This window comes from Rousettus aegyptiacus, unplaced genomic scaffold (assembly GCF_014176215.1).
Source record: "Rousettus aegyptiacus isolate mRouAeg1 unplaced genomic scaffold, mRouAeg1.p scaffold_m13_p_5, whole genome shotgun sequence".
Classification (NCBI taxonomy): Eukaryota; Metazoa; Chordata; class Mammalia; order Chiroptera; family Pteropodidae; genus Rousettus; species Rousettus aegyptiacus.
The window spans coordinates 60,812,172-60,884,260 of NW_023416308.1; the positions used below are offsets into that span (position 1 = coordinate 60,812,172).

The 72,089-nt window shown below is 38.2% G+C and overlaps 1 protein-coding gene and 2 pseudogenes across 3 annotated transcripts; 1 reads left to right on the forward strand and 2 right to left on the reverse strand.

The window, feature by feature from the left end:
• Positions 1-10,122: 10,122 nt before the first annotated feature.
• PIWIL4 (piwi like RNA-mediated gene silencing 4) lies at positions 10,123-55,751 on the reverse strand. 3 transcript variants are annotated; one of them, XM_036221430.1, is made up of 20 exons: positions 55,723-55,751; positions 48,948-49,026; positions 46,416-46,544; positions 44,308-44,522; positions 39,921-40,042; positions 38,209-38,289; positions 36,472-36,669; positions 35,455-35,566; positions 31,162-31,285; positions 29,975-30,092; positions 27,541-27,652; positions 24,895-25,079; positions 22,775-22,847; positions 18,839-19,039; positions 17,745-17,848; positions 16,196-16,266; positions 14,686-14,839; positions 12,948-13,073; positions 12,680-12,827; positions 10,123-11,987 (listed from the first exon to the last, which is right to left on the reverse strand). In XM_036221430.1, the coding sequence occupies exons 3-20, from the start codon at positions 46,504-46,506 to the stop codon at positions 11,871-11,873; spliced, it is 2,352 nt and encodes a 783-aa protein (XP_036077323.1). In that variant the 5' UTR covers positions 46,507-46,544; positions 48,948-49,026; positions 55,723-55,751; the 3' UTR covers positions 10,123-11,870. The 3 variants fall into 3 exon arrangements, with proteins under 3 accessions (XP_036077323.1, XP_016014211.2, XP_036077322.1); XM_016158725.2 differs by lacking the exon at positions 55,723-55,751 and adding an exon at positions 50,233-50,561; XM_036221429.1 differs by lacking the exons at positions 12,948-13,073; positions 55,723-55,751 and adding an exon at positions 50,233-50,564.
• Positions 51,533-52,583, reverse strand: LOC107517667 (annotated as a pseudogene).
• Positions 55,752-59,222: 3,471 nt separating the features above from the next.
• On the forward strand, positions 59,223-59,342 carry LOC118603621 (annotated as a pseudogene).
• Positions 59,343-72,089: the final 12,747 nt, after the last annotated feature.

A 72,089-nucleotide genomic window follows, 5' to 3' on the forward strand; every position in this document is an offset into this window, starting at 1 on the left:
TACGTTAAGTTGACAACAGGGTAGGAGTGAATGTTCCAGGCTGTGTCTCTAATAGTGGGCAGGACTCCTGTGTGGCACGTCTCAGGGGAGGGTGAGTGACACAATTCACATAAAACACAAACATGATGCTCCATATTTTTACCTAATGTCTAGTTCCTCAAGGCATCCCAACTTCTTGGGAAGTTTTTCATACTTTTTGGCTTTTTCCATCTCAATTTCTTACATCTCTAGTACTTGTTTCCTTTTCTTTTTTATTTTGGTATGGTTTTTTGTTTTGTTTCTTTCTCTACCTTTTATTGCATAATTTTTTATATAGCATAGCTTTAAAAATACACATATTGCAGAGAAATTGCAAACACCTTAAATCCTTGTCTTAAGAAGGGTCGTTTCCCAGAAGTAAACCCATATTTATATGGGCAAATAATTATCAACAAAAAAGCCAAGAACACAGTGGAGAAAGGAAAGCCTCTTCAATAAATGGTGCTGGGAAAACTAGAAAGCCATCTGCAAAAGAATGAAACTAGACTATTGTCTATCACCACACACCAAAATTAACTCAAAATGGATTAAGGACCTGAATATAAGACCTGAAACAATAAAATGTATAGAAGAAAACATAGGAGTGAAACTTGAGGACCTTGGACTTAAAGAGGGTTTTATAAATTTGATCTCAAAGGCAAGGGAAGTAAAAACTAAAATAAATGAATGGGACTACATCAAACTAAAAAGAAACCATCAACAAGGTAAAAAGACAACCATTCAAATGGGAAAATATATTTGCAAGCAATACCTCCGATAAGGGCCTACTATTCAAAATATATAAAGAACTCATGCAACTCAATAACAACAAAAAAATCCCAAACGATCCAATCAAAAAAATGGGCAGAGGACCTGAACAGCCACTTCTCCCTAGAGGACATACAAATGGCCAGCAAATATATGAAAAGATGTTTGATATTGCTAGCTATTAGGAAAATGCAAATCAAAACCACAATGAGATACCATCTCACACCTGTTAGAATAGGTATAATCAACAGGACAAGTAACAAATGTTGAAGAGGATGCAGAGAAAAAAGAATCCTCATACACTGCTGGTGGTACTGCAAATTGGTCTACCATATGATCCAGCAATCCCTCTACTGGGTATTTACCACAAAGACTTTAAAACTCATATCCGAAAAGATATTTGCATACCAATGTTCATAGCAACACTATTCACAGTGGCCAGGACATGGAAGCAACGGAAGTGACCTACAGTAGTCGACTGGCTGAAGAAGATGTGGTACATATACACAACGAATATTAGTCAGCCATAAGAGATGAAATACTGCCATTTGTGACAACATAGATGGACCTCGAGATAATCATGCTAAGCGAAATAAGCCAGACAGAAAGAGTTGAAAATCATATGGTATCACTTATATGTGGGATATAAATCTAAAAGCAACCAATGAACAGGACAAACAGAGACTCATGAACATGCACAATAGACTAGTGGTTACCAGAAGGTAGGAGGCAGAGGGAGGGAGGAGGTAGACGGGGTTAAGGGGTCAAATATGTGGTGACAGCAGGAAATCTAACTATGGGAGGTGAATACACAGTGTAAATATACATATGCCTTACTGTTAAAGTGTACAGCTGAAACTTATTGGATTTTGTTAACTAATGTCACCATAAAAATTAATTAATTAGTTAATTAATTAATATTTTTTAAAAATGAAGAGTCTTTACAGGAAATATATGGCAAAGGAATGAGCAAGGTGCGGGGGATAGTGCTGTATTCCAACAGTTCAGGGAACCTTAAAGCATCTTAAAGGGGAAAGGTCAGGAGCCATTACCAGAACCTAATGAGATAGGGCTTCCTGAACAGAGCCTGCATTTCCGCAGTGCTGGGGGTAAGTGGGGGAATAAATGCCCAGAGTCCCTCTCTCCCCTCCCTCCCATCTCTGCCCTGTCTCCAGCTGAATGAACCCAGCAGGAGCCAAGGGGCTGGGCCACTGAGCAGAGAGGCCAGTCTCCTGGGGCATAGCAGGGTGGAGAAGGGTGAAGAGTGGATCTGGAGGGCGACAAAAAGTAACCAGCATGACCCGCATGACTGTCCATCTGGAATTAACAAATAGTAACATCTTGATATTTTTGCTTCTCATTTAAAAATAAATAAAATTTTAGGGATAGAATTAGAAGTCTCTTTTGTTCATTTCATCATTCCAACCCCCTCCCTCATCAGAGATAACCAATTTCATGAACTTCATGTATGCCCTTTATGTTGTGCTTTGTTTTTGGTTTTGTTTTGTGTGTGTGTGTGTGTGTGTGTGTGTGTGTGTGTGTGTAGATACACACACACTAGATAGCATTATTTTGGCTTTTTAAGATTTTTATATAAATATTTTTTCATGCTTTATCTATAACTCTGGGACTTGTTTTTTTATTCAATGATGTGTTTTGGAGATATTTGCATGTTAGTATGTACCAGTGCATTTTTGTTCATCTTAACTGCTTAATTGGTATTCCCCTCCATTTATCTGTTCTCCTGCTGATAGATAGTTATGCTGTTTCCAACATTCGCTACTCAAACTGCTGCAATGAGCTACCTTGCACCCTGGCTCATAGGGTCTGAATATCATCAACTTTACTAGAAATGTCCAAATTACTCTCCAGAATGGATGTACTGATTGATATTCTTACCAGCAACGTACGAGAATTCCTGTCTCCCACATCTTTACTTACTCTCAGTGTTTCAGGTTTTAATTTTTGCCAGCACGATAGGTGTGAAATGGCATCCTGTTGTTGGCATTTTTCTGATCACTAGCGAAGGTGAGCATCATTTTCAGATATTTATTGGCCATTTGGGTTTCTCCTTCTGTCAGTTGCCTGTCTGTATCTTTTGCTTATATTTATTGAATTATTTCTGTTTTCCTTTATGATTTGTAAGCCTTTATGTATATTCTAGATTGTAATTTTTGCATAAATGTGACTTGCAGACTAAGACTCTTCTAACTAGCTCAGGATGAGGTTTTATAAATATCTGAATCAAGACCCTAACATGTACAATCACCTTCAAAGAAAAGAAAAAAGCCAAGCAAAGTTAGTATTTGCTCACTCAATGAATTTTTTCCCAAAGTACTGGAAAGTAACAGGTAAATCTATAAAATTCTAAGGGAACCGCTGCATTAAACTAGGGCTTGACTGTTCTCCACGAGTTGCTGTCCCCTTATTCCCTGCTCCAGATGCATTGCATCATGAGATGAGATTGTTGCTGTGTTTTCAGGAAGGGTTTTTATCATGCAGATTGTCTCTTCTTTCTCTGCGGGATGGAGAGGGCCCAAGGGACCGACGGATGAACTTACTGATGCTTGTCTGGAAAATTCCCGACTGGTTGATTATGTTTATGAGAAAGGTCGGAACTGGAATTAGATCAGGTGTTACATCTAGATTTGGTATCATGACTTTTAGTATGAGTGGTGCCATTTTGAGCCTTTTTTAATTTTTTTAATCAAGGGTAGCAACCACATTTTCTTCATCTCTGAATCCAGGTGCCTAGGACATACCTGGCACTGCGAACCAAATACAACTTTTCTTGGAGGGATGAGGAAAAGCTTTGTATTAGGGAAAGATTCTGATGTGTATTTTAAATGATAAAGAGAAATAATCTATGTAGGGCTTGCTTATAGAACTTTCTGTGACAATGGGAAATGTTGCATGCTTGCACTCTCCAATACAGAGTCATTATCACATGTGGTCTTCGAGCATTTGAAAATGTGTGACCAAGGAACTGAAGTTTTTATTTCATTTAGCTTTAATTAACTTTAATTTGAATTTCAAAGGCCACCTGTAGCTAGGAGCTGTCTTACAGTTAGCACAGCTCCAAGCAATTAATAGCCTGCTCTACGGTAAGCTCTACTCACCAAGTGTGAGCTCGGCTTTGAATCATTTCTGAGATATTTGGAAACATATTTACACTTCCAGTTTCTCTGGCCATTATCCAAGCCTAAAGCAATATTGTATGGAATAAAATGAGTATTACAAGGCTTCTCTCTGTATGTGTTATTGAGTCGGCTCCAAATCCTTGTGACACCATGAATGAGTGATGCCCTGTCCTTAACAACCTGCTCAATCCCCTTAGACTCATGCCTGTGGCTACTTTTACACTTCACTCTATAGAGGTGGCAAAGAGTCTGATCCCACCCCTTGTAAAGCAATCAAGGATACCAGGGCTTAAAGATAGGCACTAGTAGAATTCTCAGAATCATCCAATTTCTTTAAAAGCAGCGCATCCATATACCTATCCTTCCATGTGTTTATCCGAATAACACATATTGAGCACCTACCATATACTCTCACTGAGATCACAAAAAATACGCAAAACAGCCAGAGAAATAAATGTGTAAATAACTAACTACAACACGTTGCAAGGAGAGTGATGATGAAGTTGTGCATGTGGAATAGTGAGGCAGACGGGGGAGATCCTAAGTGTCTGAAATGAGTGGAGAAAGCTTGACAGCAAAACTCATGCTGAGCCGAGTTTTAAAATTTAAGAGAGAATTAGCTGAGTCTGTTTCCTAAACCTCTCTGACCAACCACACACACACACACTCCAGAACTGGAGGCTTGTTAAAAAATAAATTCTCAGGCTTCTTCCCCGCAAATTCCTAGTGTAGAGCTTAGAGTTTTGCACTTTTATTTAGCAAACACCCCAGGCAATAGGTGTTATGAGAATGAAAACAATAATTCCCAATGTCAGGTCTTGATGATGGTCCTAATATCTGACATGTATCTATAGATCATGCCGGCCATATAATAGATGGCAGGAGTTTGAAAAATATACACCTTTCCTGATATCAAACTTAACTAGAAAAGTGGGAAAATAGAGGAACGTAAAAGAATGAAAATAAAAAAAAAGAAAACCACCGATAATACTATCATCCATTCTTATTGTCTGATATTTTTGATATTTTGCTGTCTTTTTCTTTTTATACATACACACACAAATTTGGAATAATACTGTACCTATTCTAGCTTTTATATACATTTTTTGATTTTAGGATAATTATAGATTTAAAGGCAAGTGGAAAAAATGGTACAAAGAGTTCTCATATACCCCACACCCAGTTTCATCTTATTATTATCTTACATTAATACAGTGCATTTGTCAAAATTAATGTATCAATACTGATACCTTATTGTTAACAAAAACCATACTTTATTCAGATTTCCTTATTTTCTAAATAACTAAGGATCTGATCCAGTTTACCACATTGTGTTGGCTCCTCTTGGTTGAGATAATTTCCCAGACTTTTCTTGTTTTAGATTACTTTGACAGTAAGGTACTAGGCAGACATTTTGTAGAATGTCCATCAATTGGGATTTATCTGACATTTTCTCATTAGTCTGGAGTTTTAACATGCATATATTCTCAACCCAGAATTGAAAATTGTTATGACTTTTTGTGGTATTTAATCATTTTTAAAAATAAATAAAATTGAAATTAGATTCCCCTTTCCAGCATCCTTACCTACAGTTTTACGAACTTCCTTGCCTCATACATGCAACCCTCTTAAATCAGTGTGAAATCGTCCATCTTCACTGTTTTCTTTTATATGTGTATACATGTCAGGAAATTATATCGTATTTTATGTGTATTTTAAAATTTTTCCATAAATGCATCATACATATATCATTCTGTAACTTGATTTTTTTCATTCAACATTGTTTTTGAGAACCATTTGCATAAACCTACATACACCTAGCCTGCTCATTTCTTTTAACTGCTACTTAGTATTCTATAATATAACTATAGTGTATTTTACCAATTCCTTTCTCGTACATTTGTACAAGAAATTCTAATGTGTACACTTCAGGGTAGGATTGCTGGTTTGTAGGATATGGGTCTTCTAATGTGATTATAACAGTTTACACTGCTGCAGCAATATTTGCTTCTCCACAATCTCAGCATCCACTAGCATTGGAGGCTTAAATTTTTTCCTAACTTATGAAAGTAAAATTAAATCTCATTGGTATTTTATTTTGAATTTCTCTGATTACAAGGTGAACTTGAACATCAGCTCCTGTATCCATTAGTCATTCGGTTCCTTTTACTGTGAATTGATGGTTCATTTTTTGGCCCACTTTTCTACTAGATGTTTCTGCCTTTTTCTTTTATTAACCTGAGAGCATTTTAAAAACATATTCTTGGTAATAATCCTTTTCCTATTGTGTATGTTATAAATATAAATATAAACAAATATAAATATAAATATAGATATTGCTCTAATCTGCTGTTTGCTATTTAGAATTACTATTATCTCATTCATCATTCAGAAACTTACATTTTGACATAGTTAAAGTTATCAGTCTTTCCCGGTATAATTTATGCTTTCTTGTAGAGAACTTAAGAAGGTTTTCCCCACCTAAATATCATGAAAATAATCCCTATATATTCTTATGGTTGTTATAAATTTTTTTAATACTAGATCTTTAATCTACATGAATTAATTTTGTTTTTCATGTGAGATGGATTTGTTAATATTAACTTGGATTTTTTACATCTATGTTTATAATGAAGATAGCATATAGTTATCTTTTTTATACTGTCTTTGGTTTAGGAATCAAATTATATGGTCTCATAAAATAAATCAAATGGCTTTGTCTGTCTACTCTCTGAAACAGTTTATATAAAATAGGATTGATCTGTTCCTTGACTATAGTAAAACCCAGCTGTAAATCTTTCTAGCTCTGTTTCCATATTAGACTACTGATGCAATCCCTTATTTGTTATTACCATATTAGCAGCAGGTAACACACGGTGCCTGGCTTCTGTTCTAATCTAAGCACTTCAACAACTAATATCCACTTAATCAACACGACAGTCTTATAACCTAGATGCGATTATCATCTCCAGCTCACATGGGAAGAAACTGAGGCAAAGAGGGGCTAGATAGCTTGCTGAAGCTCACACAGTACTGGCAGAGCCAAAATCAAACCTAGGCCATCTGGCTATGGAATCTGTGCTCTTAGCCACGAGTGAAAATTTTCTATTTTGGGGGGGCAAATTAGTTAATTTACGTATTCCTAGAAAATTATATCTTTCAAATTTTCAAAATTCTTGGCATAGGGTGTTATAATATTCACATACTTTGAAACCACTATTGTATGTTTTTATCCCTAATACAGATCGTTTTATTTCTTTTTTTCTTCATGAGTCTTACTAAAACTTTCTTCTACTAGGTTTTCCCTGCAAAGAGCCAGATTTTAATTAAAACATCTAGATTTGCTTTAGAATAATACAGTAAGGAATATAAAAGTGAGTGGTAGTATATATGAAACAAGATTGCCCATAGCACAGGAATTGGTGAAGCTTAGTAAAGAAGGGTTTTTATCATTCTCTACTTTTATCCACATTTGGAAATTTCCATAATAAAAAAAATAAGATCTTATGAAAAATTCATGTTATTTTTTATTAATATGTACTTCCTTTATTTTCTAATCTTTTTTTTCTTGGTTCTTTAGTTTGTTTCAGTTAAATGCTTGCTTAAATAATTTGTCTTATTTTCTAGCATGCATTTCTAAGCTGTAAATTTCCCTATAAATGTCAATTTAACTTTATTCTACAAGTATTTTATTATGTAGTACTCTTTTCTAATTAAAAAAATGTGATTTTCTGTAAGCCATGAACTTTTTAGAATTGTGTCCATAAATGTATCTTTATCATATCAATTATTTCAAATTTGTACAGACTTGCTTTGTACTTATTATTAAATTATATTTGCAGCAAATATAATTTAATAGGTACAAAGCAAGTCTGTACAAATTAGATTTTTAAAAAATTCTAATTTCTAATGATTTCATCTTTCTGATCAGTTTTTGAAACACGTTAATGTCTCATTTAGTTGTGAACTAAAGAAATTCGTAAATTTCTCTGTAAGTCTTTCAGTTTTATCTCTGTATTTCAAAGTTACACTAACCCATGCCTATTCATTCATAATCATTATATCTTCTTGGATTTTTTATTTTGCTTTTATAAATATGTAATATCCCTACTTTTAGCCTTAAATTCTGTTTTTTATATGAATACTGCTATTCTAGGTTTATTTTGACTATTAATTCAAAGTGTACATTTTCCTATTTTTTTTACTTTCAAACATTCTATGTTGTTTCACTTTAAATGTGTCTCTTTTATACAATATATAATTCGATTTTTTAGGTCTTAGTCTTCAGTAATAAATTATATGTAATTAAGACCAATTATATTTTTGAGTGCATATGTACCATCTTATTTAGTGTTTCCAATTACCATGTTCTTTTTCCTTTAGTCTTCCTCTTCTCTTGTCCTCTGTTGATTTAGTAGTATTGTTTATCCTCTTCTCTTCCCTTTCATTAATTCAGAGTAATGGATGCTATTTTCATTTAAGAAGATATTCAGATGAATTTTAACTTTACCTTCTAGTGGAATGTAAAGTTAATACCTCTAAACTCCTCCCTAACGAGATAAGGGCTTGAGCACACTTCAGCTTTCTTCTAAATGCTCTCATCTTGCTGCGTCACTGTTGCCCATCTAGAGGCTGTCAGCCAGCTCAGGGAAATCTGCTGGGCGCCTCTCATGGCTGCCACGGAAACGTATGTAAAGTATATTTTCTTCAAGAGTCTCCATCCTAGCGCCCAAATGAAAACAAAACCAAAATTCTTTGCATAAAACAGCAAGTAGTAGACTACTCACATCTAGAGAAAGTATTAAGCTTTCCCTTAAGCAGTACTGTAGCATTCGGAACCTAGCACAGCTCTTATTATATGCACCCATGAGTATTTGTTGACTAAATTACTTTTTTTTGGCTTAGCCAGTGGGAGGTCCTCCAGGCAAGGGCAGCCTTTTTCATTTTTAAGCACTAGGTAGATTGAGGCTTACGAATTGGGCCTGGGGAACCAGGCCTGTGCTGTCCAGGGGCTTCGGGTCCAGCGACTGCATCGAATCTCCTAGACGTTCAGTGAAAGGATACAACCTGAGTGCTGTGCTTCACTCACTTCTGGTCTCTTGAGTGAGTGTATGTGATGGTGAAAGCTGACAAAACCATTTTCTAGTATCACGTCATTTGATCCTTTTCCTCTCGTGAGGTGTTATGTGTCACTCTTTATTAAAGCCAAATACTTTAGATTTGATATTTCTAATCCTACAATAACACTACAATGTGGACATGGTTAGGTATCTTTACAGTAAATGGGCTCAAAGAAGTTAAGTAACTTGCCCAATGTTACATAGCTAGTAAGTGGTGGTTCTGGGATCCAGACCCAGTGCTGTCTTAGACTAGTAGTCCTCAGACCTGGCTAACCATCAGAATCACCTGGATAACTTTTAAAATATTCAAATGATCAGGCCAATTAAATCACTGCTCCTGGAGATGAACCCAGGTGTCGGTATATTTTTTAAAGCTTTTAAATGTCCACTCCAATCCTTTCTCATATTACAGGTTGGGTAACTGAGTCTCACAGACGGAAGGTTATTGCAACCCACAGCTAACAGCATTAGAACCAGAGCTCAAGAGTTTCCTAACCCCATATTGCGCCCCCCCCCCCCAGGTTGCATCCCCCAACCCCCCACCCCACCACGCTCCCCGGGCAGACCTTACTTCAAGTCGACTTCTTAAACTACGGGCTGCACCACACCAGCAAAGGGAAACGCTCTGTTGATACGACAGTCCTTGTGCGTCCCCTGGTGGGCCAAAACAGTAAGGAGCCATTACCTTGGGCAATACTTAATAGTTAAAAGATTATGGAGCTTTAGAGACCTCTGTATCGATTAATTCAAATGCTGAGTACAGATTTATTTAAGCCAGCTGTTGTACAGTAGCACTTGACAGAACCCTTGTACTTTGAAGGAAGAAAACATAAACACAAAAACACACCCACTCTGGATTGGTAAAGTGCCTTGCCTCTCTCTACCTGATGTACAATTCCAACTTTAAATCATAATAGGCAATCTCTCATCTAAAGACTCAGGGAGAACATTTAAAATTCTTATTATAACTTTTATTAAGGCAGTACAGTCTTGTCGTTCATCTCACAGGTTTTGGAGTCAAACGCACCCAAGGACAAATTCCACAATTTATTAATCTTATCAATTTTGGTGAGCCACATGGCATCTTTAATCCTCAGTTTTCTCATCTGTAAAATGGTTATTATAGTGCCTAATTCATACAGTTCTTGTGAAGATTAAACGTGAATGTAAAGTGTTTGGAACTGCACCTGGAATGTAATGACCCCTCTCCACCCTCACACCCCACAAATGGTTCCCGTTATTATTACTGAAATGGATCATGTTGCCAGGACTGAAAAAAACTCTCAAATAGGAAAAGGATGTTTTCAGTTCCATCTCCTATGATCTCTGCTTCTCCATACTCCCCGGAGGGCGCCTTCAGCCCTCTTTGCACTCCCTCCCATTGCAGCCTTCCGCACAGTCTTTCCCCTGTGAAAAGGACCTAGAAGTCTGATCTTTCCTTCCTCAAAATAGTTTTTGCACGTAGCCGTGTTCTCATTCCTGGGGCATCTCATGTGGAAAGGATGAGAAGATGAGGAGAAACAAGCGAGAGACTGGAAACGAGAGAGTGACGCAGTAGGAGAGAAAGCAGGTGGCTGTGTTTCCTCAGTGGCCACGTAGACTGCCTTAAGATGGAAGAAATGATCAATTGGGTCAAATGCTGTAACAGGCTAGGTAAGATGAGAACACAGAATGGACAGATTTAGCAAAGCAGAAGTCATCGGTGACCTTGACAAACACAATTTTGACACGGCGGTTGTGAAATTCGGATTGGAGTAAGGAATTTGACACATCAAGCATAGACTATTCTTTTGGCAAGTTTTTCTGAAAACGGAGCAAAGAAATGGGGTGGTGGCTGGAGAGGGAAATAGTTTATTAAGATGAGAGAAATAATAGCAATATGTATCGCGCCAATGGGAATGATCCAGTGTGAGGAGGAAATTGATGATGCAGAAAGGAGAAGGGAGAAGTGCTTCAGCAAAACCCTTCACAGATCAGGAGGAATGGGATTTAGTACACAGGCGGAGAGCCTTCCACAGAGCACAGACATGATTTATTTATGACAATGAGGTAAGGGGCAGGGTTTGTGCCATTAAATCGGTAGGTGGAATGGGAGCCTGTGCAAGTTCTCTCATGATGGAGCGCTCTCCCAGTGCAGTAGGAAGCAAAGTCATCAATGAGAGTAGTTGCTATAAAGTGAAATAAAGTACTATCAAGAAAGCAAATGATGTGTTCAGTTTTAGAAATATAACTCAAAGTGATTGTGATGTGGCCTAGTAGGTAAGAATCTTTGCTAAAAACACTTTAATAATGAGGTGCACATGTAACTTCAACTAGAATTCAAATAATAATAATAAACACAATATGCAATGCTCTAAAGTTTCTTTATTTTCTAATAACCATTTAAACTACTCTACAAGATGCTCTACTACAATATTTAAGAAAACTACAGAATTTAAGGTAATAATTAGACCCTGTTTACCTACCATCAAAACATCACACAGTTGCTTCTTGGCCTTTTGGCTAAGATTAAGCATAAAACATCATGCGAATACTTATTTTCTTAGAGGATATTTAGCTTTGTGGAATTACTTACAGGTGATGGTACATTTTAATTCCATGTACCACAATGAGAATTTACCCAATTTAACTCTCTAAAATAACACAACATACATTTCTTTTGAACCATGTTAAGTTTTGTTTTTTGTTTTGTTTTCCAGAAGTTAAAACTAAGCTCTATTTCCTTTCCCCAGTCACAGCTTCGATCATGCTCACAGCAGATATGTACAAAGTATACTGACAACTCCTCAGATTCCTCATGTAGTGATGCCAGCGGTTCATGCCATTACAGGTAGTAGAGAGAATTGGCTAATTCCAAACTTGGTTCTTTATGAATGCTTTGCGCCACCAGGAAGGTCAGCTTGTGGGCATACTGACACGGCGCTGGGATACTGATTAAGCCCTGAGGAAGAAAAAGTATTAATGGTAATTAAGAGGATAATTTGTTCTTCAAAGTGATTTTTTGTTTCCACTGAGATTTTTCATCTACTAGTTACATACACAACAGAAAGTGTTAGTGAGTAAAACAATAACTAGACTCAACCAATGAAGGGCATCTTTGCTCACTGGAAACAAGTTCACTGAGCAGAATGGGGAGGGTGGACAGTGTGCCTTCACAGAGCTAGGAGCCATCACACTTAGGGCTAATCTATGTTCCTATGACTAATATTACGAGGGGCTCAGAGCAAACCTCAGCCTTGGACTTTGAGAACTTGGCCTCAAGCACGTGAACACAGAACATAGCCGCGCCTGATACTTCCCCATCAGCTTCAACTTACTTAGCATAATGTGGGAACGACAGTTCCCTGGATTCCTCCCAGGCTCCCACAGGATAAAGTATATAACAAAGCCCTCTGGAAATGGTAAATCCCAATGTATTATAACAGTTATTGCTATTTTGTTTCTATGACAGACTAGGTTTCTCCCACTGTGGACTCAAAAAGTCATTCTTTCATTTGTTTGTTCATTCATTCCTCCTTTGTGAAAAGTTAGGTATTGTGCTAGGGGTTGGTGTACAAAGGTGAACTGAGTGACAGTTCTGGAGTTGGGAACCCTGAGTATCAGTACTCACATAAGTCAGCAGCTGTCACTTACCGGCCAGTTGTAGTACAGGTGGCACAGTTTGAATGTAAGTCTCTGCATGTGGTCGGGCTTCAAGCCGTTGTCATCATAGATGACATTATAGTAGGTGGGACTGACAGTTCCCCGACAGGCGGCCTGGCTGACCAAGTAAAAGTCATACCTGAGGGAGAAAGAGGGAGAAAATGAAATAACGTGTGGAAGGCGGCACACAGAGCAGGGCCGAACCCAAACAACGCACAGTGAATGTTTTGTTAAACATCGTTTTTCTGGTAGCACTTGCCATTCAGGACGAGTCGCTTCCGAATCCACCACGGTGCCAAGTGGCGGGTTCTGTATGGTGTGGTTCACTTCTGTAAAGAATCGTGACATGCACTTCTTCCTGACCACAATCACTGACAGTTTGGAGCTTGGAACCAGAAAGACAAAGAGAGAGAGAGAGAGAGAGAGAGAGAGAGAGAGAGAGAGAGAGAGAAGGAGAGAGAGAGAGAACTAAAATCAAGCCACATAATTTTCTTTTTCTCTTTCTTGGTAATTTTTTGATAGGATAAATAAATTAATTCATTAGAGAAAGACTGCAAAAACAAAGAAAATAAAAACCACCCTCAGTCTCTCCTCCCCCAGAGATACATATAGTTTTTAAAGTTAGGGATTATTCTCATTTATTTCAAAAGTGTGGTACATCCACTCACTTGACTAGTTTATATCATTTAGAGGAGATGCGGAGGGATGGTTGATAAGGCAATGAACTTCGATTAAACACTTCTAAAGAAAGATTTTCCGGAATTATCCATGGAGACAAGATTTTTTTTTTTTTTCCATTAGCAATAGTCCTCTATTTTCACTCTTCCCCTCAATTTCTAAATAGCAAAGGGAGAACCACAAGTCCCTCTTAGTCTTCAAATCAAATACACATTTGAGTCAAATGCTGAATGACCAAGTTTTAAAGTCAGCCTTTAGTAAAGCCAAGGCCAAGGCCAAACATTGGCCATCACAGAAGAACCCCTGAGATGCAAGAGTCACCATGAAATTTAATTATTTAAAAATATATATTAATGTTTTCAGTATTGAGAGTTTTAAAAGTGATGTCATAGTGCGAGAAAACTAACTCCTTAGCACTGTCGGCTCTCCCTAAATTGCATACTGAACACATTCACCGAAGGTCAGTAGGAAATGAGATATCCTGACTCTGACAGTTTGGATGGAACTGAAGGTGATACTGTCCCCAAGCTACTATGCTCTCCCTCCTCTCTACCAGTCACTAATGAGGTCACGACTCAGCTCCCTTGTAGCTCCTGGCTGCAATGCTGGGCTGATCGTGGTGAATCCTACAGAGAGAGCACTGTGCACTGCTTGGAAGATGCTTTCTGAATATTTTAAGAAGCCAGCTTAAGATGATCATCCTCCCCGATTTTCCAGCTCTAATATTTTTCTTGCACTTGCCACTCGACATCATCAGAGGAAAATGTGCTGAAACACTGAATCTAGAAATGTGACATGAAGCAAGATGCCTGGTGTTCAACACAAACTGATTCCCACATGCAGCCAGCGTCCACAGCACTCACTTGCTCCTTCGGCTCCTCATGTAGCCCCCGGCTGCACATCAGTGCCTGTGCTTCAGAGGCTCCAGCCCTGTGTGTGGATTTGGACCTTGAATTTGAAACCATAGCTTGTTTTTTTTTTGCCCATGGCATGTTAATATGTATGAATGTCTTCACCTGCCAGCAGCACCAAGGGCTTCCTCCTGAATCTCAGTGTCACCTGCTCTGGAGGATGCCACCTGCCTTCCTCCAGGTGTTCCCATCCCGGCCCCTAAACCTCACATCACCCAGGCTATTTACATGAGACCATCCTGACCACATTGTAATCTAGGGCAAATCAGTTCATCTAGCTATACTTGAATGACGCAGAAACAGAGTAAAACTTAACTGCATGAAAAAGAAAATGCTGGCATATAATAATTTCAATAGTTACAATGAATGTGCTATAATTGGGAGTGTGGAGAAAGAACAGTTTAATACCTGGTGTTTGAACTTGCTTCTGCCACACTGCTCAGCAGCTGTGGAACTTCGTACTCAATAAGTGTTTTCAGTTGACCGTCCCCTACGCCGTCACGATATACAATGATCCGCGCTGGCAAACCATGATTGTGCTTGTACCATTTGTTGAGTGCTCCTGCAGAATTTGGTGTTAGTAAGAAAAGAATGACTTGTCTGATGCCAACAAAGAATAAAATTCCAATACATTTCAATGCTTAAGTTTACTATTTCCTGCGAAATAGGATAATACCTAACTAGGATGTATGTGCAATAAGATAAACATGGATAACTTTAGAGGACATTCCTGCACCTCTATTATTTGAGGAATCATAATGGTTTCCATGGCATAATATATTCTTACACTCAGCATACCTCTTTAGAAAAATTTTAATATTTGTGGAATAAATTAAAATTTAATTCATGCCATAGATATACAAATTCCCCAAATCAAATCAATATTAATTTAGTTTCTTCAAGTCTTTAAATTCTCTTAATAAATATAGAGTAGATAATTTTATATCACTTTCTTCTCTAATGAGAATAAATATAAAAACCTAAGGAAAAGAACTGGCTGCTCCTCTCAATGCATCTCTTTACATGAACTCAAACAATTAGATTCCCAGTCTCACAGATAATACGAACTGAGAACACTCCCATACACTCTAACTAGAAATTGCCTAAGAGAAACTTCTCATAACTACTAAAAAACAAAACAAAACAGGTTTTGAAGTGAGGGGAAAGTAATGATACAATAATTCTTTTCATGTATATTTTGTATTATTGTTCTAGAAGAGTTTATTGTACAGGGAAATCAATTTAGTTCAATGGAAGATGATCACATATGTAAGCCCATTATCAACACGTATCATCATCAAATTCTTTTTAGAAAAAAAAATATTTACAACACTCCCCCCCCAACACCCCCGAAGTTTACAGATAGGGAAATGCAGGTTAGGGAAGCGAGTGAGATGCACAAGCACACCACAAAGGGGTGGCGAAGCCAGATCTGCCAGGGGTGGTGAGGGAGTGGGAACACCAGACCCCTTTCTACCACATCTGGCTATGAAGAGGACACCCCTCCTCCTCGCCTGCCATCGTCCCCATCCTCCTGCTATTCCACACTTCATCTGCCAGCACGTCCTGTCCCAAAGGTTTCTCTCCTATTTCTAGACCTAACACTGCTATGTCATAATACTAGTTCCTCTAGGGTAGGTTTCTTTTGGCCTTCAAACCACTTGCCAGAGCCACCCGCAACTATGAAAAACTCTCCCTCCTCCTGGCTTTCTATTTATCACAAACAGAGGACAATGTAAATTCTATAGTCTGACTGCTAGGCTGAGTCAGGACACAGCTTTAGGGTCTCTAACTCACTCCCAATTGACTCAGGCAGGCTTGGGGAGTTTGCTTTCTCATGTGTGGTCTGCTATAGGCGTGTGGACTTTGGGTCTGAAGAAACAGTCCTTGGAGCCCACTCCCACTACGGTTTTCATACCGATCATGAAAACTTTTAAGCAGTCCGCAACATCTGTTGTTGTCCTCTGAAGGATACAGCGGGAAAACCACCTAAAGTAAGCAAAGAAGAAAAGTAGAGTTCAACTTTAAACCTCTACTACAAACATGCATTAGGATTAAATTAAGAGACATTATGAATAAAATTAATGTTCATAATTTTGTATATGCTAGATCATCACAATTGTATTAAAAAGCTCCCTCCTACACCCAGAATGAAATTTATTATAAAGAGAAACTCGAGCATTGTGCTGGCACGAGACACATCTGGGTTCAGATCCTGGCTGGTATACTCATCAGCTCTGTGACTTTGGTGTGTGAAGTTAATCTTCAGTTTCTTCACCTATGCCAAGGAAATTTACAAAATGGTACTGTAGTCACTACTTCATAAAGTTGTTATAAAAATTAAATTAGATAATATATATAAAGTCCTTAGCACAGTACTCGGTACATAATAAGCACTAACAAAAGAACTATGTTATTATTATAAAGGAATTTACTAGTCTAGCAATAGATCTTCCACTTTCAATATATTCAAAGATTTCTCAAGCATAAACTCCCACTTCAAGAGGGGAGCCTTTTAGGTTTAAAATCTTAACATGATTAACGAACTCAGATTTCAGAAGCAAGTTCTCTTGCTAAAGTCGTTAATTAAAAGCACTTAGAAAATGAAAGTTACGACTTAGTGGTAAGTATGTGTCAACATTATTATAGTTATCTAAATATATGCAACAATAATGACGCAATCAGGAATACTGCTGACCAGCTGGAAGTCCTTTGTCTGCTTAAGGAAGTGACACACATAACAAGGCTCTCATACAGCCTGGAATGAAATCAGAGGCCTGCTGCTACGTTTCCTGTTTCCTTCAATTCCAAATACATACCTGACCACAAATGTAACAGAGCAAATCAAACGGCTTCAGTCTAGGAGGAAACATTTTTGCAAATAGCTCCTACAGCCTCAAAACATTGTTTAGATACAAATATTGAAACAATTCCAAGAACTACAATTTAACAAGCACTACCACCTCTGTTTGTACCCATGTTTAATGTGTCATCCCTAATTCTGCCTGTGGTTTTAATAGCTGTGTGGACAATCCCACATCAAGTGTCCGTGAGAGTTAAAAATAATAAAACAATAATGAGCACGTATCGAGTATTTATACAGAATAAGTAAATGGTAGACAGGATAATCTGATTCTCAACTGCTGTCATCATGTATGTAAGGTTCCTAGTACAGTGCCTAAAACAGTGCAGATGTTCAGAAAATAAATTTCAACTCGGCCATCATTTTAGAAATATAACTGGCACATGAGCAATAGCCTGTCCTAATGAATGTATAAAAATAGCCTTTTAATGAGATTACATATTACCCTAATATTTTCAATCACATTTATATATGTGAGTATTATGACCATAAGCATTCATATTTTAAAAACGAGTGAAGAATACAAATTATTCCTTGCTATGTAGTTAACCCACAATTAATAGTCAAATAATGGAAGAATATGTTAGTGTGATTTTAAAAGTACCTGGTGATTCTGGGGTTGATACTGGCCACAAATCCAACCACCAACATTCTCTTGTCGAATGCATCCTTACAGACATCAATACCAACTACCATCAGGGACTTTAACTGTGAAATCAAATTTTTCATGATTTAATGGAATGAGGTGTTATTTCCCCAAATAATGACTTACTATGAAGTTTTTTTTAAAAAAAAAAAAAAAACTGCCCTTAGTTATTTAATTATTCAAGTTAAGCTATGCGCCAGGATATATGTCTAGTGAGACAAATTATTAAACTAGAAACAGAAGAGACTTAAAGATAGAGGGAAGAATGTGGTCCACACTTTGCTTAGGAGACTCACTAAAGTCCAAATAGCCACCATCCTTTGCAGAGGTGGCCAAGGGCCATCAGTAGCTCAAGAGATTCTGGGAAAGTGGCCAGTCCATTTATCCCTTGCCTCTGGGCTGAAGAAATCTGAAGAGGAATTCCATTCCCCTTTTTCCAGGTGTCTAAGAAATCCTCACTTGGCTATGTGCCTCCAGGAGGGGGTAACGTCATACGCTGGGTTACAGAAACATAAGGAAATAAGCGATATTCCCTCATGTCTCATCCCTTCACTTCCTCCCAGAGTGGCCATAGTTCAGGAAAGAGAAGAGGATTTTCTCAGTTCCCAACACATTTGGAGGTTTAGATCATAGGCTTTGCCAGCTCCCCAAGGTCTGGGGAAGCCCCAAGTGGGGAGAAAGGCTACTCTGAGAGTTAGCACCTTCTGAAAGCAGGTAAAGGCAAAGGCCATGGAACATAGATTTTAAATGGTGGTCGGATGGCTCCAAATCAAGTTCCTCCAAGTCTATGCCAAACTAGACTCTCTTTCACAAAATATTCTGTTACCGGCTTAATTGAAGCTCCTTGAGAATAGGGGCCCATCTCGCCTTCTGCAAACCCTCATGGTGGGCTTGTATAATGTCAGCACCCACAGCAGACAAGCAGTGAACAAACCCAACAAACAAACAAATCAAATACTTCTGCGATTATGTAAAAATAGCTCCTACTTTGACTTAATGTTTTAAAATTACTTGATTGATTATTGAAAGGAAAAAAGAAACAAATTCCTCACAGGGATCTCCACAGCCCACAGCTCGCCTCCGAGTTTACAGGTCATTTGCATGGCAATCTTGGTGGCCAGAGTCATCATCATTCCCTGTTTATTCAAGGTCCGAACAAGTACACACTGGCTCGGGACTGGAAAGTCGGAACTCAAATATTTTTTAATGGAACCATAATAGTTTTGCTGATTAGAAGGCAGAATACACATTACCTAAGAGAAAAAAAAAGATAATTTACTTATGCTTAGCTTTTAAAAAATACATGACTACATGGATTCTCCAAACATCTTTTGCCCTTGAGTTTCTGAGCAGCAAACATGAACATGCCTACATCCCTTTGAACTTTCAAATGGCCTTTAAATCACTGACAATTAATCATAGGCCATTTGAAATGCCTTCTCACCAGCTATTGACTCAGCCCAGCCTCAGTCTAATCCTATCCATCTCCCTTGGCTTTCCCTTCCTCCTCACTTCTCTATTGATGTCATTCTGTTAGTGTCCCCAAGTTCCTCTCTAGCTTAGCTCTTTCTCCAGCTACCTCTTCCTTCTTTGCCGTGACCTTTTCCTGTGGCTCTCTAGCTCCTGTCCCCAACTCGCCTAAAGATAAGCAAAGTGAAGAGTTAGCTTGCACAGTGAGCTTTTTCCCAATAGGCACTAGACAACCAAAATAATTTTTTTTTTTTGTTTACCAGGACTTGAGAGTTGGGATATGAGAGGAGGGAAAAATAAGGAGAAAGAAGCTTCAGGTCCCCTAGTATTTTAATTCCACCCATTTCTGTCACTGACCCTACTTCTTTTCAGGTATTTTGCTCACAGAAAGACCTCCTGGCCTAGTTCCTATCTTTTATTGTCTACCTTCAAAATCCCCCAAATTATAGAAAAGATAGGCATTATCGTGATTAGCAAAAAGAAAAAAAGAGTGAGTTTTTAACCAATAGAACTGGCAAAATAATGTCAAAATTATTTATACTTAATTATATAAAGTAGAGGGAAATACTTTAAAACTGTCAGTAAAATTTTCTTAGGAGCCTTCCTTCCTTTCCTCATACAAGTTTGGGACCAAGCTAGGGAGGAACAAGGCAGTGGCCCCATGAGGCCAGGGTCAAAAGAAGGTGAGAGCCAGTGATACACTGGTTGCACATCAGGGATGGAGAAGTAAGCACATACGTGGAGAATAATAGCAGCAATGTTTCTCACTATCAGAGAAGGGGGAAAAATATGGATGCTTTCCTGTGGTGTTGGATTGGAGCTAGAGGTGTGAACACATGTTTTTAATTTAGATAGATAGATACATCTAATAATAAAATAGATGTAATTGTGCATTACATATATAGGAGTATGTATACGTAGACACATACATACTTATATTTCCTAGCTTTTGCACATTGAGAAAACCTGGGAGTTGTGACACCCAGTAGCCAATAAGCACATCCAATGCCCAGATCTTAATTTCTAAATGCTTTTGTCTACTCCAAAGAATCAGGGCTCATTGGAGAAATATCTGAATCTGGGGCAAGGTAACAAAACTTCAGGGTTAACCTGGAAAATCTTATTGTGCTAGACAATAAGGAAGTGGTCCAAATAAGATGGAAACATGTCAAAAAGACACAGAGGTCAAGCTTGAATGCGGCTCCCACTGGTGAAGTCAGGGACGATTTTGGGCAGCAAAATAAATAACAGTAGTAATGGACTACAAATTAGTAAATAAAATAGGCATCCATGAATCCATACTGATATAAATAAATGAATAAAGAAATGGGGAGAAGAAAAAGCTCTTCCTTATAATATGCCATCTAATAAATGTAGAGGGAAGTACAGAATTAGAAAGTCACCATTTGGTAACCATCAAAGTGTGGTGAGAATAAGATATTTACAATGTCTCAAAGTATCTCCCTACCAAAAAATAAAAACTAATTAATTACAAAGAGAAAAAGAGCAACTTTACAGTGAAAAAACTTGACAGATATCATCTTAATCCCTTATTAAGATGCAGTAAGAACACAGCATCATTGCTGTGGTGATTCTGCCAAAAGTGCATAACCTAAATCCTAAGAAAATATCAGACAAACATAAATTAAGGGACATTATATAAAACAGCTGGTCTACAGGTGGCTTCATAAGTAAATTTTACCATTCAAAAAAGAATGATCACCTATTCTTCTCAAACTATTCCAAAAAATTCAAGAAGAGGGAAGGTTCCCTAACTCCTTTTATGAGGCCGCCATTACCTTGATTCCGAAACCAGGCAAAGACATTACAAAAAAAGAAAACTATAGGCTGATATCTCTTATGAACATGGATGCAAAAATCCTCAACAAAATATTAGCAAACTGAATTCAGCAATACGTTAAAAATATCACACACCATGGTCAAGTTGGATTTACTCCTGGGAAGCAAGGTTGGTTCAATATCTACAAATCAATTAATATGATATACCACATTAACAAATCAAAAGATAAAAACCATATGATCTTATCAAGAAATGCAGAAAAAGCATTTGACAAAATCTGGCATCCATTTATGATAAAAGCTCTCAGCAAAGTGGGAACAGAGGGAACATATCTCAACATAATAAAGGCCATATATGACAAACCTACAGCTAACATCATGCTCAGTGTGGAAAGACTAAAAACATTATCCTTAAGATCAGAAACATGACAAGGATGCCCACTTTCACCACTCCTCTTCAACATTGTATTGAAAGTCTTAGCCACAGTAGTAAGACAAGAAAGAGAAATAAAAGGCATCTGAATTGAAAAGGAAGAAGTAAAACTCTCATTATTTGCCGATGACATAATACTATATATAGAGAACCCTGAAGATTCCACCAAAAAACTGTTGAAATTGATCAATGAATTCAGTAAGGTAGCAGGTTACAAAATAAATATTCAGAAGTCAGTGGCATTTTTATACACCAATGATGAACTTTCAGAAAGAGGAATTAAGAAAACAATCCCATTTACAATTGCGTCAAAAACTATAAAATACCTGGGAATCAAATTAACCAAGAAGGTAGAAGACCCGTTTTCAGAAAATTATAAGTTATTGAAAAAAGAAATTGAAGAGGATACAAATAAATGAAAGTAAATACCCTGTTCATGGGTAGGAAGAATCAATATTGTTAAAATGGCCATACTACACAAAGCAATCTATAGATTCAATGCAATCCCTATCAAAATACCAAAGGAATTTTTCCATCAACAAAACAACAAGACAACCGACTGGGAGAAGATGCCAATGATACATCCGATAAGGGGTTAATATCTAAAATTTATAAAGAACTTATACAATGCAACAACAAAAAAACAAACAGTCCAGTTAAAAAATGGGCAGAAGACCTGAACAGATACTTCTCCAAAGAAGAAATACAGATGGCTAACAGACATATGAAAAGATGCTCAAGGTCTCTAATCATCAGAGAAATGCAAATTTAAACAACGAGATATCACCTCACACCTGTCAGAATGGCTATCATCAATAAATCAAAAACCAGCAAGTACTGGTGAGGATGTGAGGAAAAGAGAACCTTCATACATTGTTGGTGGGATTGCAAATTGGTACAGCTGCTATGGAAAACAGTATGGAGGTTTCTCAAAAAATTAAAAATGGATATACCTTTGGACCCAGCAATTGCACTTCTGGGTATTTATCCAAAGAAAACCAAAACAATAATTCATAAATATCTATGCACCCCAATATTCGTGGCAGCACAATTTACAATAGGTTGATATAGAGGCAACAGCAAGTATTTTAAAATATTAGAAATACGACAGAGAAATAAATTATTGATTAAAATACTAAGATTAGTATTTTCTTGGGTGCTTGGAGAAATGCACAACAATTTGCAAACATATCATGGGAGAATATGTTCAGATTCTTTCTTTCAAGATATAACAAAAACTAAATAAAAATTATACAGAACAATCCCAACATTATCATTTACTTACCAACTGAACATCGGGATCAGCATGTTTCTGTATAGTGCTAAGAAATGCAGCTGGATTTTCTTGTACTTTTATGCTATATAAAAAGATTTAATTTTGAAGATATATAACTTCCTTCGTAGTCACACATAATCATATGGAGTAAAAAATAATACAAATGGATTTTTATACCACACTAACAATTGCGGGGTGGGGGGAGGGGTCGTTAGAAAAAAGTGACAACCCTTTGAGCCTAAAATTGTTTCTCCCGCTACAAGACATGCCAGAAATGTTTAATAATCATTTTTATTAACTTAATAATAGTTCGATAGAAAATAAAATTTTCTCAATTGTATAGAATCTCTACAATTAATAATTATTGTTGAAAATGGTGTTGAACATTTGAAATCACAGATCTCAATAATCAAGTGTCTGAAACTTGGTTCAAGTTAGACTGGGATTAAGATTCTCTAATACTGAATGTCCATAGAACTTTAAAATAAATGTTTCAAAAGTCATCAGAGTAATGACACCAAGATATTCAGCTAATCTGGATGATTCAGACTAAAATATTTTTTTCCCCAAGTAGCAGCTTGTTTGGAGCCTGGAATATTAGCTTTAATCAGTAAGTCGGCAAGTACTCATCAATGATCTGTTCTGTGCTTACGTTATTTTAGGAGCCAGAGACTACAGAAATAATTCCCACACACAAGAATTTATAAATCCACTTCTTTATGAAGAATCAGCCTCTCCTATGTGTACATGATTGCACTATCTCAATGCCCAGTGGCCTTTTAAAACTTGCCCAGCAGGGGGCAGGACCACTGTCTCATGCTTGCTGATTCCAACTAAGATGTAGCAATGGCTTACAGCTCTGTTAAAACAACTAAATGCTTCTGATTTTTACAATTCAATCTCTTGCACACAGACTCAACTGCTATTTTCTGTTCACTTCTTCTAAACTCATCTGACGAATGTTTCAGATGGGAGAAACTATGCATATAAATCTAGCAGGTAAATGGATACACAAGAAAAAAAAAGGCTGGAATAAAATATGAGCTTTTAAATAAAATGGGCCAGAAACAGAACATGGACACGAGCTTGTTCATGAAATGGGTGTGAGAAAGATGCCAGCCAGGATCTGCTGACTGTGGCTTCTTTTGTTAATCTTTTCCTGCTTGATTAGCTCAAGAGTTAAGAGAAATTAGAGCAGGTGAAACTCAAACCAGGCAATTTGTTAACACATTTGGTAAGAGGAGAATTCTAAACTACAGTGTAAAATGAGACTTTGGGAATATCAGTGGTTTTCTACAATGCTTGCACTGCTGATATAATTAATTACTAACCATGTTTTTTAAGAATAACTTCCTACCCTGCCAATGAGGACATTTGTACCTCCACAAAAACAAAGAAAAAGAAGTATCTATTGCTCTTTACTAAGCATATCAAGCTCAATAAAAAGAGGCATGATCAACTTCATGGCTTTTCTAAAGTGAAACAGTATTCAGTTTTGAGTGTGACTGTGTATGTATGGCTCTCCTACTAAACTGCAAGCGACTTATCTTTCTCATCCCCAGTAACTGGCACAGTTTCTAGCATATCGCAGGTACTCAGTAAACGTTTGAAAATGAAATGAATGACCTTGGTTTTATCAGAAAACTATCTTGATGACTAATCTTATGCTATAGTAACAGAATCAGAAATGTTTTTTCAAATCTGTTTTTACATTAAATTTTAAAACATCAAATTTATCAAGTAAGTCAGGAAATGCAACTTTTATTTTTTAATATCCTTTTTGATGTTGCTTTATAACTGATATAAAAAAATTTTAAGTTAAGGAAGCAACATATGGATTAATTAAGGATTTATACCTTAACTAGTACTATAAAGACTCTGTGGTAATGAGACTCTTGCCTAAAGAACTGTGAAAACGAAGTTTTACAAAAAACAACATAAAATGTATTTTAACTATATGAAATGATTACAAATCTATCTACTTATAAGTATTTTCTTGGCACTTTATATTGTGAAAATTTACTGAGAGAAAGACTTTTGTAGCTACATCAGCCCTTATTTCCTATTTTCTAACCAAACCAAAGAAATACATATTTAAAAAGTTGGGATGATTTTCAGTATATCCTCACATTTTGGGGTAGTCCACATTAAATCCCATGGAACTTCCAACTCTTCTCAAGCAGCTCAGAAAGTTCTCAGTCACATTTTCAGCTCTGTTACTACATATAATCAACCATTTACTCAGAGATGGTGCACTTAAAATCTTGCAAGTTCGCATATCCTTGGACCAATCAGCAGCAGACACTGGTTGACACTGAGAAGATATGATGATCATGAAAACATTTATTCAAAAAGCAATTAAATAAAGACAGTGTGAAGATGGTCCACATTAGTCATGAGAACTATTTAGTACAGTTTGCTATTCACAGACTCAAAACACTAATATAAGCATTGACCATCTGAACAAAACACATGTGCTTCCTGGGAGTGCAGGCATCTGAGCATCAATCCATGTTGGCCACTCCCTGGCTACAGATCCTTGGACAAGTCCCTTTACTTCATGGGCCCCTACTGTGTGCAAAGAAAGGTACCTGGTTCAAAGGTCTCTAGTTTCCCTTCTAGTTCTAAGAATCTCTTACCTTTTTTATCAATGGCATAGGCAAGTGGGCTATCCAATTTGGTCTCTTAGGTCTAGACATCTAGATATCTCAAATAAGAAATGTTGATTACTGATATTCCAGGTCATCGTACTAAAACTAACAAACCCCACAGGGCAGTTAAGAATATACATTATGCTATGTCTTGGAGAGGTAGGATGAGGCTAAGATACAAGCTCCTTTCTTATTCCTAGAAGATTCCCCAGGTGACCAGGAAAAACAAGTTCCCTGCACTGAAGAAGGCAGACTTTAGACTGGACACTAGGCTTCTGCTTATATCCATGGGCTGGAATTGAATGGAAACACCCTTGGTGTGGTGAGCTGGGAAGAGTCACTGTTACCACACTATAATTTAATCCTTTGCTACTCAAACTGTTGTCTTATAGCAGCATAACTATCTCCTAAGAGCTTGTTAGAAATGCAGAGTCCTGGGCCCCATCCCAGACTCACTGAATCAGAATCTGCATTTTAACAAGTTCCCAAGTGATTCATCTACACACTGTAATCTCCTAGTTTTACGAACTCCAAAGCTGTGGCTGAGAGAGGTTATGGAACCAATTGGCAGTGACAGGTGTACAAGTCTAGTCTTTGTTGACATTGCAATCAGGGCACTTTCTATCAAGTACTATGACTTTCAGCAACCAGCCATGGTCAGAATACCTTGCCATTAGGTGGCCAGGTGGGAACTCAGCTCCAGGAGGAGACCTTAGCCTGAGAATGTAGTGAAAGGGTTAGCTCTCCATGAATGGTTCTAAACCGAGCCCTAAGGTTAATTCCTTCCATTACAGTTAGTATGAGAGCCATGGCCCTCTCATCTCCACTCCAACCTGTTATGGGCTGGCACGAGACCAAAGACAAATGTCCAAGTCCCGTTCTGAGATCTGTGAACCTCTGGTTTGCTCAGTTACTAGAACCCAATTTCAGAAAGCAGAATTGGCTAAGAAATCGATGATCTAGCCATGGCTACTTGATGACAACCCACCACCACTTCTGGGGGCGGGTTCTTCCATTGCAGAGCCCCCTTCTCCTACAGAGCCCTGTTCCCATTCTAACACACACACACACACACACACACACACACACACACACACACACACACAAGCTCTGACAAATATGACTTTACTTATAAAGATGATGATGACACAGATCATCGTGAATATTTAAATCCCGCTTTACATGTGAAACCAAAACTGAGCTTCTCTTTACTGACTCCTGACCAAAATCCTAATCTGGGCCTACATTTCAGTACTTTGCAAAATTTTTTGTTTTGTTTTGTTTTTAAAAGTAGTTTTTCCTCAGCTTCTCTAATAAGCCTCTTTTGGTAATTTGGAATGGATTGTCAATAACAAATGATGAAAAAATCCGTATTTTGCCAACAGAAAACATTCTTTGTTCCGTTACATTAGTTTAGACATGTTAGTTTATTGTGTCAAATAAAGGCAAAAAGAGAGCCTTTAAAATTAAATGAAATATAACTGTATTTTTAAATGGGCAAAATAGACCTAGGGAAAAGTAGAAAGGTAATAAACAATTTTTGCATTAAATAGATTCATTTCTTTAACTGAAGCCCAAAGGAGGCAATGATTAGTCTCTCCAATTTTCAGAATGTCTTTCTCCCTAAACGCTATGACTGGGGATGGGTTCTGTGTGAATTCCTTAATGTTTATGCCAATTGAGCAGCATTTTACTTTAGGAAAAAAAAAATACATGGTCTCAGGAAATACAATCTGTTGAAATGAACTTTCACCAGTTAATAGGATTTCCCACAGTAGTATGGATTTTTTTTTAATTTATTTTTTTAGTGATGTAAGAGTACTACAACACCCAATAATACACGGGCATGTTTAGATTGCAATGGCTTGAAATGCCATTTTCTAATGCACACATCACACTGACCTAAAATCTTGTCTTCTCGGTGCCACTAAGCCCATATAAGTATGCTGACATTGAAAAGGAAAACAGGAGGGACCTCAAGATTTTGGGCAGAGGAAGTGCAGATAAACAGCCATGGAGAAACTAAATGAATACCACAAGCCCCTTTATTCACTCTGGCATATGATTGAACTTGCACGTATTCAAGCAAATACTGTTGAATAAAAATAAAATCACAGCACTTACTATGTGGTCTTGCATTAGTATTTTTTCTGAAGGTACGACCCGGCCAGTCAAAGACATCTGGCATCCAAAATGCAACCCCCAGGTTTCCAGCTCAAAACGAGCATCTTTGTTTCTGTTGAGAATTGAGTTTTAAGTCAGTAAAGTGCTTATTTTCTAAAACAATTTTAATCATTAGAGACAGAACTATAACTTACGGAATTATTTAGAGACTGATTTTCTTTTTACGATTCCCAACTTCTGTTTCTACTCACTATTTTTTTTTTTTTTATCCTGCCCAAAAGAATTATGGGTTGGCTGTCCCCATTTGGGATTTGCAGGGATGGAAAAGCTTCCAGCATGGCACATTAGTTTGCAAAATGGGCCTTTGAGCCACACAGACCAGGATTTAACTCCTTGAGCAAACTCTTCAATCTTTTTTTTTTTTAAGCTGTGGTTTCTTTATTGGCAAAATGTAGGGATAAGAAAACTAGCTACTTCATAGATTTGATGTAAAGACTGAACATGGCAATACACGGAAAGTACTACCAAGGCATCGGGCACAAGCTCCGTGCTCAACAGATATGACATTATTCCTGATAATAAACTTGTAAACAAAGAGATATTGTGAAGCCTCTGGATGTGGAGATGTCTTCTGGGAATATCTGAATTTGCTGCTTTGGAGTGGATGAAGGATGGTAAAGGAAGGAAACATAAGGCCCTTATGCTTTAGAAGATTCATAGGATAGAGAGGGCAGTAGAAAAAGACTAAGAAGAGAATATTAGTATGAGCAATAATAAGCACTTTATACTTGCATAGTACTTTAAGTTTATAACTTAGTAAACCTTTACCATAGTTTATGTGTTATCTCCTTGGTTTACGATATATGGTATCGCTGTCAAGCTGTAAGCTCCTCGAAGGGAACCACCATATTGACTTTGTGTCCTGGCTTCTATTTCAGTAGTCGGCACATGGTAAGCCAGGGACTCACAAAAGACACTGATAAAATTCATGCTTTTATTAACCTATGAAAGTTTCCCCTCTCTCCCTGGGGGAGCTCAAACCTCTTTACCACTGATTCTCCGCAACAAGTCAGCATTTCCATTTATTCATGTTATGCCTGATCTGGTCACGTCGAATACTTGGAATTAATTCTTTCGCTTCAGATACTATCTGCCCAAGATGAGATGGGTGAGATAACCACTGGTCAGGACACTGGGCTGAAATAAATGGTACTACTAGAAGGTGGTAGGTAGATGCGCCAGGAAGACTAATCCACAGTGCGGTGTAAGAGGAGAGAACCAGGGAAACGTAAGGAGAAGCTATTCTCAAGCAGATATAACTCTGGGAGACGTCCAGGACATAAAGTGTGGCCATAAAAAAAAAAAACAAAAAAACTATGAAACCACCAGCATAAAAATAGAAATGTACTTTTATCATATGCAAACTTTCAAGAAAAAGCAAATTACAAAAACATGATGTACAGTATTTTGGCCTTTTCCTAAAGAGAACAGGATTATATGCATTTGAAAATATCCGAAAGAATATATATCATTCATTCATTTATTAAACAAATATCTACAGAGGATACATACACCTTTTTTTGTGAATTTCCAAGTTCCTCCTCCACATTTTTTGTCTTTAAAGAAAAAAAGACCATTCTACAACGATGCTGCCCAATAGACATATCAAGCAAGCCATATATGTAATTTTAAATTTTCTAGTAGCTTCATTAAAAAAGTAAAAATTAACAAGCAAAATTATTTTTTCAATATATATTATTAACTCAATATATCTGAAATGTGATCACTCCAAGGTGTGGCACGAACCACATTTTCAAGGCTCAATAGTTACATGAGGCTACAGTGCTAGACAGTAGAGTTTTGGGAGGTCAGAAGGGAGAACTAGGGAAAGCTTGACTTTCCCATCACAGGTTGGAGCAAACTGTCACAAATGAGGGCAGGAATGCCACCTGAGAATCAGGTGGGCTGAACCAAAGGGTACAAATTACTCCTGAGTTAAAACAAAACAAAAAAACCCAAAAAACTATAGTGGGGTTTCCTAATAACCAATATGCTGAGGCTACTCTATTCAGATTTGAACATTCCTGACCCTGAATACTGGGTGCCTGGAGTAACCGTTTTTTTGTATTTTAAATTATAACCCTTTTCTTCATTCAGAATTTTATCCAAGAGCTTCGATGTATTAAATGCATGAAAGGAGAGCTGTCTAGCTGAAGCAGGGTGGTACCTCTGCCAGCCCGGCTCTCATCCAACTCAGCCTGAGGCCTCTTGGATGAACCTCTGGCTCTGGACAACACAATTCAAAAGTGCTTTGCTCTGAATCAATAGGAATGAGACATTCCATCAAGGAATAGAGGATTTTATACATCGTCCAATTGTATAAACTAGGCCTTGAAGCAGGGTGCACTCTGGTCCCAGGGAGGTGTCCCAGTACCTCTGGATGTCATCGGCAAGCCTGGCCAGGCGCTGCTGCCTTCCCAAAGGACTGAGACGCGTTTCTTCAGCCACAGCCTTCATCAGTTGGAAATCAGAGGTCGCCTGGCTAGTAAGCCCTAGTCAATGGGAATGAAAATAAAGTGAAAAAATGAACAGTATACAATGTAACCCCAGCCCATTTAAGGGACAGTGTAAGCTTTTTTTTCACTTAAACTGAATCAGATGTAGCATCTGGATAGCACTGTCCGATAGAAATGCAAGCCATATACATCATTTAAAATTTTTAAGTCACCACGTTAAAAAAAAATGAAATTATTTAAATTGCATAATAATAATAATTTAACTCAATATATTCCAAAATATTATCATTTCAAATGTAATCAACATAAAAATTTATTGAGCTACTTTCCCTTTTTTTTATATTAAGTCTTAGAAATCTAGTCTGTATTTTACACTTACAACACATCTCCATTCAGTCCCTCAGTCACGCTAGTCACATTTCAAGTGCCCCAAAATACATGTGGCTACTGGCTACCAGGTGGGACTGTGCAGGTCTAGAATATCAGAACACCACTAAGGATCAGCGTCCCTCCTTTCAAGGATTATATTCTTATGAGTGTTTCTAATAGCAAAATAAACATACACACCATAACTGATTCAAGCAATCCAAAAATGTAAAAAGTAGAAAGTCTGCCTTTCTTGGTTTCGTCCTGTTAATCAAATGAGCATGAGTAAAACTACTCAAGACAATTACTCCGATTCTACTAAACAGTGAAAATTAACTTCTGGAAGCTCATGCACAAAGAAAATAAGGATCGTTTTGGCACAAACGGTACATCCGAAAAAAATCAAAATCACACTACTTCCTAAACTAGTGAAGCTCAAAAAATGGTAAAGAGCAGCTTTGTTTTAGAAAACTATCTGGGGCTTATTTTACATCGAAGTGACAAATGGAATACATGAGAAAAAGGAAATTTATAACTTACTGTGCCAAGCACTTTCCCAGTGGCACATTATTCTCCCACTTTCTTTACTATCAAATGAATTACTTAAGGGATCGTCCTCAATCAATCAATGGGTTGAATTAATGCTCTGGCATTAAGCTAACTGAAGGGGGTTCTGCCCACTGCTAAAGATCAGGAGCCTGTGATCGAGAACTGATAGAATATAAGACATACGCATTACCTGTTAGAAAGCAGAGCTCGGGTATCAGGTGGGCCATCCGAGCCCCAGCGTTGTTATTTCTCTTGCTTTTCAACAGACTAACAAGCATCGGCTGATTTAGGTCAGATAGGGTAATATCATATTGCTACAGAATGCAAGATTAATGAGGGAAAAGTTAATATGGAAACACTGTAAAATGAGCCTCCTCACTTAAAAACAAGGTAATCCCAAAATGAACAGATGGATAAGCAAATTTTTTAAATGAAGAAAAAAAAAAATCCCATGGTTTCCTACTCATTTCTACTTTTTCCCAAGCTCTACCTTTTATATCTGAGGGTCAGTTTTATGATTTTAATTATCTTTTATAGTGCAATGTCATTTTGCTTTGTTTTTAATCATTTCTCTGTTTTCTTCTGGGTTTCATCTGGATTTGGAACCACCTCCAGTTGGCTCCACACGCAGTGCAATGACCCCACTGGAGCTGTCGTAATGCCAGCATTTCTACTACTGATGACTGAGGCAAACTGTCCTGTGCATAACTAACTGGCTCTGAGCATCCGAAGTCATTTAAAAATATCTATACAAAGGTTGATGGCGAGGGTTTTATTGAACCAACATCGGATTTCCCAAAAGAGCATGACTGTCCTTAACGTCCAGGATTGCACACAGCTGTAAAGTCCGACATATGTGAATCTGATCGTTGGCTCTTCTACTTAATAGACTGAGACACTGGGGAAGTTACTTACCTTTCCTCATTGATGAAATGAGGAGGACAGCAGCTCAGAAGTATCCCACGCAAACCGCTAGCATCGTGTCTAGTTTTACACGAGCTCTTACCTCATCCCTGTTACCCTCCTACACTTGAATTTCAACATTCTCACCTCACCAAAAGTTCACTTCTCTTCCAAAGGCAAAGGTCTCAATTAACATTCATTTCCAGTATAATTTAGTCAACGCTAATGACAGAACAACTGGAATTATAAATTACAAAAGACCCAGGCACTATTTGTTGCTGATATCAATAATCATAATTAAGTAAGAAGAGTTTCTCCATTTCAATTAGGACTCTCAGTCATTAAAATAAAAACAATTCAGAAAATCGCAATTTAAAGTGGTGATTGCAGCTAATGTTATGGCTAAGAAGCTTAGAGAAGTTTGTAGAAAGAGAGTTTGTAGAAAGAGAGTTTTTATACATGACTTCATTAATTCAGTACATGTCTTGTACCTACCACACTCCAGGAACTGGAGTGGATACAAAGATAAAAGAGACCACAGTCCCTGCCTTTACATATAACTACCTTATCTACAAAGCAAGGTGCATGAGAAGCACAAATGATACACTAAACACATATTTTTTTTCTCATTTAATCTTAACAAACATCTGAGACAGATATTATCATCATTCCCCTCACAAATGAGGAACACCCTGAGAAATTAAATATTTAATTTAATTTCCATCCCCAAGATCCCATTCCTGGACATTATCACATCCAGGACTTATCTCGTAATACTGGGGAACCTTTGCTTGTTACACCACTCAGTACTGGGTCCCCAGGCAGAATGGAGAAATGGTGGTGGTAGTGAAACAATGAATGGCTGGTAAATCAGGGAAGGCTTCATGAGGACGCAGAGTCCAGAGAGCACCTTGAAGAAAATGTAGGGGAATCAAGAGTTCCGGGTAACAGCTCAAGCAAAGCTGAAGCATGTTCCAGGAAGAGGGTATTCTATTTACCTGGAGCATGGCCAGGAATTCTACCCTCTAAGCTGTGTTGTAAGGTGAACTTTACCCTCTCCCTTGCCATAATTTTCTTAGATTTTGAAAATATTTTTCATGATAAGATAAAAAAGAAACGTTAAGGTCTATGTCAGTATGTCTTCTACTTTGAAAGTTGACTACATAATAATTTAGTGTTCTTTTCCTGGACAGAAAGGACATTCTAGAAATTGGCACAATTTTGTTTCTTTTTCTCTCTAATGACAATATAAATGTGGTGAACCCAACTCATTCCAAATAAAGTGAGTGAGATTTTTACCATAATTCCCTTTTCAGAATGTCCCAGGTTCTAAAATACGTCTGTTCAAAGAAGAATAAATTTAATCACGCAGAAAAGAAACACAAATATTTAGCAAACTTTGTGTTTAATGAACAAATCATAGAGCACATTTTATGCACAAGATGCTTTGCTAGGCACTACGCATCAAGGGTTAACCAAATGCCATACCCGTTCTACAAGGAAGTCGTGTTCTAGAAGCAATGTGATGTGTGGTCCAAATGCTTAGAGAAGAGAACACCTAGCTCTTCCGTGACTGTCACAGGAAGCAAAGTCAAAGAGGACTTTGCAAATGAGGTGACATTTGACCTTGAAGCTAGGATTTTACCTGGCAGTGAAGGGGAAAGGTACAGTCTGGCTTTATGTAGTTATCTAGTGAACACGAGCAGAGGCTGAGGAACATTTAGTGGTAACAAGTAGACTGGGGTGACGGCAGCATAGGGGTGCGTGATGGGGATGTTGCGGGAGATGAGGCTAAATCTGAGATGGGGCCACACTGTGTGATGCTAGAGATAAAGAAGGAGATGCTGGGAAAAGAGGGGCAGGGTCTCCACCGTTTACCCCTTGCCCACAATGTGCAGGTATGAGGCTAATCTCGTTCAATGCTTACGCTACACCATGAAGGCAGACAGATGACTCCATTTTATAGAGAACACTTCACGTTTAGTGATTTGCCCAAGGATGCACAGCTAGTGCCAGGATCACCTTATTCCAGAGCTTATGTTCTTAGCCACATTTCTGGGCAGTATTTCAGAAAGATCTCTCTGGTATCAGTGAGGATCACAGTGAGGAAGAGAGCTGGGACAAAGAGATCACACAGGGGTGACAGAAGTTCCCCAGATGGGACTCTGTGAGAGGTTCTGCATTGATGCAGTGACTAGGACTGGGGAGGGGCATGGTTCTAGGAAGAATTCAAGGGTAATGGAGGCAAAACTCATTTTGGTGACAACTGAATGATGGCAAAGCTGAGGAAGGAAGCAAAATCATTTCCTTTGAGGCAGAATTCCCAAGGAGAAACAGGAGTGGGAAAGACAATGAATTCAGTATGAATTCTGTTAGTCTGAGATGCCTGCAGGATACTCATGCAAAGTGGTCTAAAAATAGAGATGAGTATATAATTTAGGAATGAGGGCAAGGCAAAAATACTATATATGAGAGGTTTCAAAACACAAAGAAAAGATCCTATATGAGGTAAGCATGGTGAATAACAGCATTTAAGGTTTGGGGGAAAGGAAGAAAAAAAACTTCAAAATAAACTGAGAAAAAAACAACTGTTAACCGCTGGAGATCCACCAGGATGTGCCTCAGGAGTCAAGGCTGGCAGTTCAGCCAGGTGGGAGGGGCCACTAGTGTCAAATGCCACCAAAAGCCCATTAGGATGAGAACAGTAACTGAATTTGAACTTTAGAGAGCTATTTCCATAGCAGGAAGATCGAACAACAGACTGTTGACGCTTCAGGAAGGAAGCTCCAAAGAGGTGCTTGGAGCTGGTGCAGATGACCTTCTAAAGAACTTAGCTAAGGAGACAAAAGAGACTACTTTTCTTAAAATTGCAGACAGGTCAAGGAAGAATTTTTACTTTTTTGTTTGTTTGTTTGTTTTTTAACATCTGTGTGATTTTTCAGACTCTGGAATATGATTAACATTAAAGAGAAGGAGTGTCTGAAAGGAACTGAAGATGGAAGGTGGGGGCAGGGATAATGGTGATATTGGTGTATGAAGTTCCCACAGGCAGCAGGTGATTCTATTAATAGATGTTTGAGTATAGAAGGGTGTTTAGTGATTGGCTGGCTATGAAGGGGTGTCCGAGAAGAGGAAGCAACGTGCATGAAAATGCACAGAAATGTAACCAACTTAAGGAACCACAAACATCAAGCACGACAAAAACATGAAGGCAACAGGAAACAAGAGTCAAGAGGCAGGGAGTGACTAGATCATAAAGGGCCTTAGAAGCTCCACCCAGGAGCTTAGATTTGGCTCCTAAGGCAATGGAGAACCATGGAAATATTTTAAGCATGGAAGTGACATTATCAGATAAGCTTTTAAGGAAGATTACCGGGGCTACAGAAAGAAGGACAATAGGAGACAAGGTGAGGGTCTGAGTCAAGCCAAGGATGGCAGGGATGAATGGGAAGGGACAAGTGAGAGAATTATGTTGGAGGCAGACTCAGCCTGACAGCTGGGGCACCTGTTGGACTTGGAAAGAAATACGGAGACTTCTCTGAGCTAAGAGGGAGATGAGGACGAAGGGGAAAAGTCCTACCTGCTTATAGTAATCCACATAGGTGATCTCAGTGCCATCCCGCTTCTGAAAGGTATGTGTGGGCTTCACCGACCAGTCAATGTCATCGATGCGATAGGTTTTGTTACTGTACCTGGTAAATGCAAGAAATCTTTAATTTTTTTCCAAGTCATACAAGATAAGCAATGATTTCACTACACTTATAAAATATTTGACTCCAGAATTTCAGAAACTATGAAAGACAGTAACAGAAGAATAGTCACTTTTTAAAAATATAGTCAGCTCTTATCTCAGAAGAGCAATAACTAACTCTTGAGGATGCAGAAAGTCCTCCATACTCCCAGAAAACTGGTAAGTTATTAGACCACAAACTATTTTTCTCACTGATAAACACTCTGACTTCAGGTAAATCATTCTTAAATGAAGAAGGGCCAAACATTGTTCAAAACTTTCCCAACAGCTTCTGGTGTCACAGGATTTTTTTGGGTATCAGACAGCTTCTCTGATAAAAAGCACAAAAGGGCAGCTGATCAACCACGCAACTCCAGTATGCCACTCAGTCTCCCATCTAGGGGTGGCCCTCAGCAAAACTACAAAGCTGTGTGGCCTGGAATATCTCCTCATGCTGCCCTGGCCTTAAGACAGAACCCTCCAGGGTTCTTGGTACCTTGGACGAGTAGAGGCTTCAGAAAAGCAGTAACGTTTGAGCTGGGCTTTTGTGAAAGTAGAAATTTAGAAGGCAGAACTAGGGATGGAGAATCTAGGCAGAGACACTGAAGGAGCAAAGTGTGCCCCACTGGGGGGCTAAGAGGAGGGGTAGAGCAAGAGGTAGTGCAAGACTGTGTCAGATTCTGGACACTCCAAACAGCACTCGAGAAAGTCTAAACTCTAGACAACTGAGACGGGCCAGGTCTTCTTAACAGGGGAGTGAACTGATCAGATCTGTGCTCGGGCCAGCACCCTGATGCTCTTCCTGTTCCCAAATATCATACATAATTCATTCTCCAAGGAAAAGTATTCTTAAAGGCAGGCTTTTACCTTGTAAGGACAATGAGCCCAATCAGCTGGTTTTCACACATCTGGGGAAAGCCAGACATGCTGGTTCGGTGGCAGAGACCAGTCATGAATTCCAGAACAGTCTCATTCCGGAGGAGTTTATAACTCACATCAGCACTAAACAGGAGCCGATTTTCAAACTGCGATACAGAAATGGAGAACCCGGGCCAAAGGGACAAGCTCAAAAAAACAAATAAAATTAAAAAAATACATTAATCAGAAAAACAAACATTTTTAAATGATGACTTTACATTCCAACTCTCTAGATTTTTATGAAATAATTTTTTCTTCAGTCTGATTTCTTCCTGTTGCTAACCACAAACTTTAGATATTTCCAGCTGGCATGTCTTTAAACATACATTTAAGATTAAATATATGCCTGAGGAGGATTTCTCAGTCTTGGCACTACTGACATTTTGGACTAGATAATTCTGTGTTAGGGGCTGTTCTGTGCATTGTAGGATGTTTATGTATCCTGGCCTCTATCCACCGGATGCCAGAAGCCCCCCAGATATGACAACCCAGATTGTCTGCAGACATTGCCAAATGTCCCCTGGGGGCAAACTTACCCTTGGTTGAGGACTAGAGCTTTAGAATTAATATGTTTATGGAGTGATCTGTCCCAGTATCAAAATATCTAGGTTCAGAAAAGCACACTGATTCAGTGTAAAGACCACAGAAAGACTTGATACTGAGATTAAGAAATAATGGACGTGGTATTACATATACGTACAAGGGAAGCTGTAGCATAAACTACAGCTCCTTTCCACATTTATGAATATTATAGACTGAAGTCTTAAATTTTTAAAAATGATGGAAATGTCATGAAAGAATAGATTTTTTAAAAAAAATAATTTCAGTTTATATTTCGTGGAATTTATTCACTGTGATACTAAGCCAGCCTTTAGGCCAAGCATATGTACTGAGCACCTACTCTGCCCAGTACACACACTGAACCTATGAGAACTTCTAATTCAGGTGGAGAGAGAAATAACAGGGTGGAAGCGCATGCTTTATATAAGCCACACTGACACACTGAATTATCATACAGAAATCTTGCCATTTTTCTCCACCTGGTGGAGGGCCGAATACCCTGCCCCCGTTTTCTACCTTTCATGCACTTCTCCCTTTGTTTACTTATCTGTCTTTGGGTTACTAGTTGACCCTGTCTTTAGCGTGACCACGCATTTTGGAGAACTGAGTAACAACCAGTTTAAGACATAGCTAAGCACTTTCCCTGCAGCAACTACTTCTCAGTTTAGGGTGAAAATTCTCAAGTGTTCTTAACAGATCTAACTTCCACTAGGATAGTTCGGTTGACTTGTTTGTCTGACCTCTGCTTATCTAATAATTTCACATCAACCACCCTGACTGTGCTAATTTCTGGTCAGCAGGAATACAGAGCTCCAACTATGTAGTATAACATAATATAGCTTATTCTGCTTTCATTATTACTTGTCATACACAGAAAACTCAGTTTCTGAATTCTTTCTAGGATTTATCATAATGATCAAGCACACTAATATAAGAAAACTGGCTGCTAGTTTCATGCTGACATTCACCATTCTATAAAAAACTTGAAAAATAAAAAAAATCTATTACTTTTCATATCACAGAGTCTCTCTCATAGGAGACATAATGGTATAATATTGCATCATAAATTATGGTGTTCATATATGATACCAGATTCAGAGTAACAGAAAATATAAATAAACCTACTTGTGCTGGGGAATTTCCACTGGCTCAGAAGGCTTATAGAAGTTCCGTCCAATTTGGTACATGGACAACTTTTTTAAGATCCTGCAAGTATACATTTTCATTACTTTTTGGTAAACATCAGTGAATACCAGTATAATTCTAAGTTTATACCCATGCTGAACAAAATGATACAAAAAAAATGTAGAAAGTATAGAACTCTCATTCTCATAGCACTGGAAGGTTCAGATACTTATCATATATGAGTATATATTTAAGAATGGTCACATCTTTGTATTTGAAAATAACACAACTGAAATTATTTTTATTTAACTGGGTTTAGCTACAATGATAAATATGTGGTCACTTAGCAATTATGACCATAGTTTAAACATTCTGGTTAGCATGGCTGGGGTGAGCAAGTCATGTCTGAAGGCTCTTCTGGCCTCTTCCTTACTTTGAGATGAGGCTGTTTCTAAGGAGACTACTCAAACTCCCCAGGTGCCACCAAATAACATGGCTACTTCTTCGGCAACTAATCCTGGTCACCTTTGGAATCTGACACATCACTGATCTGAGGCTGCCCAGTTCAGGAAACCTGAGTGTGGCAGTCAGAAAACAAGGGTTCCAACTGCATGATTCTGGCTGCCAAATGTCACTAAGCCTCAGCCTCCTCACCTATAAAATGGGGGTTTTAAACCCACCTTAGAGCACTCGAGTGCAGATCAAGTAAGATCAAATACAAATGAAAAAGCTTTGTAACTGAAAAGCATCTTCAAAATATTAGCTGATCTAAAATAGTTCCCTCTCAGGAGGACACATTCAAGTCTCGCTTCTGAAGAGCATTATGCAGCACGGACTTGGGGCCCAAGGAAGGTCTAAAGACACCTGGTAGGAAGTCTGACTCAAATGAGAAAATAACGTATCTGAGTGGGGGAATTTCTTTTCCGTGCCCTACTCAGCAAAACCCCAAATTCCTCTGCTTTCATCCTGTCCAGAGGCCACTGTTGAGCGAAGGGCTTAAAGCTTAGGTGCTTTAACAGATAACCTGATTGAGCCACACCAGTGGCATGGAAAACAGGGGTTCATAAGCTTTTGTGTATCTACATGTCACCTGGGAAGCGCGTTAAAAACATAGATTTTCAGGCCCCACTCATGAAATTCTGTTTACCGGGTCCATGGAAGGGCTAAAAAATCTGCATTTTATCGAGTTCCCCACAACCTCTGTGATGACTTTGAAGTAAATGATCCTGTATCAGTGTGAAGAACATTAAAAAGCTTAGTCACCACCTTCTTTCTGTCCTCCGAGTGAGAGAAGATGGTGATGGCCTTTTACATTTAAAATAAATCAGCCAAGAGAAAAACAAATACTTTGGTTTACTAATCCAGTCATACCTAACTTTTAAGTCTGGGGGCGAAGGGTGGGAGGTGGTAGAGGGTACAGAAAAAGAAGAGAAGGAAATAGGCACACTCCCTGCTACTACTGAGATATCACAACACCGAGTTCTTTGTCTTAACTCAGATAATACTAGACAATAACGATCGATGCCACTCAGTGGCTGTGATGCGCTGTGGTGCCCAGAACTGCATAAGCACACAAAAGTACATGGAAATTGCCCTAAAGAAGACATTGTTTCTGGCACAGAGCCTACAAAATGGTATATCATCTTGATACCCAGTCTCGAAGCCAACAGGTATCATTAGCCTAAATTAAATTCACGTGTAAGGCACCTTACTTTCTGAAGATGATACTGAAGACCTGGATGCACACGGGGGAACTTGCTGGCAGCTCCCTCGTCAGAGTAATAGTCATCTTTATAGTCTCGCCTCTTTGAGTTTCACTTGACAATTCTGTGACCTGAGAAAAGAAATCATTAATATGCACCCTACAAATTACCCCTGAGCGTGCAGAATGTAGATATGATAAAACCATTGAAATTTAATAGTAATTAACAAAAACGAAACTGCAGGTGTTAGTATGTAATAATGTAATCAATACATTATGTTTGGAGGGATTCTTTTCTCTGTATCTTGCTAATCCTTGGAAAACAACACATCTCTCTACTCTGTAATTTCTTAATAAAGAATCAAAACCAGGCTCAGGGTTTAAAGATTCACTCCAAAGAGAAGTCCATAGCCATGCTTCTTGACTATGGGAGATGGGGTGGGGAGGGAGCGACAGGTGGCAGGCCACAAATTGAGAGTCTGATAAAAGTACATTCTTCCAAGAAAATGTCACATATGTATAAACCACAAAGATATACCTAATGTACCCATTTTCAGGGGGTTCATGGATTAGTGGCCTGTCCTGTCCATCCTTGGTTCATGGCTTTCAAAGTACAGCCTCTCAAAAGTTTATTTATAAGAGAAAAGAAAGATAACAAAGAGGAGGGGACAGGCAAGAGGGGAAGTAAACGTGGGGAGAGAGAGGAGAAAGTGGGAGAAGTTTAAAAAGACAGGAAATCTGATTTTATTAAGTTTTCAAGTCTAGAGAAACCCCTAGGGTTTTTATAATCTAGAATAATGTGCTAACAATATAATGAATGCATGACTACACAGGTGCCCAACTAAATTTAAAGTTCCTTCGACCAGACAGGGCTCAGTATAGGTTTTTGGAATAAAAGAATGAACAAATCAGTCAATAAAAATCAATGATCAAGGATTTTTCAGAAGAGTAAGGAATTAGAAGAGGTCAGTTCATTAGCAAGCATTTATGTATTTTACCATGTTTTCTATAGTTAAAGTGTAGTTTTAACTACTTTTATGTAAACCAAGAATGTAGGGTAGGAATGGCTCATTGCATGGAAACAAAGAGAAATGGGTCCTTTCCCAGGAGATGAAATATTTCATTAAGGCAATTTCTTGCTTCAGATAAAACTGTAGAGAAACCCAAGGTGGAGAACTGCAGGAAGAGCTCATCAACATCTAGAAGTCTAGCAGGCAGGTGAGATGAGGGACTCTCAAACGGGTACAGAGATTACAGGAAAAAGGATTAAGACAACAAAGGAAGTTGGAGTGAGTGGTTGTGGGGAACAGATGGTCCCTGCTAAGACCTCTATCCAGGAACCACATGCCTAACAGCCATCTGGGAGCAAAGTCATCAGCACACCCTCCATCTCCCTCACCAAACACCAAGGCCTCATGGTTCCTATGTTGGACCCCGTTCCCTCCAGTCCCTGGGCTGCTAGCCTCAGAGTGACCTTTCACTTCTGCTCCTCCTCCATCCACTATCTAATCAATTGGCAAGTCTTAGGACTTCTACATCAGCCATACCTCTAATCTATTTTAGCTGTTCCAGAACCATTATTTACCAAAGAGCTTAAGAGCACTAGACTTGAGTTGAACGGACCCTGGTCCTCTCCTCTTGCAGGCTGTATGATATGGAGCAAGTTACTTCAACTTTTTAAGGCCTTTCCCCATCTTTAAAGTGGGAGTGAGTCCAGAGCTGTCAAGATTAAATGAGATAATTCATGGATCTTATTTTTATCCATAGCAGTGCTTTGTACCTTTGTTTAAGTCCTTTTGACGTCCTGCCCAGATAATTCCATCAACATTTTATTAATAATCTTCTCATTTTCTCCTGTCAATCATTCCATAGAATGATCGGAGTAATTGTAATTTAACACAGCTCCCATGGAAACTCTCTCAAAGGCTCCAGTGGCCCCCAGAGGACAGTCCGTACTCCTTGGCAGGGCATGTAAAGTTCTCCCTTTTGGAGTCACGACTTCTATTCCTTCCTGGCTAAATCTGAATGATCAAAAGTTTCTAAAATATGCCCTCACTTCCTATCACTGTGCCTTTGCTCCCTCTGGTCCTTCTGTCTAGGAATCCCCCCAACCCCCACCCAACAATCCCTTCATCGATCCAAATCCTGCCCCCCAAAAGGAATTCTATATCATTCCATGGAAGCTCCTGCTGGAAATCATCTTTCCTTTCATCAAGCTTTGTATAAAGACTATATGCAAGACAGTTAACCTTCCAAAGGCTCCAGGGGCGATGAAAGGATTAAATGAGATCATGCATATAAAGAGCCTGGCAGAGTAAGTGTTCAACAAATGTTACCTGGGAGGTGTAATAGTAGTGGTGATGGTAGGTGGGAGACAAAGTTTATATCCGTTCAAGAGAGATGTGCAAGGCTAATCCAGAGAAGAACCAAGCGCAGCACCTCACACTTGGTAAGTGCTCAGTAAATGTTAGCGTGATAAAACTACTAATCATTATTATAGCCCTTATTTCATCTACTTTGCACTGCATTTATTTGTAAATAACTTCAGTACTGAATTGAAAAATTTTTGACAAGAGCCTTTTCTTATTGATCTTTGTTTCTTTCCACCATGGTGGCAGTACCCTGCCAGATACACAGTAGGCTCTTTCTAAGTGTAGAATGAATGTGTGAGATATGACCAGTGACAGCTACCCAGGATGTAGCGCAGATGCACAGATGGGGTCCAGAAGCCTGTGGAAGGCCAGGAGGCAGCAGAACAGGACTTCTAGAACTGCACTGGTTGGCAGCACAATGAATGAATTATTGGAGGATCTCTCAACTAAAAAAGCATCCTATGATGTGTGTAAGGATGGATGGGAGTGTAGGATTAAGCCCGAGTCAAAATGAAGGCCAGAATAAAAAGGTGAGAATAGCTATTTCTTCATTGGGACATTATTTCTTTTAACTATTTCTTTTTCATGTCACTGGGTGGCAGATCATTTGTTGATAAGGATTCACACTCTGTCTAAACCTAGTATCACCTGTCTAAGAAATAAAAGCAACAGGCCTGATTTGTCACACCATATTTTTACTGTCTATTTACTCACCTGCCTTCTCATTAAATTTCATACCCAATAATAAGATGTGTGGCACATATTACATACTCATTTTGAAGGAGAAGTAAATAATATTAACTTATTCCTAGCATCCAAATATTAATAAAATTTTCCACTTTGGTAAGGTACGTTTTAAGAAGGCTGGACCGTTCAACTTACTACAGATTTATCTATAGCAAGATGATCTTAAATAATTATAATATACTTGAAATATATCATTTAAGTGTAAGAGGCCCTACTCACATGCTATCCACATCTAGTTATATGACAAAATACTGAGGAATCAATGGCATGATGAATAAAAATGTTTCTAAACTTACAGGTCTAGATTTTTAAGCCCTTAAATTTAATGTTGGCATAATTTTCAAGTTCTATATCCAGATGAAATAAACATTCAAGAAACTCTTATAAACTTCGAGATCTCATGAAAGGCTACAAGCCCCATGAGAGCTCAGAAATACATTTCCTGAGGAAATTCACAAAGATTTACACAAAGTCTTATAAATTTACATTTAAGCCATTCATACTCTTTTGATCAAAATATTGAACTAAAGCATCAAGCTTTCCAAGGGATAGAAGAATGAAGTTTTAATCCAATGCTCCGTTTTAGTTTTTTGTACAGAAAATAGTTCTTTTTCCCTTGTAGTAATTTTAATATTACTTTAGAACAAAGCATATGATAAAAACTTCAATACCAATATCTGTTTTAGGACAGAAAATGTTGACGGTGTAAAAAAATGAATAAAAGAATATGAATCATGCAATTACCATATCCAATGTTCACACAATTAAAGATATATCTTTACAATTGATATCAATAACATATTTCAGATGATGGGACAAGTCATGAATGAAATGACAGTTTTAGAATCAGAGATTGATGTAAAGTTATTAGGACACATGGGCATAATTATGCAAGAGCAAAAAGTCAAGTAAATGTAAAGCTCTGCAGCCACAGGCTAAAAGGTGTTTCTTAAAGTCTTGCCTATTTCAGGAAAAGTTTCAAAAAGGATGCCTATTTCAAGGATGCTTTGCCTTTAAAAAAAAAAAAAAGTAGTTAAAAAAGCAGTGTTTGTGTTACAGCTCTTATTTTTAAAATTCCATAACATCTGCTTCTTAATTAAGAAACAAATTACTGATGAGGTCTTAATTAGAAAGTCCCACTCTCAGACACCAGGACGAGAAAGGGGAAAGGCATGAAACACCCATTCCAACTGACATGAAAATCAGCTAACCTCTCAAATATATATGGATGGGTTTAAACATACGCATATATGTGTTAAAAAATTAATCATACTATACCTTTTCTTCTAGTTTTTGTGAGAGAAAAAGGATGGCGCCATCGAATGCTTTGGCTTTGTTGGAAAGTTCCCTGTGACTATAAAGCAAAGCAATTCTCATCCTTCTAGATTCTAAGTCTGGCATGTATGTCACATGGTATTGGTATAGCTGCCAGTCCTGGGGCAAATCTAAATTAAAGAGATTTGTGACCAGTTTCACAGGTATTCCACTGGAACCTGAGGAAAACAAATAAAAAAAAAAACATTTTTTAACAACAACAAAAAATTATACGGTGTTAATATTAATCACAACATTTTAAACATTTATTCAGTTGTTGCTGTAAAGCCAGGATTCTTCTTCGATGACACAACTCAAGCTCTAATAACCCATAGCCCAGTGACCTTATGGTGTCCTATAAACACATGTTTGGGAATGAGGAAAGGACTGTGTGTAAAGGCCTCATAAGATCCTTGAAAAGAAGAAGCATCTGAATTCAACTAGCCAAGACTCCTTCCAAAGCTTTCCCTCCAGCTCTGAATCTGTGCAACTCAGATCAGCTCAAGTAAAATTTCAGATGCTGCTCTGAAATGATGATGTGCTAAGATTATAAAGAAGCTATCCAGTTCTTACCATGAACACAACTCCCAACCTCTTAGAAATCTAGAGTTAACAATACTTTTGAAAATTCCGAAGTAGTTAAATCAGTGGTTAGGCCACTCTGCAAATCCCACAGAAGCCCCTCAAAGATTGAGAGGAAAACTGAGGGTAGAGGAATTACACAGCTTTCCTATGAGAAAATGGGGCCTCTGGGCCTCTATCTTCTGCAGGCTCAGGGAGGCCCTGTGTGCCTCCTGGAATTCCATCACCTACAAAAGTTTTTATTCGTCTCTTCAAAATCTACAGGACAAATTCAGAGATAGTCACAATACGGTTGGTCAGTGCTCAGAATGGAGTGAGTTCCCTCCAGGACGGAAGCCAAGAAGGGCACAGACAAGGTACTTCTCACCTCTCCTTGCAGAAGATCATCCAGTATTTGTCTTGCAGAAAAGAATTATATCAAATAGGTACTGTTTTGCTTTTCTTATGGAGGATGTGAAAACATGAGCCCCGGAAGTGGTGAGAAAGAAAAAGTATCATGTGTGCTTTAGCATGTCCTCAGGTTCTACCTATGGTATTAATTTATTAGGAGCAAGAAATTATTGTCTTATTTTAATTAAAAGAAAGCTTTCTTTTGTTCTTCCAGATCCTGAAGAGATGGTAACATATTTTAGCGGCTCACATTAATGGACAAAGTCATCCTAGAATGTCGAAGCTGGCAAGATCCTTCCAGATCATCTACACCAGAATTTGCAAACTAATCATGACCCATTACTGCTGTAGTTACAAAAGTATGTGAGGTTGACTTGTGTTTCATGAAAAGACCAGAATACAACAGAATTAGATTGGAGTGCCTTGCACAGAGTTAGGGCAAGTGCTGTTTCATGAAATCTTGATTTAATTGTGTGTGTGGAGTTTGTGTATGCTGGATAATAATAACTACACCTTTTTTTGCTTCATGGTTTTAAAAGTTTGAAAAAGACTGATCTGAATCAGGGAGTCTTAACTTTTGGAAGGAAGTCACAAAGCCTTTTGAGGATCCAATAAAAACAACAGACTTACTTCCCTAAAAACGCATATGCCCACAATTCTGGATGCAATTTCAGGATGAGCCTAGAGTCTGGGTTAAGAATTACAGAAACAGGCCACAACTTTCTTTCTACAGTTGAAGTCCAGAAAAGTTATTATTCCCATATAGGAAATGTCGTAAGGAGAAAATCTTTTCAACAAGTGAAATGTAGGAGCATTTGAGGTCTTGCTTCCCAGAGCGCTGCCAGCTTGGCTAAAATAAACTCTCATTAAAAAATAAATAAATAAATAAAATGTGATTTTGGGGAAATGTTATTATTCCTATTAATAAGAGAATTAAGGCTAAAACAACTAGTGTCTAGATAGTATCTTTAATATAGCACATGTTAAATAAATACCTATTAAGTCAACATATGAACTCATTTATTTTCGATCTAGAAATTAAAATTCCTTAAGCAAGATTTGGTAACATTAAAAAAGTAAGTAACACGGAGACCGGGTACCTGTTTTGCAGTCTCTCACATGAGCCAACTTCTCTCTGGTACACACGCCCAAATCCATGAAGTCTCGTCTGATTTTCCCCCCTCCTTCCATGAAGGTACCAGCATCACCAGAAGATATGCCGCCTTTATCTAAAATATGAAAAGAACGCTGCAATATCTCATCTTATTGTTTATAAACACTACATAAAAAATGCACCTAGAACCAAAACTCCGATTTTTGTAGTCTTTAATAAAACTGGCCTACATTGCTGAAAACAAACGTGATTATACAGAAGTCTTCAGCCTAATAATTAAAAATTGTGAAGGAAGCATGGCATGTTTTGTTAGAAATAACTGACTCTGAGTTAGTCCTACTTCATAATATTTTATCCTTCTCTGATTCTGCTCTTGGCTAAGGTGAAAGTTCGATCTGCCTCTGTCCCACTCTGTACCCCACTTAGGGAGGGTAGCTCTCCCGCCTTCGGCACTGTGTAACACCCAGGAGAGTTACAGACTAAGATTGTCCACACCACCTTCTGCACAGATTGGGGCTGAATCTCTCACCTTTCCCAATAACAAGAAGAGAAATGCCCAGAACACTGCCATAAATTTTTATGCTAGATATTCCCCTGAGAATGAAAGCCAGTATTTTACCTTTGGGCATATTACTTGGTTAGGTTCTGGAAAATGTGAAATTGAGATCCAAATGAATATTTACTTTTTAAATGAGTACACGGAAATGTTGAGTTTTTGGATACAACTTTGGCTCTCTGAAGACAACATGAAAATATAAAAATATAGAATATTACTACAAAGTAATATGACTAATAGTATGACGAATCTCTAGAACTCTGACTTGACCACTGTTCTTTGATAGAGTCACTGGAATGCAATTAACTCAAATGTCTCCATCACTTGCTTAAAACTGCTGTTCGTACCTTTATCAGTGGAATCTGGGTTTTCCAAGAAGATTGCAAAATTTATTTAATTTAAAAATTATCCTCACTAAATTATTCATATCATTTATTGTTCTTGGTTTCAAAAGATGTTGGTAGTTTCTAAAACTTCAATCTACCACAGAATGGTAGTTGCCAGAAGCTGGGGGGAGGGGAAAATGAGAAGTTATTATTTAATGAGTTCAGAGTTTCAGTTTTGCAAGATTAAAAAAAACCCTAAAGATGAATGGTGGTGATGGTTGCACAACTCTGTGAATGTCCTTAGTGCCACTGGCCTATACAACTAAAAATGATTTAAATGGAAATTTTACATTATGTATATTTAACCACAATTTTTAAAAATAAATAAGTAGAAATTCAATCTACTCTTAAAGGATGAAGGGTTTACATCACTTGTTAGTCACAAGAATGTGCAGCAGACGTGGAAAGAAAGTCCCAAGGAAAAGTTGGGATAAGGACTGATGGCGGCGGCAGTGCTGAACCGGATGCACTGCCTCCCACAACAGCTCCCCTGAGGGAGCACATTCACTTCTGTGAGTTCAGATTACAAAGGGTGCTTGTGCAGGGCTAGAAAAACTCCAGCAGAAAACAAGAGAACCAGGTATAAGATGAGTGGAAGGACTGATGATCCCAAGAGTCTGGAAGAACCTGAGCGCTAAAAGCTTACACGGTTATTAGCAATTCATCACAAGGGAGACAGCTAACAGATTTCAGCAGTGGTTATAGGCTAGCTATACCGTGTATCCCCAAAATTCCTATGTTGAAGTCTTAACCCCTGATAACTCAGAATGTAATTGTATTTGGAGATAGGGTCGTTAGAGAGATAGTTAGGTTAAAATGAGATCATTAAAATGGGATCTAATCCAGTATGACTGGTGCCCTTACAGGTAGAGATTAGAGCGCAGATGAATACAGGAGAAAGACCATGGCGAAGCCACAGGGCGAAGACAGCCATTTACAAGCCAACCTGAGAAGCCTCTGAAGAAATTAGCCCTGAAGACACCTTGATCTTGGCCTTCCAGCCTCCAAAACTATGAAACGGCACATGCCTATTGTTTAAGCCACCTAGCTTGTGGTACATTGTCACAGCAATCTGAGAAAATTAGTGCTTGGGGTGTGCCAACTCACGCTGTGTGATAGTGGCTACATAAAGTAGCATGTTGACAGGCATCCTGAGGCCAAATCTGGATTTGCAAGGATGTCATCAAATGGTGACATCTAACACAGGTGGGGGAAGGAAGGAGAGAGCAGTAGCAGCAGGCATGCCACCGTTCTCCTATTCCTGCAAGGTGACGCACTGACATTCACATGTCATAAAGGATTTTAAAATATTCTTTCGAAAATTTTCAGTGAATACAAAAAATCCAAAAACTGGCTTCCTGATGTCTATGGATTCCCAACTGCCACGTGTTGTCAGGAAATGTAGCAGCGGACTCTGTGTTTCGGGTCCCGAAGAAACACAACACACACAGGGAATCCTCCAGGAAAAGGTAAGTGGGATGCTTAAGAAGTGTTCCTGCTGCCATGAGGCTTAATAGAGTCACTTGTGTTCCATTCAGAAAAAGCAGCATTGAATGGAACAGACTGTTGCACTTACAATGCTGTGAAATCCCTCTTGTTCCCACGAAGCCACTGTGAGATGATGGTTCACTGTCACTGAGATCAGCAGATGTAAGCTAAAATGGGCAAAAAAAAAGAAAAATGTGGTCAGATTCAAGCTTTTAATTCATAAACCCAAATGTTATTACAAACTAAGAACCATATTATATCCTAAGGCATTAGATTGCCATGAGCTAATGTTAATAGGTGGAACACTTGAGAGATGGTAAGAGACTGCCCATTCTCGAAAAAAGAAATAAAGACAAGCTATAGTTTTCCCATTTATTAAACTTCGTTATTTTTAGTACCCGCTCTGAGCCAGATATAACTGTTAGACCCTGAAGGCATAAAGAGGCAGAGATGTGACTCTCGCATCCAGGGGGCTCATCAGAGGGGGAAGGTGGTACAGAAGAGCACCACCTCATGATCCATGGCCCACAGACACGTGGCCTCCAGTGTGAACACGTGCGTGGTAAGAAAATAAACTGAGCCCTGAGGATCTCGGTCACCAGCTCAGATGATCAGATGATGACAGTCTTGAATAATTGGTCTACAATTAGTTCATATAAAGATGAAGGGAACCATTAATATTTTCTTTTTTCCCAGTAACTACTTCTCTTTGTCTAAGGAGGAACATATCTTGGCCTGCTAAAAAAACGCATGAAGTCAAGAAAAGAGCTTTTTTTTTTTTTTTTTTTGTGAGAGTAAAAGCATAATGACCACAGACTACTCACTTGAATACTTTTGGTCCAAGAGATTGCCCCAAATACCAAGTGTACATACTAACATCACTCAAAACTTGCTGATTTGCTGGTCAATTGTGTCTAGTTGCCTAAGTCTAGCAAGTAGTCCTACCCACAGTGACTGCTCAAGAAACAGTGGTTCAATCGAAACCACATCTGTGCCTGAGGTTACTTATTTTTATACATGAATTAGCAAGAGGAATGGTATTAGATGATATGCCATATAATGGTACTACTGAAGGGACAGAAATTTTTACCAGGAGACTTAAACCCAAACCAAGTAATTAAAATTCAGAAAGCAGAAAAGGATGGGACACTTGCCTCCAATTTTCAGTTCTCTTCACTGGCCAAACAATCTCTTAATGTCTTACTCAAGATAAGAACCCAGAAGGAAGAAATGTGAGAAACCTGGAAAGTTGAGAGAGAAGATAACCCACTGCTTCCTAGGCCAGAGGAAGAGAGAGATGCAGATGAAGGCAGAGGCCCTGAAGGAGACAGGTAGGATAAAGCCAGACAATGCCCGCTAAACGAGGTACGCACCGGCGGCGAGGCCTGGGGGCGCCCCACTTCCGCGTCTCTGGAGCTGCGGGAGATGCCTCGTGCCCTCACGCGGGCCCGCCCACTCATGGGCCCACTCATGTTCCGGATGAGCCCAGAGGGACTTCCAAGGCAGCAAAGTCTCAGTTAGGGTACTTTTTCATTGGCATCCAAAAGGCACAGCTGTGACGGGAGGTGGTGGGTCTCTGGCCCGCGGGAAGGAAACGCCCCAAGTCCCACTGGTGGGCGGAGGGAGGACGCACAGACCGCGGGGTTTGGACTGCGCCAAGAGGAGAGCAGAGTGGGATGTGGCAGTGCAGCCCGGAATGGGGTGGCGTGGGCGGGACGAGAGGGAGGGGCCATAGACTGAGGCCCAGACTTCCTTTTTCTTTCCATCACTCCCACTCTCAAATTTGGCCTTATCCAAGTGTATAGTTTTTGCTCATCTTATGAGAGTGTAAGGTTACATCGTACTTCCTTCAGTGTGGGTACACAATTCTTCATCAATGTGAAAGATACGGAGTTTTCCATTCTATGAATTGTCGCTTTACACACAGTGTTGTTTTGAAAATTGGGCTTCTCATGTGATTTGGGAGAAATTTTTATCTTTTTTTATATGTTGCAAATATCTTTTACCAATCTATCACTTGTTAATTTTGACATATGAAGTTCTTTTTCTAATCAAAATTGTTCATTGCGATGTAGTCAAATATAGCAATTTTCAATGTTATGGTTGGTGCTTTTCGAATCTCTTGGAAAGAAAATTTTCCCTGCCCTAAGTTTACAAGGACAGTATATGAAAATAAATACCTTGTATCTTTCAGGAATGTATATAAATATACACACATACACATGTATGAACATATGTTATGTGAAGAGAGATCTAATTTTATCTCCATACAGTGAGCCATTTTCCCTAACATTGTCTATTATACTTTTTGTAATAGTTTGTGGAGCTCCCTCCAGCAAATGACAAATTCTCATATATACCTAGATCTGGTGTGTGTTTTCCATTTCTATTCTACTTAACCTATATCTGCTCTTCACCAATACTTTACCACTTATTATTTCTTTATAATATTCATAAAATCTGTCAGAGCAAGCCCTTACCCTTTAATTTTTTCAATTGCTTATTTACAAACTATTGTTCCATATTAATTTTAAAATAAATTTGTCAAGCTTCTTTAAAAATTCTGCTTAATTTTTAATTGCCATTGTATGAAATATATAAATTAACTTCAAAAGAACTATCATCTTTACAATGCTAGATTACTCCATTTATTCAAGTTATTTTTCTGTCCTTTTTTTTTTTTTACATAGCGGTCAAAATGGTTTACTCACATTTGTTAAAATCAGCTGAAATGATGACGTATATAAAGTATAACATGGTTCTTTCACAATAGTCCATAGTATCATTAATGTTCCGTCCCCTGCTATCGACTGATCAGGACATGTGGACTCAACACAGCAGATGGATGAACTCAAATTGCGGCAACTGGAAGCTCTCTCCATTTCTATGTGTGGCTGGCCCACTTTATTTCAAAAGCTGACATAAGGGGTCTCTCTGAGACTTTACGACTTGCCTCCTTCCTTTTCTTCTGACATTGTTTCCCAGATTGGCTCTTTGATGTGTTCTGGTAACTGTTCTAATTTTGTCTTTGTAACTTTCATGGCAACTCCTTCAGGTAAGTTTCCTTGAACATATTCCAAGTAAACAACTGCTGTACTTCCAGTTAGATGTTCTAACTCCAAACATCTATAAAGTGTTCTCATTTCATACTGAACGCAGTGTTTCTTGAAAATACGCACTGATTTGAGGAGAGTAAATTGCTCTGATTTCCTTGGAGGTTCATGTACTTTACTAAAGATGCCGAGTTCTTTGGCAAAATATTCTTGTGTTCGAAACAGCCTTATCATGGCCTTTTTCTAAAACAGACAGTTGCTTACATAATGTGTCTGGCTCATCTGATTATCATAGGCTTGGTCAAATCCTTGGAAATGTCAATGTGTAGGTTTGAAAACTGTACCCACTTCATATTGGCACTGAGAAGAAAGCCACCATTTATGGCTATACTGTTCTTAGAGCTGTTCACAGAAAAATTCCTCGAACCCTGCCAGAGGAGCCCGTGCAAGGCCCAAGGGCTGTTTGCACTGCTGTTTTGCTGTCCCGGCCCTCTTTCTGCCTGTTAATAACATTTAAATTTTTTTTATAAAAGCCTCATTTATTATTTAATTTGGGAAATTTTATAGTTTTTGTTACTACCATGATAACAAGATACCATGTATCTTGTTTTCACTGTTTCCTTTTTAATTATCTGTATAGACACGTAATACTGATTTTTGTAAGGTGACATCATTTATTGAGTTTGCTTAACGAAGTTCTTATAGCTTCTTTAGATTAATTGTGTTTGAATATAGTTGGTCATATTATCTACAAATAATAACAATTTCATTTCATCCCTTCTTATTTTTATTTCTTTTTCTTATCATGTCGGTCTTTTTCTGTATACTACTGAAAGTTACTGTGATAGCTGGCATTCTTGTCTTTCCCCTGATATTAAGGAGACTATCTCTGAAATGGCCCCATTTTATTCAATGTTTGCTGTAAATATCTTGTTTTTAATTGAAGCTCCCCTCTATTCCTAGTTTTCAAAGATTATTTTCATTATAAATATGTGTAGAACTTTATTAAATACTGACATGGATCTATCGAAACGCTTGTGCTAAAACGATAAAGGCACGGTACAGACAGTTCATCAGAGTGATTCGGGGTCCTTCAGGAGGGGCGATAAGTGGCTAAATGTGGTAGATGCACAGAGTGGAGTACTAGGCCAATGATCACGAACGATGCCTTAGAGATACATCCAGCAACATGAATAGATCTTCAACAAATTGTTTTGAATGAAGAAAAAGCAAGAAAAAATTGAGATCTATACTTTGGGAAAATAACACGTTAATTTTTAAGACATTAGGGGCATATGGACTTGGATATGTACTAATTTTTTTCAAATAAACATATATATCCAAGGGTAAAGAACAGACATAATAAATTGAGTACCTATATAAAGGAGAAGAACAGAAGTGGGAATGGGAGAAGTGAAAAGGAAAGCAAAATATAATACAGTATAGAACTTGAACAGACCCATGAAAATCATGTACAGTGAAATGAAGAATGTGATTCATTTAACTTCCTGTACTTGAGGCCCTAAAATTAAATAAATATAATAGCTAATGTTTAATGAATACCTAAAGTATGCCTGGCTCTGGGGCCAACATTACTGTCTTCATTTTATAGATGAGAAAATTGAAGCTTAGAAAACTTAAAGTGACTCATCTAAGGAGTTACAACTTGCGTGGCAGAGCTGGGATTCCAGCTCAGGTCAGTCTACCTATAAAGCCCACACCATATCATCTTATTTTCACCTCCCTTCAAGGTGATCTGCATTACTTTAGATAGAGCCCCATTCCTTTGTAATATGCTATCCTCTGCCTTCAACTTATTCCCCATCAGAATACTCTTAGGTTCTCAGGAAATCATTAACCTTGAGGGCTGAGAAGTGCAAGAGGTAATGATGGCCTTGGGCAGAGACGCCAGTCATGGACTTGGCTGAGTGAAACCACTCAAATAAAAAAAAGTAAACATTTTAAATGGATGAATCCAAAAGTTGGGGATTAGAAAGGAGAGGCAGATGGAAATCTAGACAAGAATCTGCAATTGAGCACCAGAATCTGGATAAGAAAACTACTTTTGAAAATCTGTGCTTCCGAGTAGAAGAATTGTCTTTATCTCCATGTTTTCTAAATTTACCACCTCCTGGTATATTTGATTCATATTGATGAAATATCACTAGAGTAACAAGAAAGGCTGAGAATATATATATAAGTTACTTGAAACAATCATTTTTTTTTCAATTTTCCAAATGCTGACTCTTTATAAAACCAGAAATCAATTATTTTCAATCATTATCTGCATTTTTCAACTCTCTGTTATGATTACTATGTGACACACAAAGCAGTCACCTTGTGCCCTCCATATGTGATTTTTAAAGGAAGAATACTCTCTGTAATAGGTAGATAGCACAGCATGGTACGAGTACACATAGGCTTTAGAGTAAGACAGACTGAGTTGAGACTCCATCGCTTACTAGCTTTCTGACCCAAGAAAATATACTCAATTTCCTTTTTTAAAAATTGTAATTAGTTTCAAGTATACAGTATATTGGTTAGACTTCTATATAGTTTATAAAACGATCCCCCCAATTGCTCCCTCCTCCTCTGACCCTCCACCTAGCCAACATATTAATGCCAACTGCATTCCCTATGCCGTGCTCTCCGTCCGCATGATCATCCATCAGCTACTAATTTGTACTTCTTTAATGTGTCACCTCATTCTCCCAGCCTCCCCAACCCCTCCCCTCTATCACCAAATTGTCCACTATATTTGTGAGTCTGTTTTTGATTAGTTTGTTCTTTTTTTTTCCCTTAGATTCCGCATATAAGTGAAACCATATAGGGTTTATCTTTCTCTGTCTGACTTTAAATACCTTCTAGGTCTATCAAAGCAATTTTTTCCCATCCTCTTCCTTTTCATATATAGGGCTTTTGTTTTCTTATGCTTTCAGCCACCTTTTCTTTTGGTTGGAGCATTTAATTCCCTACACTTCCCAAAAGTTCATTGAGCATCTTTATAACCAGTGTTTTGAACTCTGCATCTGTTAGATTACTTGACTCCATTATATCTGGATCTCTGTTCTGTTCTCTCAAATGGCTTCTGATTTTTTGTCTTCCCTTGATGGTTGTCTTTCCGTGTCTGTTTCTATGTACTAAGCAAAGCTCCTAAGTTTCCTGGTCTTATTATAAGTGTGGATTTGTGAAGTAGGTATCTAGGGGCACAGTCCTGAAAGGTTTCAGCTGCAGGCCAAATTTATCCCAAGCCTCTAACCCTCCAGAGCCACCTGTTAAGATTCAGCAAGCAATCCACAGATGCCATGTTTATAGTTGCCTCCAAAGGCCACACCAGAAACCGAGGCCAGCTGCCTCCTCCAGTGTGAGTCTCAGCAAGGAGCACCTGACTCGCTGAGGATATACCTGGATGTGTCTTGGGTGGGGCTGCGAGTTGGGGGAGGTGGGGTTTCATGGAATTCTCTGGGTGGAGCGACGCCAGTTATCCACTTTGATGACATCACAGCTATGGTGGTGCTGCGTCTGTGCACTGAGAGGGGAGGGCTCAACAGGGAACAATGGATACCGCCAACACTTCTGTACCAGCGAGTCTTGCCTTGGCCCTCACTCCGACAATGTCTCCGTGTAAGTCCCTGGTGCCTCCTGGGGGCAGCTGAATGGGCACTGGTGCTCAGAGTGAGCAGGTCCCTCACCACAAAAATCCGCTTGTGAATGTGGCCCCATTAAGAGGAGTCTACCACTGCCACTGCCGCTGCCACAACCACTCAGCTGCTCGAGACTGGACAGCCCCATGTCCTTGCCCCATCCTACCTGCCGCCATTGCAGGGTGATTTCTTGGATTTCTTGGATTTCTTCATAGTTGTATGCCTTGTTCATCCCAGGCAATTTTTCCTTGCTGCTGCTCCTTTTTTCCATCACAACTTTGATTTGGTCTCCAGAGGGATAAAAAGAGCCTCTATCATCTATGACATTTTTTTTTCCTCCTGTACTTAATTTCCTTTGGCATCAGTTTTTTTCAGCTCTAAGACAAGATAACGATGTGCCAGGATTTCTCACTCTTGGCACTATTCATATTTTTGGGGCTGGAAAATTCACATTGTAAGGGACTATCCAATGTATTATTGGATGTTTACCAGGATCTCTGACCTCTGCACACTGGGTGCTAGTATCAGCTCCTCTAATTGCGAGAACCAAAAATATCCCTAGATCCTGCCAAATGTCCTCTGGAGGACAAACTGCCCCAGTAAGAGAACTATTGAGATATGGCTGCTTCCCAGGGTTGTTTTGAGGATTAAATGAAGTAACAATAATGATGCAGTGTTTGGCATGTAATTAATTATCATAAGAATGTGTGATAGACAAATTTTAGAAAAATAAATTTAATACAAGTGTGTTTTCTTTTTTTGTATTTTTGAACTTGTGTCAAATTACTTCATGTGCATACGCTAACTCGTGATGTTGCTAATCCTAAACAACTCTTGTCTTGTGTCGCCCTTCACATTCTCCTCAGCCTAAGTTTTAACTCCAACCTTTGCTGTGGTGACAAGCTGTACACAGTAGAACCTCAGCTGCACTGTACATTTCTCACTTCTGTCCCAGGGCTTCCCTGCTGCAGCAGGATACTCCCATCTGCTCAGCCATTCTGACACAGGAACAAATCTCCAAGTGTGAGGTAGCTAACACATACTGGGGGCAACCTTTGGCCAGTGTGGGATGGAACATGAGGGATAAGCATTCCCTCTTCCATCCATTGGGCAGGTGATTTTGAGATGCATTCTGTGGCTTCACAGAGGGCCCCTCATAGGGCCAAGTACCTTACCTCACAGTGGTGATCGGCTTGATAGTGCGTCCTTAGTTTGACTTCATCTTTCCATGTTACACTCTTCACATTCCCTCTCTACCATTCCTTACAATCATTTCCCAAAATAATTTTCCTGTTTTCAAGCCCTCATCTCAGGTTCTATTTTGGAGAGAACCTAGACTAACATAGTTCAATAAGAAAATACAGTATTCACTCATTGAAAACATATTTCATTTCTACTATGGTTCAAGCATTGGTGTGTGAATTTTATCAATGAGGAAAAATACAGTTAAAAGACTTAACTCATTCTGAAAGTCAGCTGTAAAATCAGTTTTTCAGTTATTCAGTCCAGTAGCTGTAGCTTAAATCTTTTAATGATTTTTATTAGGAAAACCTGTATATAATGACAACCTACAAGTGCAGACATGTTCAGATCAACTAATTTGTTCAGTACCCATGGTTCCTGTTTGTACCAAATTAATTCCCCAGGCACAAGTATAGGTAGTCAAATACCTGTGAAATTAGTTCATCAGTGGTGTTATCTTCTTTGAACCCTATTTCAACAATACTTACTGAATTAATTTCGAATAGTCTTATTTTTTAACTTTTATTTTGAAATATATCACATTTACAGAAAAGTTACAAGACTAGCACAAAGAACTTTTCACCAAGATTCGCTGGTTAACATTTTGACATATTTGCTTTATCATTTCTCTCATTACGTATATATTCTTCTGACCCATTTTAAAGAAGTTGTAAACATCGAGCCCTTTAACCTCCTAATATTTCAGTGTGCATTTGTTAAGAACAAGAATATCTTCCTATTCTCTTACATAACAATACAATCACAAAATTTAACAAGGATAAAACACTATTGTCTAACCTACATTCCATATTTAATTCCACAATTGTCCCCAAATGTCCTTTAAAGTATTTTTTTTTCTTGTCCAGAGTACACTTAGGTCAGGATAATTCATTGATTTGGTTGTCATGCCTCTTTAGTCTTCTTTAATCTGTAACATGAACAGTCTTGCTCTCTCTCTCTCTCTCTCTTTTTTTAATAAATTGTGAGAAATGGCCAGAGAAGGAAAAATTCCCATTATACACTAGATGTTAACTGCTTAACCACTGTGATGGAAATTTTTCCGAACATATTATCCGCCTCTTGGTCTGTAGTGGATGCTCTAAATGACAATTAACTCCTTCTGGAGACCTGAACATACTAGCACTGCCTATTCTGTGCTGCAGAGGTGTATCAGTTTATCTACACACACCCCCGTTATGCTCCAGAAAAGGATTTAATATTACTTACATATATACAAAATACAATAGAGGAAAAATGGTTACAATGGAAAGCTTCTTTCTTCCCTAGTTCCTTCCTAGTTCTCTAGCTATTAGGTTTGCACTTTCATCACCCAAATGTTTTCTTTCTTTTTCCCTGGGAAAATCTGTCCACATCCAGCAGGAAGTCCCAACCCAGTGACTAGAGGGTGGATTATTGCTTTCCTAGGTCCTAAGTACTTTTACCTTGGTGGGTACCTTCTTTAATTAAAACAATATTAAAAATTATATCTTACAACTTAGTGGTATAAAAATGAATATATTTTAGATTCCACATATAAATGAAACTGTACAGTATTTGACTTTCTCTGACTTAATTCACTTCACATAATATCCTCTAGGTGCACCCATGTTGTCGAGAATGGCAAAATTTCATTCTTGTTTATTGCTGTGTAATATTTCACTTTATATCTATACCACAAGTTCTTTATTCATTCATAGAAACAGAGACTAAAGGGATGGTTACCAGAGGAGAGGGGATGGAAGAATGAGTTAAAACAAAGTGAAGGAGAATAGAAACAATAATATTGTGGTAAGTTTTCACAGTGACAGATGATTAGCAGAATTAATGGGGTGATCACTTTGGAGGGCATAAAAATGTCCAATCACTATAACGTATGCCTGAAACTAATATAACTGATATCATATTGTATACCAACTATACTTAAATAAGAAATAATTTACTAACCTCAACAAAATAAAAAATGAATATATTTATATTATATTAAATCATTTTCTTCTACCTAAAAATTGTTTTGTCTTCTGATTTTAAAAGAAATTAAAACACTTTCTTTCAAGTACTCCCAAAAGTACTGTGGGCCTTAGGCACTGTGCTTACTGTGTCTAACGCATAAAGCAGTCCTGCTCTCACTCCCATATGCATTTCCCAGATTGAGTGATATGATGTGGGAGCATACTCAGGAGCTATAACAAGGAGGTCAGGGATGGCCCCTGACTCCAAGTCCCCGTGGAAGTATGAAGAAGGTACCTAAGGGTGGATCCCAGGCCCAGGATTAATAGCCAAGGGTAGATGAGGGTCTCCAGGTCATATTTTCTTTGTGTTGGTCCCCTCTGTTTTAGTTGCAGGTATGTCTAATTGTTTAATTATAGAACCTGTTAGAGCAGCACATGTATTATTACTAGAGACAGGTATAATATGGGTGGGGGAGTCTACAGCCATGCCGCCCTGAAACAAGCCCAATCTTGTCTGATCTAGGAAGCTAAGCAGGGTCGGGCCTGGTTAGTACTTGGATGGGAGACCACCAAGGAAGACCAGGTACTATAGGCATAAAATAAATAATAACAATAATAATAATACATAAAAAATATGGGATTGTAAACTGACAAGGTCCTTGCAACCTGTGAGGTCAATCAAGGGTTGCCTCACCTAAAAAAATAATAATAATAAAAAAATAATAATATGAGTGGCAGGGTAGCACTGCCTAAACTCATACTGGGAAAGAAAATAGTTCCTTAATTAGCAAGGCTCTTCCTCCTCCCCTGCAAGTTAGTATGTCCCATTAGTGTAGGGTTGCCTTTGGTTTCCAGCTCTACCCTGGAGCCTACCAGAATAAAAAATGAAATTATAATCTCTCAGCTTTAGCTGCTCACTGGTTACTCCAAGGAAGAGCTCCAAATTTATGACTCCAGTAAAGATTGAATTAAAGCTTTTAATTTTCTCAGACTGGAGGTTGAAATGGAGGGGGATATAGTTTATTAGCAACTCTATAAGATAAAGGAGCATTACCAGGAGTCTGTTAATGCTTAAGATTTACAAATTTAGCTGTCAACTTCAATCCGAAGAATTGAGAATATAAGCCTTCTAAGTGTTCAGTGGACACAGCTCCCACTCACTCCTGTAGGGAACTCATGCCTCAAATAATTCTGCCCCCAATATGCCCTATTGTCAGACTTGATGTTCAAAGTCTGGTCTTCCTAAACAGAGTTATGATAGCTGAGATTTTTTTAGGGTGATACAATTCAAATTTGGTAAGATTCCGAGTAACCAAGTCTAATACTGTGGCAATATTCATTAGGCAAAGAGAAAGTTCCTGGTACACGATGAAGTTTAGTCATTGAGGAGAAAAGTGGGTGAAGTTCTGACAGTGCACCCCAGCTCAAACAGGACTGCTCTGCTCTAATCTGTTTTACACATTGGAATTCCACACACAATTTTGTTTGTAAATTAGGTTCTGTACCTGAAAAAAAAAAAAAGTGTAAAAGCCACACATATATGCTTTTCTCTTGCTCTGGGGCAAGAAACCACCTAAACAATCCTATATGAAGCTCAAAGATTTAGAATGGCAATATTCTATCCACCTGAACTCAGGTCGCACACAATGAAAACAATAGCCTTGGGGTCTGAGAGAATCAACCCTAGCTCTGCAGTAAGGAGCTGTGTGACTTTAAAAAAGTAACTCAGCCTCTTAGTTTTCTATAAAATGGGATCATAAAACTTAACTCACAGGAAGTGTTGTGAAAATGGGATAATGTATGTGGGAAAGTAGCCAGCTTAGATCACAGGAACAACAAAGTTTACCTTCTCCGTGCTCTCTTTCCCCCTTAGAGAAACCCAGGTACTCTTCCTGTTAATGAAACTTCTTTCCTACCTTATGGCTCAAAACCCATTTTCTGTTATTTAAGCCTCAGCAAAGATAAAAGATGTCAGATAACATTCTGAACGATGAGTCCTCATGTGTTAGAGAAAATTATTTTATTTATTTGGTTACTTGTTTTATTTTTCGATTCCTTCCACATGGTTCCACCATGAGGACATGAACTTTGTGCGTTTGCTACTTTATTCCCAGCAACTAGTCAGGTTCCAGCACTTGGCAAAATATTTGTTGGATAATTAAAGATGTTTGAACACCATGAGAAAATTCCCCTTGGTTTTGTCTTCTCTGCTTTTATGAAGTCTTATTGTTTCACACTTCCCCATAAAGAAATTTTTTTCAATTCTATAATCATCTTTCCCAAATAACTCAGCAATTCTGAAAGCAGGATACTAGTTTAAGGAAGACAAAATCGTTATTCTGATGCATTATGACACATGGAAATAAACTTGAATCTTGCTTATTTAGTTCAACTTGCTCACTGCTTAGAGCCTAGGTCCTAGACTAATATACTTAATAAACAAAGCAAGATATTATAACCATAATCCCAAGAGAATGCAAACAGACTTGCAAGCAGAATGGTAGGTTGCTAAAGTTAATGTCTACATAATTGCAGTTTATGGCATATATTACATACTTACAGAATTACTGGGAAATAAAAGATCTTGACAGAGCTTTGAAGAAGGAACAGAGTAGTGTGACTAATTTCCAAGTGTGCTATATAATATTTTAAATTATTTTATTATGAAATAATGAAAAAAAGTTTAGAATTTTATGAGTCATTGCAGAGGATTGCTGGCAAATAAAGTGTGTTCAGATAGAACAAAGCAGATGTAATGAGTGAAGACATTCATTCCTTTTGGCTGCAAAGGGAGTTTAGCTGTTAAGACTGGTGAGAAAAATAAATATAATATAGAAAAGTATAAAAAGAAAAGAGAAAATGAATTTTTTAATTGGAAACTTTTAAGTGGCATCTGAATTACTAAAGATTTTCTGTTTAATTATATATAGAGTGTGATAAATAAACATTCATTTAAAAGTGTAACCAGAAATATACTGCAGGCAAAGTGTTTATGCCCTGAAAACACAAATAGACACATCATTAAGTGGAAATAAAGAGGAACTTTGTAGTCAGTCTTACTAATTTGCTTTACAGATTGAGAATTAGAGAGCAAAGCTACTTGTGCTGCTGTGAGCTAATCACTTTATATGAGTCAATAAAAAAATAAATGGATTTGCCTGTTTATTTGTATTGGGTAGTCTACTCTAGGCTTCCTAAGAGTCCTCACCCAAAACATCAGTATAAATGTAAAACCAAGGATAGCATCATGCAAAGTTGTCACATTGACCTTTTTAGTTCCTGGGTAAAAATATCTGAAACCCTTTCCTTTCCAGTTTATCAGGTAAAAGGACAGCATTGTCAGACATTTAAACAATAACATAGAAGAAGAAGAATGTGGAAGGAACCATTAAGCCAACAATTTCTTCTTATTTCTTAGAACATAAAAACCTGAGAGAATACAGCTAAGTGGCATAGGTCAAGGTATAAACTTAAATAACCAAATTCTTACCATATGGATCCAGCAGTGGCGTTCACTGGTATTTAACCAAAGGAGTTGAAGACTTCCTACACATAAGCTTGCACATGGTTGTTATAGCTGCTTTATTCATAATTGCCAAAACTTGGAAGCAACCAAGGTGTCCTTCAGTAGATGAATAAATAAACTATGGTATATCCAGATAAAGGAATAGTATTCAGTGCTAAAAATAAATGAGTTATTGAGCCATGAAATGATATGGAGGTGTGGTGACTGAAAAAATGACTCTTACTGGAAAATTACTGCTTGGCTATGTCCATAGAAACATAGGCTGTCACCCATAGGAACATAACATTCTAACAATAAGCTTTCTGCTTCTGTACCCCCGCTTGCACACCCAACCTGTGGGTCGACAGGTAGTGAATAGAAGAAAATTAGACCTTTGTGTTTAGACAGAATGAAGAATGGGATTTTGGGCTTAAAAACCCTATACCTCTACATTTTGGTGCTGCTTAATTTGGGGTCTGCGTACCCCTGGGGGACCCAGTTGGCTAAATAAAGAGTGCGTTTCCTATAACTCACGAAGTTCTGGTGGTCCGTGTGTCTTTCGGGGGCTGGCGGCTATGACAGAGGGAACCTTAAATGCGTATACTAAGTGAAAACCCAGTCTGAGAAGGCTACATACTGTCTGATTCCAACTCTATGGCATTCTGGAAACAGCAAAACTATGGAGACACTAAAAAGATCAGTGATCGCCAGGGCTTATGGGAGTGGGAGGAATAAATATGTGGAACAGAGGATATTTAGAGCAGTAAAAGTACCCTGTATGAAACTGTAATTGTGAATATATGTCATTATATGTTTATCCAAAGCCACAAAACATACAACACCAAGAGTGAAACCTTTTGTAAACTATATAGATTTTGAATGATTATGACATGTCAGTGTAGCAAATATACCAGCAAATATGCTGGTGGGGGATATTGATAATGGGGGAGGCTGTGCATGTATGAAGGCAGGAGGTATGAAGGACATTTCTGTAGCTTCCTCTCAATTTTGCTGTGAACTAAAAGTGTTCTAAAATATAGAATCTAATATGTGTATGTATATATATGTATGTATGTATGTATTTATATAGGGTCTAATATATAAGTATATAAATATATCACATATATATGTGATAAAGACCTTATATATAGAATATACAAAATAATGGAAACTCTTCAGTAATAAAAAGGAACTACTGATACACGCAACTATACTGAAGAGTCTCAAATGCATTGTGTTAAACAAAAGAAGCTAGAATGAAAGGTTACATACTACTTAGTTTTAATTATGACACTTTAGAAAAAACAAACTATAGCAAAAGAAATCAGATCAATGGTTGTCCAGAGATGGGGGTGGTGGGAGCTGTATCCAAAGAGGCATGAGGAAAATTGGGGGGATGATGACCTTGGCCACAGACCTGGTTCCTAGATCCTAAAATGCCATTCATTGGCAGTGCTGGACACCAGAATCACTGAAGTGAGTTAACTGACCTAACGAAATTTCGTTAGGCTTCAGACATGCAAATGGAATACGTGAACTAAACACTTGAGACTTCTATCTGGTCAAAAATCTGTAAAAAGAGGAAGAAGCACTGGCAAAGGCCATGTCTCCTCTTGGAATTTCTGGGCAAACTAAACTAACTTATTCAATAATTCCTCTCCCTTTTAGGAAACTCTGAAAGTCTTAGCCTCATTTTCAAGTATCTTAATTATCAGACCCTGCTCTCTTCTCCAGAATCACCTCTTACCCTTCTTACCTCCCACTCCTGACCCCAGCACACCCTTGTCTTCTAGTCCAGTTCCTCTAACATACCATTTTCTCTCACACATGTGAGCTTTTGCCCATGCTAATTCCTCCTAAATAGATATCTCTTATACTCACCTCTAATGTGTACTGGTAACTCCTCTTCAGACTTAAAGACTCAAGATTCACACAAACATTGCCTCTAGATCAAGGACACCATCCCTAATCTCCACTCACTATCTACACACAAGCTGAATTAGAAAACCCTTATCTATACTCTCATTACACTCCATATATTCCTTTGCCATGACTCTAATCAAGTCACTTGAAAACTTTTGCTTCATTTGTCTGTGCCATTGCTAGACTGTGGTCTGTTTGAGGGAAGGAACCATGATTTTCACTTCTGTATCCCCAGAATCTAGCATAATACCTATTATGTGTAAACATATATTGATTAAATGAATGGCTGACTGGATTCTTGGATGCATGTGGATGGATGAATGATGGATGAATAGGTAAAGGCTATAAGTATGTGAAACGCTTTCTGGGAACTATAGACTTGTGTCTCTGTGTTTCTTGTGCATTAATAAATCCCAATGACTTACCAACTGATTTGGATTTCTACTTATTCTACCAACTGTTTCCAGATATAAAATTCATATGGGTAAAGTTAGATTATAATAGCTGTAGAAGACAATATATACCAGGTTGGAGGGGACTCAAATATTTTAGCATTGGTTAGCTGTAGATCCCTATATGACAGCGCCAGCCAGGAAATACAGGTATCAACAAACATCAAGATGACTAAGCAAATCAGACTAGGCAAAATTTCTATACTTTTGATCATAGTTTCAATTTGATCATGGTTCCAGAAGTCCAGATTTAATTTCACATATAATATCAAATAACTGAAATAAAACTATAATTCTGCCTACTCTGTATTGAGGAACAGAAGAAGTATCAGGAATGGGGAGGAAAAGATATGCTTTGCTGAGAATTAGTTGGGGGTAGAAGTAGGGTTGGATAAATGAAACAGAAAGTAAATTTTAAAAATGAGCTACACATAAGGGAACAACCTAAAAATAAAAGAGTATTTTTAATATGTACTTTCAGTATAACAATAGTCTTCCAAATTCTTTTAAATTTAATAAGTTGGTACAATACACAATTCAAGTAATAAAAGTAAGTAAGCACATGAATGTGGTACGGGAAAAAAGCAAACAATTGTCAAGCTGTTATTCTTAAAATAGCATTGAAAGTTGGTGTAATACTTTGTGAATTCTGGTCATTGAAATAACTATTGCCCAAATTTTATCATAGCTTCTAGTTTTTTCTGTTTGCCTATAGTGTAATATAAAATTATTAATAATAGAAACATAGTTCTAGAACAAAGACAATTTTGCTATGAACGTAATTCCAGAATAATGATACTTTAACAAGATAGGAAATATCTGATATCTAGGAGGGGATAGATACGCTCTAGTGTTTCAGTTTTAGAGAAGCCCATGTAAAGAGAAATCCATAAATCCATACTATGTCGATCACACTTAGATCAAAATGTCATGGAGAGCTACCCAATTCCTTTGCAAAGCTTTTTTTTTTTTTTCAGATTTTTCAGTTTAAATTCAAGAGACCATCTCCTGAATATAGTAAACTCTTTGCCAAGCTCTAAACTCCTAGTTCTCCAAAAGCAAAGAAACAATCAGAAGCCCCCAGCAGGCAGTTCAGCAACATCTTCCTGGCCCATCAATTTGCATACACCTCCCCTTCCCATTCAGTCACAGCCAAAAAGAAGTTTCTGTTGAAGCGGGCGGGGGGGGGGGGTGGGGGGTGGCGGGGAATCCACCACAGATGATATAAACCCTCAATCACCAATCCATGAGCAGGGAGGCTGTCCTCCAAAAAGTTATAGTATCACATTTTAAAATCCTAAATTGGGAACTAGAGATGAATATGGATACATCACATGATACTGTAAATTGGGGCAACTGAGAAAATCCAGAACAATGGCTGCAATAAATCAGGAGCTAAAATCAATGGCCATGGCACCACATCGCTCTAGAGCCAGCATTATTTCTTCATGTTGCCAGTGTTCCCTGCCCTTCTATCACTGAGACTGCAGAGAACTAGAAAGCTAGTGACATGATGGAACCTGGCATGAGAGGGACCCTTCGAGAGCAGTTGTGTTTTCCAGCCTCTCCTTCCCCAGCACTACTCAGAAGACCTAGCATCTTCTCTGGATAGTACCAATGTCAAAATTAATGACAGATTTTAACCAAGACAGGAATTGGGAGAGCCTGTAGGAGGGGCTGCCCCAGGCATATAGCTCCTTTAATGAAAGGTTTATCTTTGCTTTAAGCAAGCCCTGCCCATTGTTCTCGTGCATTTAGGTCAACACACCTTTGAAATGTCAGAGTAATCCTCTTTTTTAGACCCCTCTGAGGTGTAACCACCCTCAAGGGAGCACGTGATCCTGGTAACTATCCTGTAATCAATCCCCACCATTCTTTCTCGCCTTATGTTCCCTCCTTAATTCCAAATGCATAAAAGAAACTGCAAAGCTGTCATTCTTAGGGAGCATCTGAGTTCTTGCTTCCTGGCAATGTAATCGGTTTGGTTCAAATAAACTTATAAAAATTCTCTACAGGTTTGAACATTCTCATGTCAACAACAATAACCTTATGCTCCTAGGGACAAAATTCCATTAGCTTGCGGCTGGGAACCTGCTTTAAACGACATGGACTGACCACCTGAAACAGCAAGGTTGCTGTTACCCATCTGGTCCCAAGTCATATCCACCTGGAGACTCTTGTACTTGGCCTACAAGATCTCAGCTGCTATTAACTTGATACTGGCCCTTGCCTGAGGTCTCTAGTCTCATGGTAAGAGCTGCTGGGAACTACGCACAGGCATTGCCTCTAGTGAGTCAGCTGACCTAGTCTAAGCCCTTCCAAACCCTAGCTCCTGCTTCTTTCCAAATGTCTAGACATTGAAGTCCCAGCAAGCTGTTATGGATGGACAATTTTCCAGTAAGCCAGTATTAAATATTTACTTCTGATTCTGTTAACCAGGGTGTGGTAATCCGATCAAGGATTCTGTTAACCAGGGTGTGGTAATCTGATCAAGGAGATACTGTTAACCAGGGTAATCTGATCAAGGATATGCTAATGGCCAACTGTTAACCAGGGTGTGGTGATCTGCTCAGGGATGTGCTGGTGGCTACAGAAACTGCCTCTTCTGGGAGCTCGGGGCTGATTCTCTAGTGGGGAGAGTCAGTCGCCGGCTGCCTAATAAAGGCTCACGATTCATCTCAATTGGCTCTGTGGGTCTTGGATTTGATCGCACCACAACACAGCTTTCTGGCAAGCCAGTGCTAAACATATGCCCCCTCTATTTTACAAGTGAGAAAATCCAGATTCAGAGTAGTTAAGAAAATTGCCCATATATGCAGCTGAAGATTAGTGAAAATTATGTAAACTAGGATAGAGGGGTATACATACATCACAGTTATTGCAAATTTTAGGCTTAATGAAAGAAAGAGTACAGAGTATTATAATGAAAGAAAGACTTGGAATCACACAGAATACATTAGAATCCTGGCTCAAGTACTATCTGCATGATTGTATGTGATTAACGGCCTTGATTCTGTTTTCTTACCTCTAAAGTGGGGATACTGTCTGCATTAGGTATCTATTGTTGTGTTACTAATACCCCCAAACAAATCCTGAAACAACAAACAGTTGTTATTTCACAGATTCTGGGAGTCAGGAATCCAGGTGTGGCTCTCGTGGGCCTCTGATTCAAGGTTTTTCATAAAGTTGCAATTAAGATGTAAGCCAGGCCTAGGGTCTCACCTGAAGGCTTGGTTGGGGAAGAATCGTTTTCAAGCTTGCTCACCTGATTCACAGGACTTGGGTCCTCTCAAGCTGTTAGACTGAGAGCTTCAGTTCCTCACTGGGGTTGGCCAGAGGGCCTCCCTCAGTTTCTTGCCACAGCTCACATCACCTCAGTTGGCTTCCCTCAGCAAGCAAGCTACAAAGCCAGAAAGAACCCCCCAAAAGGAAAACCAGGCTTTTCATAACCTAATCTCAGAAGTTTCTGCCTTTCACTTCTGCCATATTCTATTCATTAGAAATAGGTCACTAAATCCAGACCAAACTCAAAGGGAGATAATTACTCAAAGACATGGACACTAGGAGCCAGGGACCAAATAGGGTTCATCTAAGAGGCTGCCTACTACAGTGCCTATAATGTAAAGGGTATGAAATAGAAAAAAAAATCAGGAAAGCAACCTGCATATAGTGTGAGCTTAATAAATGACAAATATTACTACTGAACTACAATTTTTGGTAAAGAATCCTTGTTTAAAAGCCATAAATTTGTACCTCCCAAAAAAGGAGGCTTGAATCATTCAAAAAGGCTCATTTTTATCTAAAGGTTAATCTGTTTGATCACTCAGATGGGTATGCTTTAATTGTATTTCAGAAAAAGTTTCAGGTAGTGGAACAGATTTCTAAAATGTTTACTTAACATTATGAGAACAAGAAAACTTAGAATAGGAGCAGGTGTTCCTAGTTGCTAGGAGAGCAAAATCCCTAGAGAGAGGAGTCATTTTGAAGGTGATGCTTAACTGTAGTATTAGTAAAAATAATCAGGTAGGTAACTGTTGACACAAGAGGCTGTCGTGTATATATTTTTTGGAAAGAGCATTAAGAAGACTTAGTTTGTGATGAAGAAAGTTAACTCCTGACATGTAATCCTTTGACCTCTCTGAGGCTCCTACTGAGAGTCTGCTTTCTTTTCCTTAAATTCTGTAATTCTGCACATGATCTAATACATCTCACTATGACATATCTTTATTATGACAACACTTATATGTTAGAATTATCTGTAAACATGTCTGTTTCTCCCACTAGAACATACACTTTTTGAGTACAGAATCCATGCACTTAAGTCCTAGCAAATCCCTAGTCCTGAACATAGAAGGCACTCAAGAAATGTTTAAGTATTGTTGAATAGTCCATTTCTCTCCCTTTTAAAAATAATTCAGATTAAGATTTTTAATGCTCATAGTCTAATAGGATATTATTTTTAGTATATTTAGGTAAGATTCAGTAACTTTTAAAAACATTAATTTGGAATTCTGGTCAAGAGAGTGAAATAAGTAAATACTGCGCTCGCCTCCTCTCATAACCATATCAAAATTACAACTAAACTACAGAATAGCCATCATGGGAGTCTCCTTAGGTCTAGCTGAACAAAAGTCCTACAATTGGGGACACACACATGAGGCCACCTCAAGACTGGTAGGAGGGGCAAAGACACGGAACAGGCTGGTCCCACTCATGTGTGGTGGTTGAAAATCAAGACATCTCAGCTATGGAGTTACCCTAGGAGGAGCGAGGGGTCCGGGCCCCACACTAGGCTCCCCAGCCCCAGGGTTCCAGTACCAAGAAGAGAAGTCCCTACAACTTCTGGCTGTGTAAACCAGTGGAGATAATGGCTGAGTGAGATATAGGGCCACTGAAGTCACAGACATCTTCTTAAGGTCCCTGTGCACAAAATTTCTTGGTAACGAATTCACTCGCTCTGAGTTCCAGCACTGGGACAGCAGTTTAAAAGGTGCCATGGACATTCACAAAAACTGAAAGTAAAGGGATGTAAAAGATGTTTCTTAAAAATGGAAATAAAAAAAAAAAAGCTAGGGTAGCGATACTTATATCAGATAAAAGTCTTTAAAACAAGGGTATAACAAGGGGCAAATAAGAACCCAGTTATCCCACTTCTGAGTATTTATCTGAAGATACGCCAAACACTACTTTGAAGGGACATGTGACTCCATATGATCATAGTCAAGATATAGAGGCTACCTGGGTGTCCAACAATGGATGAATGGATAAAGAAGAAGTAGTACATATATATAATGGAATATTATAAAAGTAAGAAATCTTGCCATCTGCAACAACATGAATGGACCTAGAAAGTATTGTGCTACGTGGAATAAGTCAAACAGAGAAAGACAAATGCCATGCCATATGATTTCGCTTACATGTGGAATCTAAAGAAAACAAATGAAACAAACTCATAGATGCAGAGAACATTTTGATGATTGCCAGATAGGAGGGGTACAGGGAGTGGGTAAAAAAGGGGAAGATATTAAGAAGTATGAATTGGTAGTTCCAAAATAGTTACAGGGATGTAAAGTATAGCATCAGGAATATTGTCAATAATATGGTAATAACTATGTATGGTGTCAGATAGATACTAGATTTATCAGGATGATCACTTTGTAGTTATATAAATGTTATATATAATATAATATCATATGCCAATTGTAATTCAAAATAAAATAAATATTTAAAATATAAAAACACTACTTTAAAGATCTTAAAAATCCAATTTTTTATAACTTAACTTGAAATAGTTTTATAATAGGGTTCCACATGAAACAAGTAAGTGTATTAAATGTATTGAGTCCTTTGACTCTTTTTCAAAAAAGTCATTTGTTGACTATGGCCATATAAAAACATAATAAATCTCTCTAACAGTAGATATTGAGTACAGTTGAAGTATGCCAACTGGGAATTTTTTAAAAAATTGCAGTGAATGGGATTTTTTCCGATATGAAAAAGAAGCATTCATAAGATTTCAAGTATCTGTTGTAATGAATCATGGGACAGTTTTACATTTCTGCTGAAATGTTAGTACATTTCTTGTTAAGTTTCTGACTTGCCTTGCCAGTGAGTTCAGACTTCTCGATTTCATTTCTCATTTGCCAACAGATGCTGCATTTCAAGCCGGAACAAAGGTTTCTTTTTAGAAAAGGGACACAGAATGGTGGCTTTTACACCATTTCCTCATTCTCTGTGCATATGTTCCTCCTTTATCCTACCTCCTTCATTGTCATTGAGCTCTTATCTTCCCTTTCCTTTTTTTCTAATCGCACTTTCTCTTCAAAGACTTCTTGCTCACTTTCCCCAATGTCTTTCCTTTTTCCTTTTTATTCTTCACTTCTCATCTATATTCACCATCTGTTCTACTCTATAGTGCACTTTTGTTTGAACTCATTCATTACCAAATCCTTTTCTTGTCACTCCTCCTACTCTAAGCTGGCTATTATTAATTTTTCAAAATCTTTTCTGAAATGAGCATGTCAGTGTGTGCATGCACGTGTGTGTTGGAAGGAAAGAGAGAAAATATTCAGAGTATTTTCCAATTTTATATTTTCCCGTCAATAATTTGAGTCCAGTTGCTAAAAAAGATGCTTCTGCCCGCCCTCACGTTGCCAGACATTATTCTACCTCTTTAAAAAATGGCAGTTTAATTTAGTGAACCAGGAGCTAGAGACAGTACACAGGGGGCATTAGAGCACTTAGTAAAATAAATTGGAATGAGAGAAAAGAGTATACAACTTGTGCACTTAGAGATGAGTCACCAGGTTAAAGTGAGAAAGCCAGGCAAGAAAGATAAAAGGATGAGCTGAGTAGGACCAAATGTAATTCAGAGGCAGCAAAGCCATCACATTTCAGTTACCGATCTAGCTAGAATCAATGAACTTAAAGAAACCCCTTGACCAAGAAACTTACCATGTGTCAAGGTTAAACACATTGGTGTGTGGGGGATACAGATTATAAGCAAGGAGTCGTTTTCAATCTCATTACTTTAACCATTTTGTCCAAATAACCTTAACATGTATACATAAATACTTGATTTGTTATAAAAATGTGTAACATAAAAGTCCCTGAGACACATTCAAGAATGACAAAATGTATTCAGTGCGATTACTCACCATACTAATTACTGAGGACTTGGTTCCCTTCCCTGATATCTAAAGCATCTAACACTTTAAAATTATTTCAATGCTAAATCAGAGTCTCCCCCTATAATGCCTAGTTTTCTGTTAGTTTATTATTGTTACATAGTAAGTCATTTCCAAACTGTAAGGAAGGCACATTGCAAGGTGACTTAGTTCTTAAAGCGTTGGGGTGCCAGTTAGCAGAACAAGGGCAAGTGGAACTAGAGGTCCCAAGAAATCTTGTTCGACACCCTCATTTTGTAGTTCGAAACAGAAGCTCAAAGTGGTTGTGAGGTGTA

What these genes read in the sequence shown, in the direction of transcription:
- PIWIL4 (XM_016158725.2), bottom strand. Translation starts at nt 50,331, where the DNA reads ATGAGTGGGCCCATGAGTGGGCGGGCCCGCGTGAGGGCACGAGGCATC. An exon ending in CTTGCCGATGACATCCAGAG is followed by an intron (nt 27,653 to 29,974) that starts GTACTGGGACAC and finishes AATTCTCAACAG; the next exon opens with AAACAAAGATGCTCGTTTTG. An exon ending in CTGATCCCGATGTTCAGTTG is followed by an intron (nt 19,040 to 22,774) that starts GTAAGTAAATGA and finishes TTTTTCTCTTAG; the next exon opens with GTAATGTGTATTCTGCCTTC.